We start from the raw sequence: 60257 nt of genomic DNA, 5'->3' as shown, positions 1-60257 counted from the left end.
ATTCAAACTGTTTTACAAATTGTAAGTATAGCAGTTCCTTTAGATATACATTATATTTTCATTGAATAATCATAAAGATTGGTATGGCTAGGGTAAACGAACCATGTTATGGGGATCAACCTCGGGCGGACGCATGTGGTCGTTTATGGTTAACCACAATCAAAAGCTAACGAATATAACCATAGACTGCCACTCTTGGATTCATTCAATCTCTTTTGCGAAGAAAGATCTCGATGGTGGCTTGCATTGCTCTCAAACAAATGGGGGGAGCTCCCGCAACCGGGGTATAATTTATGAGGTAAACAACTCTTACGGTGTTAATTATCTATTTTCATGTTAATTCAGAATCTTATTATCGTTTTGGCGCTATAGAATAACAAATTACGTGTTCGAGAGCTACTTCATAGCAACTTTCCTACACGTGTTATATATAGGTCACATGTCACTGGTATGCACTTATTCCATGTGTAGTGGGGGCGTTGGGAGGCTTCATAACGGCTTGTAACGCCTCTAGCACTGCCCCCTTGGGTGGTTATGGGGTTGGGCATAATGTACATGTTTTTTCCTTCATATTTATATCTTTTATTTATATTAAAAAAAATTAGAAATGATATAACAAAAAAAAATAATTGCTTCAATGTTTGATGATTGAAAAAGGCTATTTTTTTTATTTTTTATTTAGGAGAGGGGGGGGGGGGGGGGGGGTTGTTATGGACTTTATACAACTACACCAAAGCTATCATTTCTTCGAAGTCAAATCCCAATCTTTCTCAAACCGGCCAACGCCTAAATCAAGCAGGTAGTATAACCCGATTTCAACAAAAAGGGCCAGCGGCGGTGTTCTTTTTACGGGCACCATACCCGATTAAGGGTACCCGCTTGTTCCCGATTAATAAACAAAGAACAAAACTCCATTTATTGTTATTATTATTACTCCGTATTATTATTTGTTTATTGAAAGAGGTTTTAACAACATCATATGGTTTTTGTTGGGTTTGACAGATTAACTTTGATGATGACGAAGAGATAACCGGGATATCGGGAACAATTGGAACACATTATGATCATGAACTAGTCTCATCATTGTGCTTTGTGACTAACAAAAGGGAGCATGGCCCTTCGGTACGAGGGCAAATACTAGTTTCTCAGCGTCATGGGATATTGGTTTATTTGTCGGGGTTTCATGGTTGCTGCGGCTGGGAATTGGATGCGATTGGTTGTTATCTCGTTTGAAAGCTTTCTTCAATTTGTTGGTTGATTCGTTAGAAACGTTTATTTGCTATGAGTTACATTAACCGGGATTTTGCATGTTTGAAAATTGTAACATGGTCTGAAATCTTATAGTTTATTTATACTCTTTACTCGTTACATTTTATTTATCTAAGCATATGTAACATACTAAATACGAGTTGTATAGGCACACATAAGTCGTAAGAATGACAACTTTTTTTGTTACAGACCATTGACCAGCCTATATATACTAGTGTTGCCTCCATCATACGAATCGCATGAGGCAATACCATCCAGTTTTTACCTACACGACTTAACTTAATACAAACTGAGGTAATTCCATACAAGATCGGAGATCCATTTTAATTAAGATACGAGGATTTTTCATACTACTCGTATGAGTCCATACGACTTTCAAATTCAAAATGACAATGGCCACTTCCAATTCACACCATAAAACTCCATTTTTGTAACCACATTTTTTTATAAAATAAATCCTTTAATTATACTCTCTCTTCATGGTCAACCGACTAAACAATTTTTTCTCACCTCCGAAACCAGCTCCAGAAGTAATACTGGAAAATGCTATTGAAGATTTTGTAATGTTTTGGTGTTTGCCAAATCATGTTTTTTTACTCAGTACATAGTCGAATAATAAATTGACATATTCTGGTGAAGAAACCTCGAGACCAGATTGGTGGTTGTCTTAGAAGATGAAATCGACATTTATGAATATTTGACGATACATTCCGTACCTTCGGATCATCCCTATAGTATACAAAGACAAGCTCCACATATTTGAGATCTTTCTCTTTGAATAATATCTCAATTTCAGCAACAGTTTCATTAGATATCTTATAATTAGAATAGCCTAATTAATTATTTAATCTAAATCAATTTTTATCTTTCATAATTAATTATTTTATAATTCATATATATTAAATCATTAAATAATAAAAAATAATAATTACTAGAAAAAAACAACACTTTAAAGTATTGGTAATTTGGAAGGCACATCATTGACAATTATAAGGAAAAGTGTACGACTCATCCGAAATCGACGTCTAAATATGTGTTCGGGGTACACCAGATATCGGAGAAAAGTAGTCGTTCCAAAGACGCGTATCTCCCTCATCTCGACCTTTTCTATTATTTTACGCTTCCGCTTTGGACGTGGTGTTGAACTTGAGCCTGCTCCGGTACTTGGCGAACCATAAACGGCCATAAACATGTGTGATATATGTGAATGGAGGTGTGTATAAATATACACATATGAAAAAAGGTTTTTATCTTGGGAAAATTCTCAAACTAGCCTAATTTTTGTTTAAATTCCGAAAATAGCCCTCCAAATCTTGTCTGGGGCGATACATTGGGAACGACGAGATTACTTAAAATTTGGACGGAGCTGACGAGGTTCAAATCATTTTGAATTTCGTCAGATCAATTCCCAATGTGCCACAGCAGACGAGATTTGAAGGGCTATTTCCGGATTTTAATAAAAAATGAAGCTATTTTTAATTCCTCTCACTAAAAAAGGCTAGTTTGGGAATTTTTCTTTTTATATTACTAGTTTATAGTAGCTTTTAAGTTAAAAAAAAATGAAAAAAGGTTCCATTGAATTATTGCATGTATATAAATATGGTTGTTGTGGTTGTTGGCCTCGTCTTAAAAAAGATACATTGATCCGTGTTTTCAATACACATAATCTCTTATCCACCTACAATGCTTTAACTCTGCTAACTCACTAGAGATGATCTAAGTACCAAGTACAACCGTGTCCGTGTGAAAAGGAAACTTCCAAGTCACTAACTAATAAAAATTAAGAAAAAAATCTTTTGAAATAGTCCTGCCTTAGAAAAAGAAAAGGAAGCTTCCAAGTTTGACTTAGTTTTTTCTACCTATAAAAGACAAATCAATTTCCATTTCAAAAACTCATGTCTAAAATCGAAGAACTACTGTTGGAAGTTTTATGTGTGTGAATGAAAGAAGTGGTAATGTTTGTCCCATATCGGATTGGGAACAAATTAATGAATGGTTTATAAGGTGGAGCCCTTACACCCATTTGAATTCTTTGTGACATGTTTTACCACAAGTTCTACGCGGCGCGCAGGTGTAACATCCTAAAATATTAAATAAAGGAAGATTTCGTTAAGTTGTCGAGCGTTAAATAATATTAGCTAGTGTTTAATAAAGAATCATGGACTTGGATTAATTATGGTGGATTAAAGGGTAATGGGCCTTAGGTCCATGGGAGGGAAAGCGAGGTCGAGCGAACATTCGTTTTTTGGTGGATCTTGACTATTCAAGCCATATACGAGATTTATAGTTCATAAACAAGCTAGCCTAAACCAAACGAAAACGTAAAGGTATGTTTTAATCTTAAAGTTTACGTTTTTATAAACGTTTGGTCTTGAAACTTGAACCTAAAGAAGATCGAGTATAAACAAGTATTAAAGTAGCGAACTTGATGTTAGAAACGAACTTAACGAACTCGCGGCTGCCTATGACTCGTTAAAATAAACCCTAGACCAAGTATTGAACGTTTTAATCTTAAAGGTCCAACCTTTATGCGTTTTCGGGCCGAATCTTGTTCAAAAATGACCATGGGAATGTTCACGGGACAGGTTAATACCACATCGGAGGGTTTGCACGTTAAAACAGAGATGATTATAGGAGTTTTGGATGAGCCGTAGCTGCTGCTGGGCAACTTCGCCTATGGCTAACTCCGCTGGACACAAGTTCGCCTATGGTTAACTTCGCTGGACACAAGTTCGCCTATGGTTAACTTCGCTGCTATAAGTTCGCTGGTGATAAGTTCGCCACTGATAAGTTCACTTAAGTTAAGTTCGCTTAAGTTAAGCTCGCTTAAGTTAAGCTCACTTATGTTAAGTTCGCTTAAAATGTTAAGTAAAAGTAATCCAGTACTAGACCACGAATCGGGCTAACGAATGAGTAGGTGAATAAAATAATAACTTAAATCCTAATGGAAAATGCGTTAAGACAGTTAATGAAAATAAAATTTTTCCAAGATGACCTGGCAGCTTAACCCCAGCCAGGGGCTCTGCCCCTTGGACCCCGCTAGGGGCTACCGCCCCTAGAACCCCGCTGCCAGGGGCGCTGCCCCCGGAACCCCGTTCGTTGTGGGTTGTATAAAGATAGAAATACAATATGAGTAGTAATAGTTAATTGATACGTGTAATTGTTATACAGTTAGTCGTGCACAGCTCAAGAAGGGAATAACTATTAACGATGAACGTAATCGCATTCAGGTGAGTTTCTAGCCCCATTTCCTTGTTATGTTTTCGGGGTTGTGTGCATACTCGATGTGATAGTTAATACACTTAACTTAACTGGTAAGTGTATGCCTTATATGGTTTATATGTTATGTATGTATATCTTAAATGTGAATGAAAGCTTGTCGGTATGTGAACGATCTTCGGATATTGCACATGCTAACAAGGGAAGTATGTTTATGATAGATGAATGTGTATGATAGATATATGTACAATATATGAGTATGTATGAATGATTAAAGAAAGTATGTATGTTATGGGTATGTGAAGACGGCATGTACGAAGATGAAGAAAGAGGGACCAGACCCTAATAATATCTGAGATAGAAGGGACCGGACCCTAATAATATCTGGGATAGAGAAGTAAAAAGGACCAGACCCTAATAATATCTGAGATAGACAAGAAATGGATCAGACCCTAATAATATCTGAGATAGACAAAGGAAAGAGAGACCAGACCCTAATAATATCTGAGATAGAAAAGAAGGGATCGGACCCTAATAATATCCGAGATAGAAAAGGACAGTAATTCATATAGTGTGAAAGTAATAAAGTATGAACGTATGTGTGACTTATGTAATAAAAGTAGATTAGTAAAGTAATTATTATGTATCTTCGGATGCATAATCGAAGGTAAGTGTATAATGTGTATAATGTGTGATTAACTAGAACTCACTCAGCGTAGCTGACTTTTAGTATGCACGCAGGTGAGTAGATTGAGGCAGTTCGCTTGACGAGGACACATGGCATCGAATTGAAGACACTGGCGTCTCAAGAAAATGTTATGATGTTTTAAAAGACTATGTTTTGTTTTTAAATGACTATGAATGTTTGATAAGACAAGGTTTGAAAGTTATGTAATGTTTTACGGTTGAAGTTTATATTCCGCGTGAAGTTTTAATTAACTCTGATATTTAGAACTGCATTTATGAGTAAATTCAACACCAAAGTAGGGCTACCGGTAACGAGGCCTTACAGCAGGGGGGTGCAAATTTGGGTTTCTGGACTAGAAATTCATCGAACTCGTGCGTGCGGGCACGTCCCGCGGACAATTTCACTACAAATGATTAAATTGGCCACCGACCAAAATTTCCTTGCACACGGTTTTGGGAAGTGGTTAGATAAAACACAAGGACAGAGCGAGTTCTTGAAGGAGATTCTAACGCTTGCTTGTTACAAACACAAGAACATCATTTGTCTCCTTGGGTTTTGTGACGAAGATGACGAGAAAATACTTGTATACAAGTATGAGGTTAATGGAAGCCTTGATAGGCATCTAGCCGATACGAACCTAACATGGGAGGATCGTCTTCGAATATGTCTTGATGCGGCTCGTGGACTTAAGTATCTTCATGATGATGTGGGTGTGGGCCACAGGGTGATACACCGGGACATCAAGAGCTCTAACATTTTGCTGGACGAGGACTGGAAAGCAAAAATTTCAGATTTTGGATTGTGTAAAATAGGACTTAGAAATGAGTGGTTCTCTTTTCTTGTCTCGAATATTGCTGGTACTATAGGATATGTGGATCCACAATATATAGAGACTGGTGTACTTACAAAAGAATCTGACGTGTATGCATTCGGCGTAGTACTGTGTGAAGTCTTATGTGGGAGACCCGCTGTGATCGCAAAGTATTGTAACAAGCGCACATTTCTACCTCTTTTGCTACAGCATCATTATGAAGATAAAAATACGGAAGGAATCTTCTTTGCCAATTTACAAGGAAACATGAAGCCGCGTTCTTGTGACACATTCTTGAATATTGCTTATAATTGCGTGAACAAGGATCGAAGACATAGTCCAACGATGGAAATAGTCGTGAAAGAACTAGAAGCCGCTTTGGAACATCAAACTGCTATAACTTTGATTGTAAGTATAGCATTTCCTTTAAGTATATAATAGACGTTATATTTTCATCGAATAATCATAACGATTGGTATTGTTAGGGTAAACGAACCAGGTTATGGGGATCAAGCTCGGGTGGAGATGTATGGTCGTTTATGCTTAAGAAAAATCAAAAGCTAAGTAAAATAACAATAGATAGCCACACTTGGATTCATTCAATCTCTTTCACGAAGAAAGATCTCGACGATAAATTGCATTATTCGCAAATACATGGTGGGAGCCAAGACAAAAACTCGGGCAGAGTTTCAGAGGTAAATAACTCTTATCGAGCGAGTTAACTATTCATTTGTATGGTAATTCAGAATATCAAAAGGGCTTTGGCTATAGAGTAACAGTAACAGTTAACACTTAACACCACATAGTAATTCATAGCAACTTTTCTACATGTGATATAGTAATAGTAGTGTTATAATTATGACTACTAATATTATTTCCATTTATTATTATTGTTATTGTTGTTATTTCTATTATTATTATTATTATTTGAAAATGATTTTAACATGGGTGTTATTGGCTTTCATAGATTAACTTTGATGATGGTGAAGAAATAACTGGGATATCCGTAACAACCGGAAAATATTATGGTCTAGAGCTAGTCTCATCAGTGCGCTTTATGACTAACAAAAGGGAGTATGGTCCTTTTGGTTATGAGACACGTAGTTGTTTTTCAAAATCTTGGGAGGCTGGTTTGTTTGGCAGGCTTTATGGTCGTTGTGGATGGGAATTGGATGCCATCGGCTGTTGTTTTATGATACGTTCTTCTTTTCCTTGATATGCACCGTCAGCCTGGACTATTGGTCTTAATTGTGTGATCAAGTTTGACATGCGTGAAGAAAATTTAGGTTAGAATTGTAATCACTAGAAAGTTAGTGTAGAGTCAATGTATGTATTTGTGATTCAATACGTCAATATTGTAAACTAGAAAACTGATTAGATAGAGCGTAGGGCTATCGCATCGGTTAGAACACATTGGTATATAGGTCGGTCAAATGTAAATATTCGGTGATAAACCCCTAATCGAAAATCCCAGTTTCTATTGCTTTGCCGTTAAAAGTTCTTTATTCTTGTTTGATGGTTGAATCATGATCTCCTAGGATCAACAAGGAAATGCTAAAATGTGGATAACATATACTTTTAATTTCCATTTGATAGCAGTAGTAGTTGTTTAAGAAGTGCAGTATCGGGCAGTTCGTGACTAGCGTATCTAGTATTTGAGTAATGGGTATGGTGATCATTTGTCACAACCGGTTGCAAGGTGGCACAAAGTGATAAAAAAACATTTTAATTAAAAAATTGAAAATTTTGTTTTGTCCACAACCGGTTGCAACCTAGGTTGATCCAACAACACAAGTTTGCAACCAAACTTATATATCTAACTTGGTTTTTTTTTCATGAAAATTACAACTTTTAACTTTAATATAAAAAATGTAACAACACGGTTTATTTATAAAAAAATATTGAACGTTTTGATATAAATTTTATAAAAAATGAAGCATTTTTATTTAATAAAATATTGGTTTAGATTGGATTATGATACTGAATAAAATATTAAATTGAGCTGGGTTATATACGTAAAAGAGAGAGAAATTAATTTTTTAATAAATAATTGGGTTGGTTTGGATTGTGATAGTATATAGTAGTCACTGTGTTTTTGCTTTAATTTTAAATTAATGGGATGGTACAAAGATTTGAGTATGTAAAAGTCATCTTAATCAATATGAGATTACAAAGGCTATGATCATGTATTCAGTTGTAGATAAGCTTTTTAAATGGATTGTTACAACAAATTTTAAATACAATAATTTAAATAGACTGTGTTTCCTTCTTTCTTGTATAAGCACGTCGGTAATCTGGCATATATTTTTTATTGGGTTTAAACAATTAAATTTTTTAATGAGCTTATTGTGTTTGGTATGGGCTGTGCAAATTATTTTTTTTATGAAAATGGGTTTAAATGAATTGGGTAATTGGGTTTAAACATGAGAATACATTTTTTTTTTAAATTTCTGGCCTACCTAGGCGATTGGGCCGGGAGCCGCCACCGATCAGTAGTATCTGCAACAGCAAGATTTATCAAAATAAAATGTATAAACTATAATCTAATATAGTTATAAAGTATAATACCTGTCCTATAATCACCAAGAAATATTTCTCCATATATAACCGTCCCGCTGATAGATTTCCGGCTTTCCTTTCACAAATTCTGCAGAAACATCTCCGCATAGTGTTTGACCAAACGTTGACTCGAAAACGATGAACTTACAAAACAGAGTTTTCAATAATTTGAGCCTTTAAATGGAATTGAATTCCAGAAGAATATGTTACCTTTATTCTGTACATTAACAACATAAATGAAGTTTACAGTAAACCGTTTAAATACCACATAATGGTTTTAGAAAATAATTATTCGTCTGAGTCAACATTATTATTATTATTATCACTGGAGGATGTTCGTCTTCTTTCTGATAGGGTAATCGGTCCCATAACGGGCCCCGCTGATGTTATGTTTAGTGGGCCACTACCTGAAGATGATGCTAACAGATGAGCATGAGGTGAAGCTGTTGAGAAATTGTAAGCGAAGACTCCCATTGGGTGGTCAAACTTGCAACTCAGACCGAATTTACATATCCCGTAACGAGAATAGAATATACACAAAGGCTTTCCCTGTTGAAAAATAAGAATAAATTTGGATAAAAGATTTGAAGATACTGTGAAATAGAAAACCACTTGTAAACTCGTGAAAACCACCTTTTAAATTTTCATTCTTTTTAGATGTTATTAATCTTTACCAAAACAAAAAAGAAATTAAAATAAATATACGCAGATCGCGAAAGTACATATCTGTAGCTCTTAATATACATATATTTACCTCGTATGAGATACATATATGTAATTTCGCAAGATACATGTATGTATTTTCACGATCTACATATATTTTTTTAATTTCTTTTTGGTTTTGTTAAAGATTAATGACATACAAAAGGAATCAATAAATAAAGATAAAAAAAACTAGTGCTTAAAAGTGGTTTTCACGAGTTTTCAAGTTAAAAGTGGCTTTCGTTGGAACTGGAACCCTCCCCTAAATATATAATTATGACTAACCGGGCGTAAAGGAAGGCCGACTGGACTCAAAGCACAATCAGGTGCGGGAATCACTCGTTCTCTAGGGTGATGAAATCTGCAGACTGCACCGAATTTACAGTCACCGGTTTTCATGTAAAATTGACAGTCAGGCTGGCCTGGCCTTTCTGGGAATACATTTTCCCTTGGTAATGCATAATATGAAGAATATGCTCCACTTAATGTTTCATTAGCTGATTCATTCAGTTGTGAAGTTCCATATATTTGACTGTTTGTAATTGCTTGCTGTTGGTTCTCCAAAGATGAAATCGAGCCCATAGAACCCTGAAAAGAAGTGACCAAGCGAGCTTAAACGAGCCTGAGCTGAAATCGAGCCTAAATTGAAGCTCGTCTAACAATCAAGTTCGACTAGGCTCGTGAGCCTCAAACGAGCCTTTAGGTATTGTTAATATAATAACTTTATTTAATACAACAAATGTTCATTACATAATATATATTATTATATAGGTATATTGGTTTTAAATTATCTCACCTATCACCTTTTAGTGGCTGCCGGTCTCAACTAACGAAATGACTAGTGACGGTCCCACCTTTTATCATTTTATCTACCAGTGAATACTGTCAAACGAAATCCTACCGCCGTTATTTTTTATGACATGGTATGCGTGCGTGTCAAAAACTTGCTTATGTGACATATGCGTGGCGTGTTTATGTGGCAGATTGCACCACCACCGCCACCAGCATGGCATCGCACCATCACCTGCCACAACAGCGACCAAAACGGGCAGATCTATAATCGCCGGAAACCAACAAATCATTTTTTCACCGTGCAGATATTGTTTCCGGCGAGTATAGATCTGCCTCTTTTGGTCATTGTGGTGGGAGGTGGTCGTGTGATGTCGCAATGGTGGTGGCGGCGGCGGCCGCCATGGTGGTGGTGTTGGCTGCCAAGGTAGTGGTGGTGGTGCAATTTGCCACATAAGCACGCCACGCATATGCCACATAAGCAAGTTTTTGGCACGTAAGCATGCCATGCCATAAAAAACTAACGATGTTTGGATTTCGTTAATCAGGGTTCGTTGGTAGAAAAAATAATAAAAGAGCTATTTCGTTAGTTGGGACCGGTAGCGACCAAAAGGTGATAGTCGGGATTATTTAAAACCAACATACCTATTATATATATAATTAATATAAAAATAACTAAATAATATATTATGTTATTTATATAAAAATATAACTTTATATATACAGAAACAATTATTAAATAACCAAGCCTCTCCCGAGCTTGAAAATTTTCTCAAGAGCCGATCTTGAGCTTTGGATATAGAGCTCAAAACGAGCAGAGCTCGACTCTGACTCGTTTATGCCCCTAATTAAAACCCATCTTACTCTGTAGGCAGCATTCCATCCTGGAACTGAAATCACACCCTGTGGTAGAATCATCTGTGGATAATTTGACGGGGCTTGCCAGCGAGGACTAGGAACAAAGGAAGCTCTAGACATGGACCAATTTGAAACTCCACCCGGGTATGAATGCTGACCTGGACTTGTTGGTGACTGTACTGTAGGGTAAACTGAAGAACCACTATATGTGACCATCATATTAGATGGTTGAGAGTGGTGGAATTTACAAGTGTTTCCAAATTTGCATTGTCCGATTCTTAAATAATAAGGACATTCAGGCTCATTCTGCATTAGAGCATTACAAATATAATTTCAGAAAACCAAAATTTCAAAAACTGGTTTGTAATATGAGTATTAATAATAAGTGATGCAAACCGGGCGAAGTGGATAACCCAAAACATTCAGTGAAACCCGCCCAGCCATGTCTCGAGGATGATGAAATTTGCATGTTGCTCCAAATTTGCAGGTACCCGTCTTTAAGTAGTACTGGAGGTGAACCCAGAAAAATATATAACAAATAAAAAAAAGAAGAAATTTCATAGTCTACAAACTCGGAAAATATCATATGTGCCCATGCAAAACTAATAATATCATATATGCCCTTACAAGGTAGTTAAAGTCTCAAATATACCAATTCATTAAAATTAACTTAATAAATGACCATTTTACCCTTATTTTTCTAAAACTTCAAACTTTCATATCCGTATCTTTAACTTCAAATCTTTGTATATACCTATACCCATTTTTAGCTTAAATTTAATGCACCCATAAACAATAGATTTCTAAAAATATTAGATAAACCTGGTTCGATTATGTGATTCGAACATACGGATTCGATTGTTCAATTATCTATCAAGGAGAGAACAAAAGAGGAGACACCGCGGTTTAGTTCGCTTGCTTATTGTCAATGTCGATCAAAATCCAAACAAAAAATAGTGTTTATACAAATATAACGGAAAAGGGTAGAATGATCATTAAGTAAAATATCATTTAAGATGGGTATATATGATATTTTTAGTTTCGATTGAGCATATATGAAACTAATTCTTATAGTCTAATACTGAAGTGACATGTATAAATACCAAAAATGCTATACAAACCGAAGCCAGTGAATAATATAGACATACCTGGCATTCAGCTTGTCCTGGTCTCTCTGGATATTCTCCTCTCATTTTTGCAGTTGCAATAGCCTAAAACCATTGATAACATGAACTATTATTACCTTTAATTGCCATGAAAACTTATTATTACTAAAGGTTTTTATATGAACAAAACTGTGAAGCGTGCCATTTACAGATATATAAACAGTTTTACCATTTCTTTTAACTTGTTAATTTATTAAAGTTGCAGAATCGGTTTTTACCAGACTTCTGTTAGGAGGATGATTGAAACGACACATTGCCCCAAACCTACAAAGGCCTGTTCTGATGTAATATGAACAGTCTGGCTCTCCTTCACGCACAGGGTAAGATCCTGGCTCCATTGTTTCATTTGCTCTCAAGTTCAGTTGCCATAATGCATCTGAAATAAGATCACAGGTGTAAACTAGGTTTGTTGACCGATTTTGACCAACTAAACACACATCCTGAGCATGAAATTGTTATTCTATACATAATAACTTTCACTTGTGCAGCAACATTTTTGAAATCTCTACATATCCCTGTTATGGCGTAGATTGTCTCTTATATTTACCGAACGTTCGGCAGAAAGTTCGTTTATGTCCGTTCGTTTAAAAAATGAATGAACATGAACAACGAATTTCATTCGATCAACTAAATAAATGAACATGAACAAAGGTCATGTTTGTTCAATTGTGTTCGCGAACATTCGACAAGGTGTTCGTTTACGTCTGTTTATGTTCGTTAGCGTTTGTTGATGTTTGTTCCTTAAAAGGTTTCATACAAATTAATTTATGAATACAAATGCTAAAAAAAACACCAACACAAACTTGGTAGCCGGACCGGACCGAACCAAACCGTTGACACTAATCATTCTCGGCTAGCTAGATCATATAAAACATTGTTTGTGTTCATCTGTTTTCCCATTCATTTGTGTCCGTGATCCGGTCACGAACAAGTACATTTCCTTAATGAACGAACACGAACAACTTTTGTGCGTTAACTGTTCACTTGTCGAATAAAAGCTTACCGAACGAACATGAACAACGCCTTATTCCGTTCGGTTCATTTATTCACCTAAACAAAATTAGCCAGCACTAAACACCTAAACAAAATCATCTAAAACATCTTATTTGGGGAAACAAAGTCAAAATAACCCCTAACTTCACCAACAAAAGTCAAAATCAACTCCTGTAATCAAACATTCACCACATCTATATATCTAATTACTAAACTACACACAAAACAGATAGATACATAATAATAATAATAATAATAATAATAATATAATTCAACCTTCATCTAAGGGCGGAGGAGACAGAGACGATGCCACGTCAGCAGCAGTCACCAGCGATCGTGACATCTGAATTCCGCTATCAAACTCCATAATAACTCCACCACCGGAACAACGCTGATGACGTCATCCATCAGCACCACCGGAACTTAATCTCCGGCAATATGATACACATAATAATAATAATAATAGTAATAATAATAATAATAATAATTTGGAAAAGTATATAGAGTTATAGACTACAAGGTGTGTGTGTGAGAGAGAAAGTGAGAAAGAGAGAGTTGGTTGTTTGTTACTGGTAGGTTCTGTTCTCGCCACACACGAATGAGCAAGAAAGAAGAAAAAGAAGAAGAAACAGCCAACCAAAAAGTATAAATAAATAAATATTATTATTATTATTATTATTGATTATTTTATGAAAATCGTGTGTTTGTACATCGCACTCTCGAATGATGGACAAATAAATTTGTTAACTGAATTAATATGAAATTGAGCATAAACTAAACCGGTTTGAGATGATTTTGTAGAAAACGGTTTGGAACCGAATGAAACCGTAGGTTTGGAACAGATTTGTAATTTCTTCACCAAAACCAGTTCCAAACCGGTTAGCCAAACTAAAACTGGCCAAAACTGATCAAAACTGATCGTAATCTGCTCAAGAAACCGGTTTCAACCCGAACTGACACCAATCATAAACTGGTTTTGACTTTTGTTGACTAAACCGGTTTGTGCATCTATACGGCTAATTGGAGAGTTTCGTTGCCATACTCTGCTCAAACTATGTTATCTTAACTGGGTCATTGCCGGCTTCATAGTTTGGCTTAGGCGTTTTCGGGAAACCAAACCGTCAGGACGTCTTCCAGAATCGTGAAAAAAATTTGGGCCTTAAATTAGAGTATTTGGGTTTAAAGTTTAAACATTTAAGAATACATACTTTTTTAAAATAAAATATATATGTATTATTAAGAATAAATAAATTCGGGCATATCGAGGTGTCGGACTGGGACCACCCGTCCTGCCTCAAAGCTGGCGTACCATCGGATGTCACTTGACGGTTTTTGTGTCACTACATGAGCAGAACTCTCTGACGTAACATATGGTGTGACGAAAACTCATATAGACTCGAGATTCAAATTAACAATCTTACAAGAGGTAACTCAAATCCTTATTTGACGTAATCCTAAAAAAAAATGATACAAGTGGATGTTCAAATTTATCTCTTCACGGTAAAACCCAAGGCTATAATTGTTGTTATTCTTATTATAATAATTATTATTGTGTGAAAGATAGAAAGAAAGAAAGAGAAAAAGATTATTTGCTTTATCGGCACGCGCGCCACCAACTAAAACTCGCGCGAGTTACTTGCTTGTCGCTTTCCAAGGATAAAAACATACACGTTTTCTCTGCACTTTATTTTATTTTATTATTATGAGAAATTGTTATTTTTGGGATGTTCAAAAGAAATTATTTTTTTGGGATGAAACTATGAATTGATATCCGACTTATTTTAGTTGTTGAAAGAAGTTTGAAAAAAAGTCATTTAAATCGGTTTATTTATTAAGGGTAAAAGGAATAAAAATGAGAAGGATAAGACAAAATTTGTATATACACAAAAAATCTCTCAAAAAAAAACACAACGGTGAGTAAAAATAACATTGTGTATTTTTGTTTATTATTTTGTTTTATATTTATCTTCGTCATTGATTGTGTTTTTATTGACATTGTGTCTTTTTTTTTCTTAATATTGTGTTATACAGTATTACTCAACACTGTGTTATATTCTATTCACCATTGTGTTATATATTGCGATCTATTGTGTCTTTTGGATATATTTTCGTCATTGTGTCTTTGATTTCGGTATTATGTCTTTTCGCCGATTTTTTTAACGGGAATGACGGGTGAAACATTTTAGTTTTAAATGTTTTCGTTTTTTATTTATATTTTGAGTTATGATTTTTTATTTTTTTATTTTTTTTTTTTGAATTTATTTTTAAAGAATGTTTTACATGATCAAAAATTATACTCACACTTCTTATTTTTGTCTCCCTTATATTTAATTTTACCTTTATCCACATAATATCATAATCGTTGCATATTATTTAAGTACTCATACGAGTACAAAATAAATGGCTTTTATATATAGAAAAAAAAGTTTCAAAGAACGATCGTTATCTATTGTAGGTCTATTACTTACCCTAATTTGTTACATGTCTGATCAATAATAAGACCTATAAATGGTCTTTTTTGAAGAGTGGGCTTTATAGTTATAAAAAATGGCCTATACACATTTTTTGGAACAATAATTTTGATCATTGGCGGTGCAATGGCCACCCAGTCATTCATTCTCAGAGTACAGAACCGTGGATGTTAGGTTGGCACATTCCCGTAGGGAAGCTCATACGCCAGTTCGCCCCATCGGTCTTAACCCAAAACCACTCTTAAAGGAAAACCCGCTAAAGATTAGAAAACACGGGGCCCAACCCGAAACCACTATTTTGTCACAAGTGGGACTTGAACTCAAGGCATCCCCTTTATATTTAAACGAAATCTTTGGATGTCTCACATCAACCACTTATATCTCTCCTCTCATTCTCTCTCATTCACCCTCTCACACACAATCTAAAAACCGTATTGAAATTTTAATCTCTCTCTCTCATTTAGGAGTCACCTAGGATTCAAACCACACAAAAACTCTCTATTGGAGATGTCCTTAGACTAGAGGTACACTAACAGGGTCTATATACATACAAAATGGACCTATCTGTCATCCTTAAATGTAAAATATGTTTTTAAAAAAGAAGCCAAAAATTTCATACCCTCACTGATAACAGGTTCTTAGCTGTGGCTGAAGGCTAACTACCCTTTGGACCGGTACCGCACAATATAATCCATTTGCATTTACCTCCTTACTTAAAATATTAAATATCAACTTTAATTTAAACGAGCTGGCTTGAGCCATCAAAGACTCTTGAGACCAATACAAAAATCCTTTTTTAGAATAAATTGAAGTTGAATATGATACTAAAGTTCGTTGACTTTTGTTTGCCATCAAATGAAGTTATTTGACTTCAAGGTGAAGGTCCTTGCAATTTAGTAATTTCTTAGCTACCACATACTACAAAATTGATTAATTGGTAAGAAACCTAGCAATTAAGTAACTAATCGGATTCATCCTTTAATCAAAATTTTTTTGAGGTATACCTTACTTAAAAGGGGATTATGTACTTGTTTACATTCTTCAATTGCAATTAAAGTGACTCTTTTACGCACCCTTAACAACCAACTAAACTACGATTAAGACTAATTTTAGAGTAAACTGCGGTTTTCGTCCCTGTGGTTTGTTCAAATATGTGGTTTTAATCCAAACTCTTTTGGCACGCTTATATGGTTACATCTAGGCATGTACAAAACGGTTTAGAAACCAAAATCGGTTCGAGTTATAAACCCATCTGGATTGGTCAATGTGGCCCGAACCAAATTGGGTTGCAAACCGGTTTGGAGACACGAATGTTCAGCCCTATCGAACCGGTTTGGATCAGGTTGGAACTTGGAACTAGTTTGGGATTTATAATTAAAAAAATAAAAAAAAACGTTTTTTTTTTGCCATGTTTTTTCGTTTTGGGTTAGGTCCAAACCGGTTTCTAGGAATGAAACAACAAACTGGTTACGAACCGTCGGGTTCAAACCGGGTTGTGACAAAACACTTTTTTGTTGAACCGGGTCGGGTTATAAACCGGGCTAGCAGGCCCGGTTCCGGTTTTTTACACCTCTAGTTTACATCTACTAACAAAAACTCTTTATTAAATCCAAAAAAATTGTAGGGATGTGCAAAAACCGATCCAAACCGGCCCGAACTGGAACCGACAGCGCAAACTGTATAATTCGATCCATTCTTTGGTTATATAAGTAGTGATTTGGTTTCCAGTTCGGTCCAGTTTGAAACAAGCCAAAACCGAGACTGACCAATAAGTGGCCCTTTTGTTTCCTCAAGATCTCTCATCCATGTACAGTGCGGTTAACAGTGTTTTCAGCCCACTAATGAACCTAGACCCATTCGGGTAACAGTCTAGCCCGGCATGTACATCTTGTCACATCTACTTCCGATCACAGTTAACATTAAAAACAACAGTAAAAAACTAGTCAACAAAGAGTACAAAACTCTACTAGATTATCACAATAAAGAACAATAAAACACTAGTCAAAAGTTAACAGTGGTAGCATAGGAAAAAAACAGAAACAATAAATAAAGTTTCGCGTACTTAAAACCGAACCAACATAAATCGATCGGTCTCAAGCAAGACCATAAACCAACATGTACCTGACTACCTTAATTTATAGAATTCCCAACATTTTAAACAAAACATATATGTGTTACCAGCAAGTGACTCACTAACCAGTTCAACATCTCAGGTAAATCATAACGAGTTTGACCTGCTTTCACTACTAGTAACCTCCGAGTTTGACACGCTTTCGCTACCAGTATCATCCAAGTTTGACCCGCTTTCACTACCAGTATCATCGAAATAAACATCTACAGAAAAGATTATTTTGATAAAGAAATATAAAAATGCAACTCCAAAAATTCATTATTTGTCTATTTATCCAAGATTCTAAAATGACTATTATAAACATCTACACATGTGTAGATTGACTACAATACATTTGTACGAAACCTGTTAAGAAGAAGATAGACATGAGAGAAAAAAGTTAAACAAATTACATAAAAAAAAAAAGATAAGGAAATCATTTAATCTTTTACTAACACCTTTTCCAATTAATAATTAGTAATGAATGGCTTACATGAAAAAGAATAACCTCGATCTTAGATTTTTGAGCAATAATTCATATTTTTAAAACTATGTACTGATTAAATAGAAATGTGTAGGTTATTTTGGATAATACAACCTACAAATGATTAACACATGTGCAAATTTTATATATAAATTAAATTTCTTCTTTTTTTTGAGTTTTAATAGAAATGAACAAATATTGCATTCAAATTTATTTGTTCATATTTTAACGAAAGCTTTATTTTGTTCTACGTGTTCTCTCAAAAAACTATTTTTGTCTAGAACCCTCCCCTATATGCGCGCACACACAAAAACTATGTGTGTGTGTGTCTCTCTCTCTCTCTATATATATATAGGGTAGAGATACTGTGCAAAAAACAAAGGCAAAAGTACTAAAACGCTAAAAAACACTCAACCAAACCCTAAAACGCTCAAAAACGGTTTTCGTGAAAAAAGGTGAAAAATTGATCGATTAACCATCCAAAACTGTTTTTTTCGGTAAACCAATGATTAATTGGATATGTATTGACGATTCCGAGATGTTGGGATGTGATTTCATGGATCGATTTCGTGAAAAAATGGATTCGCGTACCTATTGTACGTTAAGGTATTACTGTATTGGATCTTTTCCCATATATATATATATAATTCATGATAAAAATTACCTCTCACTAATTTGTCAAGTTCAGTTGAATCATCCGGCACTTTCCTTAGCTTTTTTGACCTGCTAATCCAATCTTGAGTGCAAAATAATGCTTCAGCCACTGAAGGCGACACAGAACTTTGAACTTCACCCAACACATTGCCATCAATGTTTAAATCTGTCCACAATGGAACAGCTGAGATTGGAATGGCCAAAACATCTTTAGCCATTTTAGACAGTACCGGAAATCTTTCACCATTAACCTTCCACCAAACCAATATATCAGTTCTATCACAACACAAAATTTCCTCATTAAGATAAATATCAATTTCCGACACGTGTCCTGCATTACCACCAAAACCAACTTCACGCCTCTCACCCGCCCGTAAAGAACGTCTGGCATGCAACAAGTAGTCCTTAAAACCGCTAGTTTGAAAGTTTGCAAGTTGATGTGGGGCTCCAAGCTTCTTAACATACTCATTAAACAAATCAATATAGCAGAAACTACCAGTTCCGTCTTCTTTTTCCATGAAGGTTCACCTTCATCAGTGTATTCATGTCTAAATGTCATACTTTTCCCAAAACTACATTCAATAAGGTCCATTTTAAAACCAGGATCAAGTATATTCGCAATATATATTAGCATATTTGAATCCTTAACGTCTCCCCAGTACTCGTTATATTTCCATTTCATTTCAACCGGCTTAAAAAAAAGCTTCTTGCTACGCACACACGATAGTTTCTCATCAACCAATCCATAATCAGCTTCTAAAATTTGACCCAAAAAAATATTAGATGTCACGTCACTCAAATTCGGGTTTAATTCTTCTTTGACAGTTAACTGAAATAAACCTGTCAAACAACATACAGCTTTCCTCACCTTTTCCCATTTAATACAAACCGGATTCCCACAAGTGTTATATAATTCACGCTTATACAGTGAATCATTTTCTTCAAACCAATTGAAAACATCCTCAAATTGCTGACATGTACGTAACATAGTTAAAGTGGAGAACCATATCGTTGGGATATCAAGAGTATCACGAGTCAAACAAGAATCGGATGGCATCATATGTTGCCTAGCAAAATCTTCAAACTTCTTAATTCTGTCGGGCGATTCTAGCATATACCTAACCGCCGCACGCACACGTACAATCCATTTATCATAATCTTTAAACACCTGTTTAATCATAATTGTCGTAAAGTCTGTAAAACATTTGAGGCGAAGAAACTTACCATCCAACACAGGGTTCACTAACCTTGTCCCCAAATAACTAATCGCAGCGTTATTTAAGCTTGTATTAGTAGCAGAAATAGTCAAAACATTATTAATTCCCCAATCATGTAAACACTTTTCAATCACCTGTCCTATCTCCTCTCCATTATTACCACATATCGGACTAAATCCGATATTTCTCTTGTGTAAATTCCAATCATTATCGATAAAATGAGCAGTTATGCATAAGTAATTCACTGATTGTTTTGACATCCAAGTATCCAAGCTTAAGCAAACTCGTTGATCTGTTGAATTAATTAAACTTTTCAACTTCGCCTTCTCATCCATGAAAAGCTGAAAACAAGCCTCGGAAATTGTTTCACTAGATGGCATATGAAAACCAGGAAATGCGATTTCCATATCGTCTAAAAATTCATATTCAACAACAGAGAACGGAAGTTCATCGACTATTATCATCTCTACTAGGGCTTTTGTAACACTCTCTTGATCATACTTTCGACGTTTCGCACTCCTAGTAGACGATGTCATATTCAGCAGCTATATTTAAGAGATTACCTATGAAATACTACTTGATTAGCAAAGAGAGAATGGACATTGTAACCAAAATCAAATGTTATCGATCAGAGTTGTAGAACTCGTTAGCGCTAGTCCGTAGTGATTAATCGGGATTAATCAGATTGGAACTTTTATATGAAATATTAACATACACACACACATACACACATTTTTATATACCAATTATTATCGATAAAATGAGCAGTAGCAGTGTTATACATAAAGTTGAGGTGTAAGCGAGCCGAGCTCGAGCTCGGATCATTTAGAGTTCTTATTCTAAAGCTCGAGCTTGGCTAAATAGTTGTTTTTCAAGCTCGAGCACATCTCGGTTATTATTTATATATTTACTTATATACGTTTTTAATTATTTTTAAATATTTTGAGAAAAACCTTAGACAAGCCTAAGCTCAGCTCGTTTCGAGCTCTTATTCTATAGCTCAAGCTGGATTCATGAGTTGTTTTTCAAGCTCGGGCTCGTCTCGGTTATTATTTATAAATTAACTTATATATGTTTTTAATTATTTTTAAATATTTTGAGAAAAACCTTAAACAAGCCTAAGCTCAGCACTTTTCGAGCTCTTATTCTAAAGCTCGAGCTTGGCTCATGAGTTGTTTTTCAAACTCGGGTTCGTCTTGGTTATTAGTTATTAAATAACTTATATATGTTTTTAATTATTTTTATATGTTTTGAGAAAAACCTTACACAAGCCTACGCTCAACTCAAGCTCATGTAGTACCTTAAACGACGAAGCGAGCCAAAGCTCAGCTCAACACAAGCTCGGGTGTGCGTTTGTTAAATTAATACATAGAAGTACAAATGAGGTCATCATCATTGTACTCAGTATATCCCACCAATAGCAAAGCTATGGTAGGGTCTGAAGAGGGTAAGATGTAGACAACCTTACCTCTACCCCATAGAGGTAGAGAGGCTGCTTTCGATGAGACCCCCAGTTCGATATTAGTTTTGCATCAAGCTTTGGACATAAGGCACATAACACCCAACCATTGAAGAACCGGTGCATGTACCATTGTCTTTCGGCTATCAACGCCACCACATGATGCCTGATTAACCTTCCGTCACTTTTGACGTTATTTTCACGAGATTAGTAAAATAACGTCAAAATTAGTGCAATTTCACGTTTGCCCACCCAAGGGTTCACACATATATACATTATATCCGCGCACCGCAAGCAAGGCGATAGAAGTACAAATAAGGTAATACTTAAAAATACACAAGGCTCAAGCTCGATAACTGCTCGTTCTAAGCCTTTTATCAATCCGAACTCGAGTAACGCACCCTAACATAAGTAATTTACTGATTGATTTGATATCCAAGTGTCCAGGCTTTAGCTAAACTTTTCAATTTCAACTTCTCATCCATGCAAAACTGAATACAAGCCCTAGAAATCGAATCACTATACAGCATACGGAAACCTAATTACGCGATTTCCCTATCGTCTGCAAACTCATCTAATTCAACAACTGTAAACAGAAGTTCATCAACTATTATCAATTTATCATATCTAAAGCCGTTTTTGTACACTATCTGGTTCAAAAATTTCGGCGTATCGTAAACCTAGAGTACGGGACATAATCTACAGCTAGATTCAAGTGTTCGCCTATGGATTACTACACGATTGAACAAATATTGTTGCCGGAATCAAGTACTTATTGATATAACTCATATAAGGATATTATAATATCTTTAGTTAAACACAGTATTGATGTACAAAGGATGAAATGAAATGAAATGAAACTACCTGTTGACTGTGAGAATATACGCCGAAGAAGAACGTCTCCGGCGAAGAAATGAGCGGGAACCAACGGCGGGAAAACACACAGAGTGAGAACTTACGAGCCGCGCTTGTTTATGCTCGAGCTCGGTTCGTTTTTAACTTAAGAGAGTTCAGGCTCGTGTTTGGCTGGTTTAGAGTTGTATTTTTAAAACTCGAACTCGACTCGTTTATTATTATTTTTTTTTAATGAAAAAAAATCTCAAGTGTAAATCTACCCTTTCGGAGCTATGTCTAAAGTTGACTCGTCGACATTTGTGAGACCAGACCCCCCTCCTGATGCGTGAAAATTGGGTAGAATACGTAAAACCTCGCTCATGTCGAGTTCGAACCCGGGATAAAGCCCCGATTCATCCCTTCTTCCAGAAGGCCATGAAAATGACCCAAGTAGGAATTTAACCTCCATCTCCACTATGAAGGGTAGACCAACTAATCATTGAAATGGATGGCTCAGTAGCTCAAATTTTTCCAAAAAAAAAAAAAAAAAAAAAGTTTATAAGAGCCTAGCCCATCTAGAATAGAGATTCATCCCTCATTGATTATGTACTCACCTTAATTGTTTAGATTCTATTATTGTAATTAAAGTGCTTTTCCAGCACCCTTAACAACCAACTCAACTAAGAATAGCTTAAGAATAGTTTAAGTGAACTATACACATTTATTCAAATCACTTTTAACTATTTAAGTTCATATATTGTGTAAAATGAAAGAGGAAAAAAGAGCTACACGCTCAGTTGAAAGTTTCACATTTCACATCTAAGAACATGTGTTGTAGTGTGAAATATGATGATAGATTGAAATGAGGACAAAGGATTGATTTGTACGCCTAATATCACCTTCACCAAAGTGTCCCGCGCCCCTTCCCCACCAAGGCGGGGCGGTAAAATAGCCGAGCGACCCCATATAGCATTTACACTTTTGACCTCAAATTTGACAATTTGCAACACTTACATCCAATTTTCAAAATAACTTGATCAAAGTCGTGTCAATATATTATAAATAATTCTTTTTTTATTAATTTATAAGATAAAATATTCTTAATATAAAATACCAAAACTTTAAGATGTTACATTAACTGATTAACAAGTTACAACCACTAAGCTTCACTAGACCTGCCTAGTCATATGGTACATTAAAAGTGTTACATAACACCACTCATGTGTAGCAAATCTCCACATTATAAAACTAAACTCACCCCCGTTTAATCCAAATCGGGTATTTTCATGAACCGGGTTTGGTAAAAAAAGTCACGAACAGGATTGGATATGATCGAGTATTTGAACAAATTTTCCGGGTTTATCGGGTACAAATTTTGACCGGGTAGAGATGGAACAAATTCCAACGGGTCCGGGTATAATTTTTTTGAGAAGCCGATGCCTAGCTCGTACCTGCAGGTCGGGTAGGACCGGACCTGGTTTGGGTCGGATACACCGAGTCAGGTCCTGAACCAAGTTTTTTTCCCACCTCTACTACTAACAAAAACTCTTTTGTTGAATCCAAAAAACTGTAGAGGTGCACAATAACCAGTACAGACCGGCCCGAACTGGAACCAGCCCAAGACGTTTAATTCATTCCAGACCATCATACGGCGTTTTCAGCCCATAGACCCTACCTAGCCCCATTACCCGAACAGTCTAGCCGGCATGTACATTTTGTCACATCTACTTATAATCACAGTAAACATAAAAAAACAACAGTAAAAGAATACTCAACAAAGAGAACAAAAGTCTTAACAGAGTACCAATAATAAAACAGTACCAAAAAGCTAAAAGTGGTAGCATAGGAAAAAGCAAAGATAACAAGAAAAGTTAGCCGTACTGAAAACGAACGAACAAACAAACACGAATCGGTCGGTCTCAAACCATAAACTGACATGCACCTGACTACCTAGATTTCTAGACTTCTCAACATTTAAAACAAAACATATATTAAATACCAGCAAGTGACTTGCTAACCAGTACAGCATCTCAAGTAAATCATGTCGAGTCACTCGCTTTCACTACTAGTAACCTCCGAGTTTGACCCGCTTTCACTAGAGTTTGACACACTTTCACTACTTGTATCCTCAAATTCTTCATAAATACCTACATAAAAGATTATTGTGATAAAGAAAATATAAAAATGCAACAACTCTAAAAATTCATTTAGTAGTGTATTTAATCAAGATTCTTGCAAGAATATTATAAATAACGATAAATAAATGGTCTACGTTCTCGTGCAGTCGTGTGTATGTGTGAGTGCATACAAGGTGAGGTGCATTACAGAATAGTAAATTATTGCGAGAACAAAAAGAACAAACCTAAATCGTTTAATTTTTTTGTTCAAAACTTCATATTTTTCAAACCTTATACTTCTTAGATGCAAGCGTTTACGTTATGAACATTAAAAAAACCATCAACTTAATTTGTACTTTTTTAATTTTACCAGTTTACCTACACATGTGCAGGTTCGAAGTTTAATTACTTTAATCAACAGCAAAAAAAAAGGATTTCAATTACAATAAAGAGGCAGGTAAGCGGGCAACAAGTTGAGCCACCACCCCCTTCCCCTTTTGAATGGCGAATCCGATTCTACTGAAAACAAGTTATCGTTCTAAACACAAATGAAATTTGTCCTTAGTTGAGATGTATGAACATTGCATTTCAACCATTTTCTTATATTTCAAAAATATTTTAGATTGAAAAATTGAACGATTTATTTTGTTTTGCGTGTTCTCGCAAAAATATTGTGTTCAGCCAATAGGCCCCCAACACACACACACACATATATGTATATGCAAAACAAATTCATGATAAAAATTACCTTTCACTAAGTTGTCAAGTTCAGTTGAACCGTCCTGCACATTGAGTTGGTTTTTCGACTTGTTTATCCAATTTTGGCTGCAAACTAAAGCTTCAGCGATTGAAGGAGACACAGAACTCTGAACATCACCTAACAAATTACCATCAATGTTATGATCTTTCATCAATTCAACGGCCGACATTGGAATTGCCAAAACATCTTTAGCCATTTTAGACAAAACTGGAAATCTTTCCGCATTAACCATCCACCAAACCAATATATCAAATCTATCAAAAAACATAACCTCCTCATTAAAGTACTCATCAATTTCCGACACACGTCCTACATTACCACCATACCCCACCCTGCGCCTCTCACTCATCTGTAATGAACACGTGGCATGGCGCAAGTAGTCCTTATAACCGCTAGTTTGAAAGTTAGCAACTTGATGCAGACCCCCTAGCTTCCGAAAATACTCATTGAACAAATCATATGTAGCAGAAGCTACCAATTCCGCCTTCTTTTTCCAAGAAGGTTCACCATCATCAGTGTATTCATGTCTAAATGTCATGTTTTTCCCAAAACTACACTCGATAAAATCCATTTTATAACGAGGATCAAGTATGGCTGCAACATATATTAACATATTTGAATCGTTAACATCTCCCCAATACTCGCTATATTTCCATTTCATTTCAACCGGCTTAAAAAAGAGTTTCTTTCTATGTACACACGATAGTTCCTCATCAACCAATCCATAATCAGCTTGGACAATCTGACCAAAAAAACTATTAGATGTCACCACTCACATTCGGGTCTAATTTCTTTTCGCCGGTTAACCAAAACAAACCGGTCAAGCAACATACGGCTTTCCTTACCTTTTCCCAATCAATACAAACCGGACTCCCACAAGTCTTATGCAACATCTTCTTATACATTAAATCTTTTTCATCAAACCAGTTAAAAACATCCTCAAACTTCTGACACGTATCTAACATATCGAAGGTTGAGAGCCATATGGTTGGACTATCAAGAAACAAACAAGAATCAGATTGAATCCTATGTTGTCTACCAAAATCTTCAAACTTCTTAATCCTAGATGGCGATCGTAGCATATAACTAACAGCCGCACGCACACGTACAATCCATTTGTCATTATCTTTTAACACCTGTTACCATATTAATCGTAAAGTCAGCAAAACACTTGAGGCGGAGAAACTTACCACCCAACACAGGGTTCACTAATCTTGACCCCAAATAACTAACCGCAGCATCATTTGAGGTTTCGTTACCAGCAGAAACAGCCAAAACATTATTAATTCCCCAATCATGTAAACACTTTTCAACCACCAATCCTATCTCCACTCCATTATCACCACCGATCGGACTAAATCCGATAATTCTCTTGTGTAAATTCCAATCATTATCGATAAAATGAGCAGTTATGCATAAGTAATTCACTGATTGTTTTGACATCCAAGTGTCCAAACTTAAGCAAACACTTTGATTGGTTGATTTTATAAAACTTTTCAACTTCAACTTCTCATCCATGAAATACTGAACACAAACCCTAGAAATTGTTTCACTGGATGGCATATGAAAACCAGGAAACACAGCTTCCATGCGGTCTGCAAATTCGCCTTCTTCAACAACAGAGAAAGGAAGTTCATTGACAATTATCATATCTGAAAGCGCTCTTGTAACGCTCCCCGGTTCAAACCTTCGACGTTTCGTGCTCCTAGAACGCGGTGCCATATTCAGCAGCTATATTCAACAGATTACGTATTAAATATTACTCGATTGGCGAAGAGAAAAGGAGCAATGTAGCGATATACTACACAGACGAGCTTGAGCAAAGCTTTGGTTCGTTTAAGGTACTATACGAGCTCAAGCCAAACTTAGGCTCGTTCAAGGCCTTTCTCAAAATATATAAAAATAAGTAAAATTGAATATAAATTAATAAGTTGATAAATAATAAACAAGCTGAGCTTGTGTATTAAGTTTTATCTCTTCTGGACTTCTATATATTAATTTTATACTACACAGTCAAGCTCGAGTCAAGTTTTGGCTAGTTTAAAGTACTACACGAGCTCAACCCAAATTTAGGCTCATTTAAAGTATTTCTCAAATTATATAAAAATAATTAAAAACGCATAAGTTAAACAATCAATAATAAAAAAAAAGCAGAGCTGAAGCCAGGCCTCAAATAAAGATCGTTTAGTTATCGAGCCCGAGCCCAAGCTTTGTATGGGAAGCTCATTTAGGCTCGTCAAGCCTTAACGAGCCTTGTGTATTTTAAATTTTTACCTCTTGGACTTCTATGTATTAATTTCACACTAAACAGTTGAGCTTTGGTTCGTTAAGGTACTACACAAGCTCAAGCCGAGCTTAGGCTCATTTAATGTTTTTCTCAACATATATAAAAATAATTAAAACGTATAAAAATTAATTAAACAACAATAAATGAGCCGATCCCGAGCTAGAAAAAACAACTCACGAGCCAGGCTCGAGCTCTCGTAGGTCAAAATGAGCCGGACTTGAGCATAGTCGAGCTCGTGCTCGGCTCGTTTAACTGATTACTTGAAAATCATATGGAAAAACTGCCCTAAGACTAATCATCAATACAAGTTTGTTTGACACTTCAATAATCTTATAACTAACATAGAGGTGTGCACGGTTCGGTTCGGTTTATTCGGTTATTTTTTTGGTTTTAGGTTCAGTTAATAACCAAAATAAAATTTGGGCTAAAACTTTTACTTAGAAATACATTAAATGAATATATAAATACATGAAATGAAGATATATATACACGAAATACGTGAAATGGAGGTATAAAAGCTAGAAATATATGAAAATATGAACAATTCGATTCGGTTAACTGAGAGTACAAAAAACAGTTGATAACCGATTTTTGGTTAATTTCGATTCGGTTTATTCAGTTAATGTTTCGGTTTTGGGTTCAGTTAATAACCAAAATCAAATTTGGGCTAAAAATTTTACTTATAAATATATTAAATAAATATATATAAATACATGAAATGAAGACATATATACACAAAATACGTGAAATGGAGGTATAAAAGCTAGAAATATATGAAAATACGAATGATTCGGTACAGTTAACTGAGAGTACAATAAACAGTTGATAACCGATTTTTGGTTAATTTCGGTTCAGCTTATTCGGTTAATTTTTCGGTTTTGGGTTCGGTTAATAACCAAAATCAAATTTGGGCTAAAACTTTTACTTAGAAATACATTAAATGAATATATATATATACATTTAATGAAGATATATATACATAAAATACATGAAATGGAGGTATAAAAGCTACAAATATATGAAAATATGAATGACTCGGTTCGGTTAACTGAGGGTACAAAAAACAGTTGATAACCGATTTTTGGTTAATTTCGGATCAGTTTATTCGGTTAATTTTTAGGTTTTGGGTTCGCTTAATAACCAAAATCAAATTTGGGCTAAAACTTTTATAAAGCTAGAAATATATAAAAATATGAATGATTTGGTTCAGTTAACTGAGAGTACAAAAAACAGTTGATAACCGATTTTTGGTTAATTTCGATTCGGGTTTATTCGGTTTTGGGTTCAGTTAATAACCAAAATCAAATTTGGGCTAAAACTTTTACTTAAAAATACATTAAAAGAATATATAAATACATGAAATGAAGATATACATACATGAAATACGTGAAATGGAGGTATAAAAGATAAAAAAATATATGAAAATATGAATGATTCGGTTCGGTTAACTGAGAGTACAAAAAACAGTTGATAACCGATTTTTGGTTAATTTCGGTTCAGCTTATTCGGTTAATTTTTCGGTTTTGGGTTCGCTTAATAACCGAAATCAAATTTGGGCTAAAACTTTTACTTAGAAATACATTTAATGAATATATATAAATACATTAAATGAATATATATATATATATATATATATATACATGAAATGGAGGTATAAAAGCTAGAAATATATGAAAATATGAATGATTCGGTTCGGTTAACCAAGAGTACAAAAAAAGTTGATAAACAAGTTTTGGTTAATTTCGGTTAGGTTTCATTGGTTTTCGGTTCAGAACCCTAATAATGAAATAATCAGTTTGCAACAGAAATAGAAACAGTTCATCACTTAACTTAACAAAACAAAATATTATAAATAGCGGTATTACTAATTATTGGTTTATGCACACCAAGTGTTCGATTAAATGTAATAATAATAATAACCACAAAATAAAGTTAAAAAAATGCAGAAGAGTAAAACACTGTTAAGTGTGACAGATACCTGCAAGCAAACAATCAGCAATCGGTGGCCGGAAAACAGTTACCAGCGGTTGCCGGTGATCGGACGGATTTAGGGTTTTTGGATTTTGACGGTTTTTATTCACACGTACAGTTTTCCCCCTTTTTAAAGGCAAAAAAGCGCGCCAATTGATATATTATTATTTTGATTTTAGAATTTAGATATCGTTCAAAATGAATTGAAAATAGATAACTATAAAAAATAAAAATAAAAAAGTTATGAGTGTTATTCGTATCTTTAATATGCTGAGGGAAGTTAATGTACAAATAAAATTAGGGAAATTCATAAAATAAACCTTTTTTGTGAAAAGGTTTTAAAAATGTCCTTAAATTTGAGATTTCCAAAAATGTCCCCCTCTAACTCATCTTCGACGATATGTTAGGAAGTCTAACGCAAACACATCGTCAAAGATGCGTTAGACTTCTTAATGCATCGTCAACGACTTGTTAGCCTTTTGTTTGTTTGTTTTTTAATATTATATTAATATAACTTATTCTACTAACTTTTGTGTTTTTATAACTTTTAATATATAAAGTTTTAAATCATTTCAAATATACTGATAAAAAATGCTTATTTTTATCTATATGTTGGCGTAAATTTTATTTAAAACCGCGCGGGTCAAATTTTATTGAATATTTCGATATTAATATGACATGACTCGGGTTTAAGTAAATTTTATTGGTTTATTACAAAATAAATATGTAATTACTTTATAATAATTACTCTACTTGTATATGTAATTACTCTACTTGATTCTCAAGTTTAACGCGTTAATTTCATTTGTATTTGATCCACAAATCATATATATATATATATATATATATATATAGGGTAGGTTAAAATAAAAAAAGATAGTTTTCTAGGAAGACTTAGAATAAATCATAGCCATTTGATCATGTTAATCAATTGTTGAGATTTAAAATCACCAATAACCGACGTAGTTTTCTATAATTACTCTTTAATCATTATAACCGACATAGTTTCCTAGAATATTCTTTCATCATCATTTGTAATGCCAAATGTCAAAAATTGATTGGTTCTTACCATTCATAGGAAACTCCTTATTCTTATTTGAACATTTTTCTAACCAGAAGTCCTTGATCCATATATATCGGGGTTGTTTTCTTAGACTATATCAAAATCAAGTTCGGTCAATGTTCAAGAAGTAGTCTTGAATGTAGGGTTCTCTTAGAGTTGTAAACCATATCATGATGTTAAATCAAGTTCACTAGCAAAATCAACCCGCGCGTTGTGGCGGAAATTAAATCGGCAACGATTCGTTTTTCTAACGGTGTCATTATGAAACCGTTACTCGATATAGCAACTTATATAAAGACTTAAAGAGAACAAAAACTAAAGTTTCATATTTTTTTTCTTGTTCTTAGAATTGCAAATGATGTTGCTTTATGTAAGCATGCAAACATTGAAGGGAAAATACATGCTTAAAATTACTTCTAAAGATCTAAAAGCTTTAGAAATAATTTAATTAATTTGTGTTTGTGTTACTTTTGTTGCCACTTATATACTAAATCAAACAGATTATATACGCATTAAGTTTTTAATAATAAACACCACAGTTTGCAGCATATAATAATTCTGATATAATTGTAATGCCTTAAAATTTTTAAATGATAATTTGATATTATTTTAATGTTTTAAAAATTTTATGTCACATTTTCTATCACACTATACTGAATAATTTGAAAAACGGAGTACGGATTTAAAAATAAATGGTTCAACTAACACATATAGGCAACTTACGTAATAAATCAAAATTTCTCATATCCTCCGACGAATAGTATGAAACTATGAATTTTACATATATTCCGGAAAAGCACGAATATTCACTCATTTTCCGGGGGCGGTAATTGTTTATGGTTCGATGTCTTTTCGGTGCCGGTTCGGCGGTTCGTCAACCCAATCACTCCAACTATACATACCATACCGGACCAACATTTGTTGTTGTGATGGCGAGTGGATGCAAATATGTTGGCACGTCATCTTGATGGCCTCCTTTCACCATGGTACCGGATGATGAGAATGGTGGATATATGGGGTGTATTTATAGGTTAGGAGGGGGTGGTGGTGGTGGTGGTGGTTATAAGTTTTTACACTTAAAACGTAGTTATTGAATATAAACAAAAGACACTGACGGTTGAGCAAATTATGTTTGGTAACGAATGAAGCATTTTGATTTAATTTAATGAATTTTGGTTGGTTTAATAAAAACGATGTATCTATCAAAACCAAACGGCATGCACTTTAATTTGAAACGGATATAAAATTATAGTTTCTTTCATCCAATTTTATTCTAAATGAAAACCATCATGACGGTTTGCAGACCATGTTCTTGAATCAGAACGGACCCCTGAACCATCGCCCGCCTATTCGATTATTTGGCCACTTGAATCATCCAAGTCCGGTGGCGATTCAATTGGTCCATCCGCGTCCGCTTGTTTGCAGCGGCGGAGGTATCACATTCATGAATGCGTCTGTTCTTGGCGTCATTTTTCAAAGTTTTTCCGAAGGATAATGTTACGGTGAATTCTCCGGTGTTTAAAGGTTATGTAGGGTATGAAACGGTGGTGATGGTTGGAGGGGACGCGGAAGTTACCACGGTTCCATCACGGTGTAACTGTAAATATGTCATGAATATGGTTGTGATCACCGACGGCCACCATTGATCTATAGTAAGTTGTATTAATATTGAAAGTTGGGTGAGGAGAATGGATGCATCGAGATATATTTATAGTAAGTTGTATTAATATTGACGTGGGTTTTTTTTTTTTAAACAGCAAATGTCCAGACACCCAGGATCATCCTGTAAAATGGATCACTTTTTCCGATCTAGCCCACCCTTCATTGATCTAAATTTTAGGTGTTTGTTTTTGTATGTTATTAAATATGTTATTTACATCAAGCTACAAAACTCGAGTGTCGTTAATAGTAAATACTTATTTTATATCTTTACCCTCAAACTTTATTAAATATGCATAAACACACCCTTCATTGTATAGATTCATTTGAATGATTATGTATTGTTAGAATAGCAAGCAAAAATAACCAGATTACCAAACAGAAAAAAATACAATATTAGTTAAGAGTTATAACTGTTCATCATACCGAACCGAGCCAACATGAACCGAAAATGAAAATGAGCTAATCGAAAACCGAATCAACACTAACTGAAATTGTAAACCGAACAAGCATAAACGGTCAGTCCAAAAGCAAACCATAAACCTATACGCACCCGACTACCTTCATTGGCTTTACCCGCGTCCACTTGCAGCACCCTCCACTTGTTCATAAATACCTATGCATAAAAGATCATTATGATCAAAAGGTGATATAATATCAGACAAACAAAAAACAGAAACTCTCACCAAAAGTTAAAATAATAATAATAATAATAACCTTTCAAGATTTTATCAGCAAGTTTAGTTGAACCATCCTTCACTTTGACTTGCTTCTTTGACTTTTTTATCCAATCTTGAGTGCAGACCAAAGCTTCAGCCATTGAAAGAGACAAAGAACTTTTAAAATCATCTAACAAATTACCACAACATTAATATCCGATTCCAATGGAACTGCGGATATTGGAATCGCCAAAACATCTTTAGCCATTCGAGACAGAACCGGATATCTTTCACTATTAACCTTCCACCAAGCTAACACATCAAACCCATCATATGCTTCAAAATCCTCAGTAAGGTATACATGGATTTCCGTCACGTGTTCTAGATAAGCATCTTCAGAGTCCACCTCGCGTCTTGGACTTGAGTCATGGTACAAGTAGACCATGTAACCACTCCTTTGAAAGTTTGCAGTTTGTTGTGGGGGAGTGATCTTAACCGCATACTCGTTGAACAAATCATAGAAGGCACCAAATACCCATTCGGCTTTCTTTTTCCATAACGGCTCTCCTTCGTCAGTGTAATCATTTTTGTATTTGATGTTCTGGAAATATCGTTCCATACGGCCATGTCTATAACGAGGATCAAGTATACTTGCGATGTTTATTAACATATTTGAATCCTCAACGTCTTGACCCCGATACGTGAAAAAATAATTCATTTTCAAGTCTTGTGCCTTAAAGAAACGCTTCTTATCGCCTCTAAACGACATTGTCCAGTTATGCAAATGATAATCGATGCTGTCAAGTTCACTAAGAAATATACTAGACGTCACACGCGACCCCGATATATTTTCTTTTGACCATTTAAAAAGATGTAAGAAGTATACGACGTTCCTTACCTTTTCCCAATCTTCATGAACCGGAACCCCACAAGTGTTGGACAATTCATAAATATAGCTTGCATCTTCATTCCCGAACGAGTTGAAAACGATTTCAAAGTTTTCAGCACTCTGCAACATCTCGAAAGTTGTGGTCCATTTAGATGGGCAATCAAGAGAGAAAAAGGATTTAGACAACACCCCATATTCTCCAAGTATATCCTCTACTAACATATTCTCGGGCATATTCTTTAGTGCGTCGTTTGAACTTTCTAATCCTACCTGGTGATTGTAGCACATGTCTAACCGCTGCACGCACACGTGCAATGGGTTCCTTTTAATCTTTTAACACCGCTTTTATCAGAGTGTTGGTGAGCTCAACAAGACATTTAAGACGAAGAAACTTACCATCCAACACAGGATCCGCTAATCTTGGTCCCAGATAACTAACAGCAGCATCATACGAGCTTGCATCACCAGCAGAGACGGTCAAGACATTATTAATTTCCCAGTCGTTTAAACACTTTTCGACCGCTTTTCCTATCTCCTCTCCATTATCACTACAAATTGGACTAAAACCGATGACTTTCTTGTGTATATTCCAATTTTCATCGATAAAATGAGCAGTTATGCATAAGTAATTCACTGATTGATTTGACATCCAAGTATCCAAGCTTAAGCAAACCCTTTGCTTTGTTGTTTTTATAAAACTTTTCAACTTCAACTTCTCATCCATGAAAAGTTGGGTGCCAACACTAGAAATCGTTTCACTAGACGGAATTTGAAAACCAGGAAACGAGGTTTGGATAATTTCTTTTACCTCGTCTTGTTCAACAACAGAGAACGGTAGTTCATTGATTATTATCGTATTTACCAGAGCTTTTTGAACACTTTCTGGTTCAAACTTGTGACGTTTCGCACTCCTACCACGTGGTGCCATATTCAGCAGCTAGATTCCAGGAAAATACCTATAAAACAACACTTCATTAGCCAAAAAAAGGATCATATAAACTTATAATGTTGTGTTGCTGATAACAAGTTATACACTTCATACAACTTATCTAAATACATGCACAACAAAACGCTCATACTATAGTAAAAGGGTATTCAAAATTTCAGATATGGTGTGAAATTGATGTGGATTAACATAATAAATCTTTAATTTTAATAAAATTATCTCATTCTGAATCTAGAAATTACAAAAACACATAAAAACATCCCCTGTTTGAGATATAGTGTTCGAATATGCTTGTGTTACTTGACATAACAATAATCATATAAGCACTTGTCCGAATGTTTGGCATATCTGATTATTCAAAGATCTAACATGTAGGGGCGCAAACAAGCTTGGCCGCTCGCGAGCTACTCGAGCTCGGATCGATAAAAAGCTCGAAATGAGCCAAGCCTCAAATAAAGCTCGTGTAGTTATCGAGCCCGAACTCGAGCATTGTATTGGAAGCTCGTTTAGGCTTGTCGAGCCTTGTGTTTGTTTAAGTTCTACCTCTTTTGACTTCTATGTATTAATTTCACACTACACAACCACGCTTTGGCTCGTTTAAGGTACTACAGGAGCTCAAGCCGAGCTTAGGCTCGTTTCAAGTTTTTCTGAAAATATACAAAAATAATTAAAAACCTATATAAATTAATCAATCAATAATAAACAAGCCAAGTTCAACCCAAGCCTCAAATAAAGCCCGTCTAGTTATCGAGCTCGAGCTCAAGCCTTGTACTAGAAGCTTGATTAGGCTCGTTGAGCGTTAACGAGCCTTGTGTATTTTGTAACTTTTACCTCTTTCGGACATCTATGTATTAATTTCGCACTAAAAAGCCAAGCTCGAGACGATAGTTGGCTCATTTAAGGTACCACACGAGCTCAAGCCGAGCTTAGGCTCATTTAAGGTACCACACGCGCTCAAGCCGAGCTTAGGCTCATTTAAGGTTTTCTCTCAAAATTATATAAACATATATAAATTAAATAATTAGTAACAAAGAAGCCGAGCTCGAGTATGTGCTAAAAAACAACTCACGAGCCAAGCTCGAGCGTTAGAAAAGAGCTCAAAACGAACCGAGGTCGAGCACTTATAATAATCTGATAATTAAAATCACAATGCCTAGATCTAAACAATCAAAATTAATTATGCATAATTTCAGAAACCGAATAATGAGATAATCACTAAGCAACATAGTTACATAAATCCAAAGAGTTAATCACTTAACTGAAGAAAATATTATTAGAAGTTTCATAAACTCGTGTATTACTAGAGTACTAACTATTAGTTTACGAACTCCAAGTGTTCGATGAAATGAAAGTATATTTCATAGAAACATCCAAACGATTTACAATGAAGTGGCAGGTAAGCGGGCAACAAGCTGCGCCGCAACCCCCTTTTGGATAGCAAACCCAATCCGACTAAAAACAAAGTTTTGATTCTTATGGGCTGATACGTTACTATACACAACTTTCTGAACCCTATTCAAAAGGTCCACAGCATCCGGAGCTAAGAAACCAAAAGTGTCAAAGGCGAAGGGGATAAACACGTGTTGATTCTCCAAACAAGCTCTCTCGTGTTTAGCAACCTTGTCCGATGCCGCCTTCAATGCTGCCTGGCCTGCTACAAATCCAGTGTCCCTAATCCCAACAAGAGGGGACACTCCTGTGAGGTCGACACAAGCGTGTTTTCCCCCTACCCACCCAAAAACAAGTATATCGGCCGGTCGTAATGTAGATCTTCCTTCTTGAGGATCCGTAAGAAAGTTTACGGGGGCTTCCTTTTTAGCCGAAATTCCGGCTCGTTTAAGAACATCGCATAGAACATTCCTCACCAAATCATGCCTATACTTAAACCCAGGCAACTATTTGCAGTGAACCGCATGCTCACCAAAAGAATCCAAACAAACCTTACGGCAAACCGGGCACGGCTCATCTACCGGAAACAAAGGGATCATTAACCGATACTTCAGGATGGCCCGGTACTCCAAAGCCGACATATGTTGGCCCAATCCTTCAATAGGGAGAACACTTAAAAAATCTTGAGCCCGAGGAGCCCGAAGACACTCAAACACCGCTTTCTGACGAGGGGATAAATCAAACTTCATTTCCAAACTCTTGATGATTCCACTATAAAGGGCACTCGCCAAAGCATGTTGGGTTTTAGGGGCGGCGGTGTCTTTATTAGAGAAACCGCTAATGTCAAAATCGGGAAGTGAAATGTGCAACCGATCTATCGCACTCCCATAATCGGAGTCAACCCCATCAATACCACAACCTCGAAGAATGTGGTCTTGTAATTCCCAAGATTGCGCCATCGAGGCCACAAACGCATAAGTAGAAACGTCTGAAGCTGAACATAAACCCAAACCTCCAAAACGAGTCGGAAGTGATGCTAACCTCCATTGAAAATCTCCAAAGAAGGGACCACCACAAACCACGATGTCCTCAATCGCCCCCGAAGGCCATTGTCAAACACAGAAACTGCTTCCACTACATACACAGGTTGGCATGTTCTGAGACCAAACAACAACTTTCCAACTCCCATACATGAGCGGAGCAAAAGGAGCTCGCATTGAGGGTCCCGCAAATGAAAGTATGAAACAATAATAAGTGCAAGCAGAATAATGATCGGCTGTAAAGTAGTATCACGTGTTTACTGTGAGAGCAGATATATACCGGCAAGAGAACGATGGCCGGAAAACAAACGGTGGCCGGAGATCCAACGGACTGAGGGTTTTTAGAGGAAAACAAAAGGGCGCCAAAATAAATATATTATTATTATTATTTTGATTTTAATTTTAGAATTTGGGTCATTAGATGCCCTCGTTCAAACATTATGAATACCGGTGGGTGGCGGGCCTTTGTGATGGGTTCATAAGTGTTGAATTTTAAACCGATTTGTATAAAACACTTACTATATTTTGATATTATTTTATTAACTTTTTTTTTGTAAGTTTCATGTTCGTTGTTGGTTTGGAATTTGTAATTGACTTTTTTTTACTTAATGGATCGCTTGCTCGAGATGAATAAAATTATACTCTACACTGGTCCACCCACACCCCCAATACAAATATAGCAAGTTGGCCATATGTGACATCTATTATGTTCTTCACTCATGACTGACTCTTAATGATTTGATATTTGTGCCTTCAAATTTGAGATGGTAGGTCTGTTCAAATCCTTACAAATGCAAGGTTAAGGGATTTCAGGTGAAAAAAATTAATGTTAAAAAAATCTAATATGTTTCTTGTTCACGAATTTTGGATTGGATTAATGCAGAATATCATGTGTAATTTTTTTAGGGTAGTTGAAATGAAATAGAAACATAATGATTATTTGGAAATGTTGAGGATTAAATATGTTAATATATGTCACGAACATATTCAATCCTTGTTATATAGCCTTGACTAAATTTTATTTTACGAACAAAAGCACATATGTACACGTAAATAAGTACACCGAAACAAAAACTCATCAATAATCATCTATATATCGATTTAATTTATCAAAATATGGCCAACTTGTTATATTTGTATTAGGGGTGTGGGTGGACCCGTGTAGAGTATAATTTTATTTTCCGTTACAAATGTGACTATGTGAGATTGCGGGTTTATATTGAGAGTTCGAGGTCCGCTAGTTAATTTTCATAATACTATACGTGTGTAATTTTTTTAGAGTGAACTGCGGTTTTCGTCCATGTGGTTAGTCCAAATATGTGGTTTTAGTCCAATAGTTTCGAATTAACAATTTTCATTCGTGTGGTTTTTTTTCACTTACAATTAAACCTGAATTCAATAATACCGTTAAGTTTGGTCGTTAAACCCATCAACGTGCCCTTCACGTGAGGGGCAATTTTGTCTTTTTTCCCCTCAAATACACCCTAGCCCCTCACGTAAGGAAGCTTGCGAATTAGGACTGGGGTTTATTTGGGGAGAAAAAGAACAAAGTTGCCCCTCACGCGAGGGGCACGCTAATGGGTTTAACGACCAGACTTAACGGGGTTAATGAATTCGGGTTTAACTGCTAGTGAAAGAAACCACAAAGACGAAAATCGCAAATTTGAAACTATTGAACTACAACCGCATATTTGGACAAACTACATTGACGAAAACCACAGTTTACTCTTATTTTTTTCATCTTATCATTATATAACCGGACCCTTGCGCATCACACCTTAACTCCATTTTAAGTCAAATTCTCTATATTGGTAAGTACTGTTAAGTCTAGCTCTCGTTTTACTGGTCACAACAACAATTTTTGTCTGATTCTTTTAGGAAATGAGGTATGTGAAGACCAGACGGGACTAACCTGAAACGAATATTTTATACATCCATAAATTATCAACCCCAGTGAAAAAAAAAATCTGGATCCATCACTCATCAATCATTACTCGTATATTAATTCAAATATTATGAATATATATAAAGTATTAATATTTCAAAATAGGTATAATACTATTAATAAGATGTATACATGTAGTCTACTTACCCACGACTAACTGTCCCTTTGAATACATAGAGATAGTCACCATTTTCCACACCATGCCAACGAAGGCTACAATTTTCTCTCATGATCCTTTGTTTGTGAATGAATATGTACTCGTCTAGTGGTAACAACTTTCTAGCCAAAAGTAGTTCCCTTAACTCGGTCACAGTGCTTGAATCCTTCATCTCTATTGGGAGACAAGTCGAGTCAAGTAGAGCTGACGATGTTTGCACCACAAAGGCGAGCTTTCGTGAAGGAGGTTTAGCTACTAACCTGCTCATGGTCTTTAGAAAAACAATGATTTCCGATAATTCACCAACACCATAGTCACTCAACTTACGAAAATCTTCATCCATCTCCACTCCAGTACAGAAAAGCGTCATTTGCTTAATGGGTGTCCCATCAATGATGTGGATCTTTTCTTTCAGACTTCCGACGGTCTCTGTTTGGTCTACCTCCATGTTATGCTTTCTAGATGAGAATTTAACTGTAATTTGAATTTGCTTGCGGATTTCTAAAGATGGGATGTGATTGATTGTGAGATCAATTTTTGTACCTTCGGTGACAATAGGATAGTCTTCGAGGTCAAGCCCGTCTAGTAGTTCCCAATCACATACGCTAAGAGTTTGTGATGATACGGGAACACCAAGGCATTGCTCAATCTTCTGCTTGATTTCGAGAATGGTTTCTTGAGTGCCAACTTCGAAGGTCAGCGCGTATGCCCTTGCTAGTATATGGATTTTCATATTTTTAGCGATTTTTGTTAGGTAACAAGATTTGTTTTCTTGTGTTCTATCATTACAATTGGGTTGATAAATTTGAAGCCAAAGTTCATGTGTAATGCATGTACGTGGCCATCTCTATATGACTTCAAAGCACAATGTTCATGTCTGTTTGAATGATTGCATGCAATTTCTATTCAAGTTCTTCTCTTACTCTATCTTATTCACAACTAATCCTTATTTTATTTTAATCCATTATTTATTGTTATCTGAGCTTAAACAAGCTCGAACATAAAATTAAGTATGTTTAATAGATGAACCTGAGCTTCAGTTACAAAGCTGGCGCCCTCATGATCCTTAACAAAAAGTGTATGAGAAAAAAAGCAAGTGAGAAACATATGAAGGTTAGAACTAGAAACAAATGTCTAGGACACAACTTTGGTAAAGAGGGAATGTAAATTATAAAGGTAATTTATAAAAAATGTTCATTACTTTAATTATTGGGGATGTTTTGTTCAATTAGATATGGGGTCATTATATTCTATGGGATGTGTAAAAACATAATCATTGTAGTATTTTGCTAATATAAAGGACGAGGAAAGGCTGATTAAATAATCGTCTTATATATTTCAATCAAAGCAAAAGATACAAGTATTGTAACGATTATTACTTAAAATTTAGAGGCATGTATTAAAGAATCAATATTTACTACTCAAATTGATACATCAAACTTCTAAGTAGAACTCTCAAAATAACTCGTAAAGGTGGCTCAGTTTGTAAAAGAGACGAGTTTGTGCTAAGGTTAGCTCGCCCATTAGTCTGTTGGCGCACTCGTTTGGTTTACTTATATAACCCAACTTTTAACACTTAGAGCACATGTAAAAGACATTCAATCTTTTAAGCCTAACTCCCCATCAATATTCGGTCGAATTTGAGCCAAGCTCGACCTCCTATTGTCTTGGCTAGCCAACTACGCTATTTTTGAGCACAATAAACATTAATAAGTGACCATAATTAACAAACAAGAAAAAATTATTTAATGATGGAAAAAAAAAGCTGATTCATCCTGATTTCATGGATATATATATATATATATATATATATATATATATATATATATTTTTATTTTGATTTTAAAAATCCTCGGTTCAAAATAGAATGGAAAGTGAACGCTAATATTTTTTTTAATCTTTTATATAATAGAATTTTTTAAATTTTACGTGGGACTTGAACCCAATACTTTTCACACCCTTCCAACCCAATGTTAAAATGAAAACAAAGGGTGTAAACGAGTCAAACCCGAGCTCGACTAGGCTCAAGCTCGACTTATAAATAATTTTCAAAGCTCGCTTATTATATGTAATTTATATATGAGTGTGTAAGTATATATATACATATTATTTAGTCACGTATCATGATTTTATATATAATAACAATGATTATATTATATTTTATTATATAATGCCATGACAAATTTCCAATGTGCCATACCACCATACTATAATTTGAATAAAAAATAATATAAATACTAGGCTTGTAAGTCGCCTTGATAAATGAAGTTCGGGTTAGTTTACCAAACAAGTTTATTTAGAATCGAGTTGTATTAAGCTTGGTTCAATCCGAGTTCTTTACGAGCCGATCTTGAGTAACTTACAAACGACTTGACCCGTTTACTCTCGTATTGAAAACCGAAGAGTTTGGATCAAATACATAGCAACTTGCTTCAGATTAGATATTATTCAAATCGTTTCAAATATAAATTATATAATATCAACGGTTTCAAACCCGTATTACTGAGAGGTTAAATCGGAACACGTATACAATCACTAACACTAACACTAACCAAAAAAAATAGGAACCATATTTATTGGCGCACTTTAAGCAATTTTAAATGGATATTATATTAATTGGCGCACTTTAAACCTATAAACAACCGTACGCATAAATATTTATTTTTTTAAAATATTTATTTTTAAAAAATATTTTATTTAAAATGAAATGAAAATATTATCAAGTTGGTCTAGTGGTAACATGTCTATCCTTCCTTAGTGAAAATACATGTTCGATTCTCACTTGAGTAAGTTTCTTCAACACACGTTCGATTCTCACTTGCGTCAGTTCCTTTGAAGCAGGTTCGATTTATCACTTGGGCCAGATCGAATGACAAGGTAAATGAACGAATCAGGGCATTAATCCCGGGTTCAAACCCAAAAGAGAGCAAGGGTTTACAAATTCCATTATATTCCCGCACAACATAGGGTACAGTCTCACAATAGTCGATGAATCAATCTTGAACAAAGCTCTAGAGCCAGCTGGACCATATATATAACCCAAGCCCTAACTTTGGGCCACCCAAAAATCAAGGCCTAAAGTTTTTTACTAATAAATATATTAATATTAGGTTAAGGAAAAAAAAAATAAATAATAATCAATAATTTTGCTTTATGCATTGAAAGTTTCAACATGTTCGTTTAATAAGTTATTGGAATATATTTTCACACATAAGATAACTAAAAAAATAAAAATAAAAAATTAACTCCGTTAATTATAAATCTGTTAGTTTATTATTGTCTATGTCCCAAAGTTTGAGTAAAGGAGGATGGTTTATATCAAATTGTTTTAGTAGTTTTAGAAAGAAGGCGTTAACATTTTAGTTAAATTTAGGTCTCCAAAAACATTAAACCAACCTTACATAATCCAAAAAATATGTTTACACGTGAGATTTTTAATAGAAACATGAGTCAAGTTACTAACACAAGCCAAAAAATAGAAACCATAGCTTTGGCGCACTTTAAGCCTAAAAAGTAAAAACTTAAAAAGATCATAATATCTTTTAAAAAGTTAAATAGATACATAATATTAATTGGCGCACTTTAAGCCTATAAACGGTTACCATACGCATACATATAGAGTCATCAAAATCCTATAACCGTCTCATCAGTCATCACCACTCACTGTGTGTTTTCCGGCAAGCGATTGCCGGCCGTTTGTTCTCCGGAGACATTCGTTTATTACTTATATACGCTCCGTCCACAGGTATATTATTCATTTCTCATTTTTTGTTACGGCGATCGAGTGTTTAACGAGATATTACAGTCAGATTATTAGTTTCGCGTAATGTTACATTGTTATGAGATTGATTTTGCAATATATTTGAGTACTGATTTGATATGAGTTGTTATGTTGTATATGTAGGATGTAACCGTTAATTGTGGCTATAATGTTCATCATTTGTTTGTTTATTAATCGAGTATTATTCTATATAGGTGAATCTAGCTCATGAATATGTTATATGGCTCGTTACTCGAGATCGGCTATTTAAAAGCTCGAATCGAGCCGACCTTAAACGAGGCAGAGCTTCCTTATCAAGTCCGAGCCTATTATCTACATAGTTTATATATAGGAAAAGCACTATATAATATTTTTATTATATATAAGAGGATGATAAGAATAAGTAAATAATGTATATTATGTTATATGTAAAAGTTATGATTAAAAAATGTATATATAATGACTTGATTAGTGTAGTAATTGATTTTGCAACATATTTGAGTACAGACTGACTGTGATATGAGTTGTTTTGTTGTGTATGGAAGATGTAACTGTTGTTTGTGGCTATAATGTTAATCATTTCATTGCTAATTAAGTATTTAGTTGTTTTATTGGCTATGATGTGAATAAGGTTGTATCATGTAGGCATGTAAACAAACTGAACGTTCTGTGAACAGTTTGTTTAATTAATAACATGAACAAAAGTTTTGTCCGTTTAATTAAATGAACGAACATGAACATGTGCTTTGTTTGTTCATTTATGTTTGTGAACGTTCGTTTAAATATTAATAGACAGAATTAAATATGATTTGTATTTTATTTACTTTCATTTATTCTTTATATTTGTTCGTTTGTGTTCGTTTACGTGTGTTCATATTTGTCATTTATGTTTGTTTAATTATGTTCATTCATATTCGGGAACTATAGGTTGAGATTTTTAATGATTACAAACATGTTCATTTTTAAACGAGTGAAGTTAAACAAGAATATTTGTTTGATTTACTATCCATATACGTGTTTGTTCGGTTCGCTTACAGACGTAGTATCATGTATATAAAGTAGCTGTCATTTCAATACTGTATGTGGAACTTGATGTCTGCAAATTCACATTATGAATCTATGATAAGATATTAAGATTAACCTTTATTTTCACTGATTCACTCTTTCATGTAATATTTTATAGGTTATATATCTTGAATCTTGTTGCTGAATATGGCACCTCCTGCTAAGAGTGTCAAAAATCTGAAGTTCAAACCAGAGAGTGTTCAGAAAGCTCTGGTAAATGTGATATTAATCAATGAACTTCCATTCTCTGCCGTTGAACAAGATGAAGTTAGAGCAGCTATGGAAACTGAATTTCCTGGCTTTCGAATTCCCTCTAGTGAATCGATTTCTAGTGATTGTGCCCAACTTTTCATGGATGAGAAGTTGAAGCTGAAAAGTTTAATTGAAAGAACAAAGCAAAGGGTTTGCTTAAGCTTGGATACTTGGATATCAAGCCAATCAGTGAATTACTTATGCATAACTGCTCATTTTATCGATGACAGTTGGAATCTATACAAGAAAATCATCGGTTTTACTCCGATTTGTAAGGATAATGGAGAGGAGATAGGTAAAGTGGTTGAAAAGTGTTTATTTGATTGGGGAATTAATAATGTTTTGGCCATTTCTGCTGGCAATGCAAGCTCATATGATGCTGCCATTAGTTATCTGGGAACGAGTTTCGTGAATCCTGTGTTGGATGGTAAGTTTCTTCGCCTTAAATGTCTTGTTGAGCTCACCAACACTATGATAAAAGGGGCTTTAAAAGATTATGAGCAACCCACGTGCAGCAGTTAGACAGGTGCTAGAATCACCAGACAGGATTAAAGAGTTTAAACAACACGCTAAAGAAGATGTTGAAGAATTTGTTAGAACATATGGTAGAGAATATGGTAGAATGTATGCTAGAGAACATGGGATAACATCCAAATCTTTTTTGACTCTTGATAGTCCGTCTAGATGGACCTCAGCTTTTGAGATGTTGCAGAAGGCTCAAAAGTTTGGAATAGTTTTCAGCCGGTTAAGGAATGAAGATCCAAGCTATATTCACGTTGATTGGGAAAAGATGAGGAATGCGGTATACTTCCTACATGTTTTTCATCAATCACATGAAAAGATATTAGCATCGCGTGTGACATCTAATATATTTCTTGATGAAATTGCCACTATCGAATGTCATTTGGATAATTGGGGAAAGTCGTGTGTGGGCAGCGAGAAACGTTTCTTTAAGGCACTTGAGTTGAAATGGAAGTATACCGAGTATTGGGGAAACGTTGAAAATTCAAATATGTTAATATACATCGCGAGTATTCTTGACCCTCGTCAAAAAACTGAATGTATGGAAGGGTATTTTTTAAACAGTAAATACAAGCATGATTACACTGATGAAGGAGAACCTACATGGAAAAAGAAGGCGGAATGGGTAGTTTCTTCTGCATATGATTTGTTCAACGAGTATGCAGGTAATGTCGAGGGCCCACGCCAAACTGCAAGCTTTAAACGTGTGGGTACGTGGACTATTTGTACAATGACACAGAGTCAATAGGGTTGTTCCAGAGACGGGTGGTGGGCTTCGGAGGTAATGCAGGACGTGTGACGGAAATTGATGTATACCTTAACGAGGACGAGGTTTTTGAAGATTATGAAGGGTTTGATGTGTTACTCTGGTGGAAGGTTAATAGTGAAAGATTTCCAGTTCTGTCTAATATGGCTAAAGATGTTTTGGCAATTCCAATATCCGCAGTTCCATTGGAGTCGGATATTAATGTTGATGGTAATTTGTTGGATGAATTTAAAACTTCTTTGTCTCCTTCGATGGCTGAAGCTTTGGTCTGCACTCAAGATTGGATAAAAAAGTCAAAGAAGCAAGTCAAAGTGAAGGATGGTTCAACTAAACTTGCTGACAAAATCTTGAAAGGTAGTTTTGTGATTTAAATTTTTTACCATGCATGTTATTTTTGTGTTTCTTAGGGGAGCGAATCACTAAATGCGGTTTTGAAAAACGACCAACCAAACTGGCCAGGTTAGCTGTGTCAGTCAAAACAGTTCGGTTTTGACAGTTTCACTATTTCTCTTTAGTATTTGTTATATAATTTAGAGTGATAATAATAAATTGATAATATAATTATAAATGTATATACATTAGTGCATGTTCCAAAAAGAAAAATAAAAGTTACACAACTGGTTATGTTTACACTAATGTTTTCAAATTCCAAACCGTTAACCGAACTGTCAAACTGCCAAACCGATCAATTAGCTTCACTGTTTGGGAGGTTTGCTTGATTCTAACATCCCTAGTGTTTCTGTTATTCATCTATTTGTTATAATTTTCATATAAAATTGTAATAACAATTATTTTTGTAGGTATTTATGAACAATTGGAGGGCGCTACTAGTGGAAGCGGGTAAAACTTGTTGATGGTATATTAATCAAGGTAGTCAGATATTTATCGGTTTAAGGTGTACTTTTAGACTGACTAGTTCATGTTGGTTCGATTTTCAGTACTGTTTGTTTTCAGTTTTAGCACGTGTTGATTCGTATTCTGGTTATGTCGTTTTTCATCTTTGGTTCGTGTTGGTTGGATTAAGTATGACTAATGTCTAGTTTTCTCTTTGCATTTCCGGTTTTAATGCTATCGTATAACTTTTTATTAATATTGTGTTTTCCTATGTTTGTTAATCTTATTCTTTTTTTTGCTTGCTATTCTAACACTACACAATTACTCAGACTAATCTTATGTACCCTATTACTCATTACCTATTTGCCTGACAATATATTTGTTAATTTGTTGAGATTGACTCGTTGGGGTTGCGAGGTTCGGGTATAGCTTATTCAAAGGAGTCGTGCTTTAGCGGTACCTAAACGACTTTATTAACGGGAGGTCACCGGTATGAGTTTCGTTTGTGACATAGATGTCGTGTGTGATTAAGAAGTTTTATTTATATAGGTCTTTGGCCGATGAGTTTCTTCTTGAAATTGGTGGCGGGCGATGGGTGTATCCAGGTTTTGTTGCATTGGTGGATCTTTCTTTGGGCCAAACCGGGCCGCGACCCCACCACGTTTTTCGCCCGGTGGTGTATATTTTCTGGAAAAGTTAGACATATATATATGTATTGAGTCCGGCCCAACCAAGTTATTTGAGTCTGGCTTTCCATATTATATGAGTTCGGGCCAGTCTTGAATTTTTATAAAAATAAAGTTTCTTCAAAGCCGAAGAACGAGAAATCATTCACAAAATAAACATAAAGATAAAGAAATCAAGCCTAAGAAATAAAACTCCATAAGACCAAGCCCAAAAGATTTTTAAACAAAAAAAACTAAACATTTTGTTTGAACACAACAACAAATGAAGTTTCCATTGTGCGTTGGCCACCGTGTGACTTATTGGTTCGGCACATAAGTCAGAACAAAAGTTGAGAAACATGCAGATGAATTGGTGAAATCGATTAATCGACTGATTGGACATTGTTGTCTGCTAAGGCCTGAGGTTCGGTAGTGACTCGCGTGGGAGTGAATTTGATTAATCGTAACAGTTAACAAAAGCAAGCATATACCAGGATCGACAATTCATATTCCACCATTTAGTATTTCTTTCAATTTGACCCAGCCCGAACCGTCACAATCAGAGGTTGGTTGTTAAAAATGAATATATAAAAATTAAATTAACCACGTGGAATAATAATCAATATGCCAAACGCCACCACCATAGTGGCTAGAATCATGCTCTCTTTCCCTCATTCACATTCGTCGTACCTAGACACCACTTAATTTCCCCTTATAATAAAATGCTTCTTTCATCACTGTGCATCAAACCTTCATTTCGAATAACAACTAACCTTGACAATTACAAACCCTCACGCTGTAATCACCACCGCCACTTATCGGTTCCTAATAATAATAATATTAGGGCTTCTTCAATTTCAACTGCTGCTTCAACCGAACCACAGACCACTGCTGGTATGGCTCAAGATGGATCATCCACACATCAGCATCCATTGCAGGTTTAACCTAATTAAGTTATTGTTGTATTTGTATTTGCTCGTGTATATGTTTGATTTATTGTTTTGTGATTGAGTGATTTGTTAGGTTAGGTAAGCGAATGATTTTTTGTTTAAATTGGTGAAAAATAAATAATTAATTAATTAGGTTTATTGAAATATGAAATGGTTAATTTGAACAAAACAAGTTGAATTTGGGGGTTTTTTGGATCTAGGAATGGTTGTGTATGGTATGGTATGGTATGGTATGAAATACTAGGGGTGTGAACGAGCAGAACCTGAGCTTGACTAGGCTTGAGCTCAGCTCGTTTAACTTATAGAAAGCTCTCGGCTCGTATAACCTATAGCAAGCTCGAGCTCGGCTCGTTTAAATTATCAAAAGCTCAAGCTCTGCTCGTTTTGAGCTGCATTTTTAAGGCACGAACTAGCTTGTGAGTAGTTTTTCACGCTCGGATCTATTTGAGCTTTTTTTGTGAGCCGGTATCGAGTGGCTCGGCTTGTTTACACTCTTATATGGAGACTAGGGGTGTGCAAAGTTGGTTTGGTTATGGTCTATGGGGGCTTAACGACAACCATAACCGAGTTTTGGTTATTGAAAATTGCTTAAACATAACAAAATGGTCGTTTAACCGTTGATTATGGGTCGCTTTTGGTTAAGTTCGGTTAATCGTCCAGAGTTTTTTTTTTTTTTTTTGGTTCCGGTTGAGAATGGTTTCCTGGCTCAATTATGAAGTTTTGAAGCTAAAATGTTCCGGTTATAAGTTTGGTTATGGTGTTCGAAGCTCGGTTGTAGATATTTGCAGTGTGAATTTGAATGTTTGAATATAGAAGTTGAAGTATAGAATTTGGAAAAACACAAACATACAAGGTTCAGTTCGGTTTGTGTTAAAGTCAGTTGACAAAGAAACATTAACCATTACCCGTAACCAAATGGTCAGTTAACCAGATTTGCTTAACGGCTTAACCATAACCCATCAGTTTTGTTGATTATGGTTAATTGTTTTTGTTAACCGTTTGGTTTTCAGTTATGGTATGGTCTTTGCTCTCACAGTCTCACCCCTAATGGAAACACTGGGAAACAAAAGATTTTGGTTTACTTTGAGCCACTAAACTTAATGGTGTATACAATTATTAATTTCAGTCATATTCTCTATTTGTCACACTGTTCTTGCTGTGTGATCTTTGAATGTATTCTTGGTATATAGTCTTACGAAAGCTAATATTCTTTGAAATGCAAATCTTACTAGTTGCTGTCTCAAACTAACAAAAGTTATGTTTGTTTTTAATTTTCCAGGTTGCAAAACGGCTAGAGAAATTCAAAACAACAATATTCACACAAATGAGTTCACTCGCGATACAACACGGAGCAATAAACCTCGGTCAAGGATTCCCGAACTTTGACGGGCCCGAGTTTGTGAAAGAAGCCGCCATTCAAGCCATAAAAGACGGTAAAAACCAATACGCCCGCGGGTACGGGGTACCTGATCTCAACTCAGCTATCGCATACCGTTTCCATAAAGACACCGGGCTCACAGTTGACCCGGAAAAAGAAATAACCGTCACTTCTGGTTGCACCGAAGCCATTGCTGCTACTATTTTAGGATTAATCAACCCTGGAGATGAGGTAATCGTTTTCGCCCCGTTTTATGATTCTTATGAAGCCACTTTATCAATGGCCGATGCCAAAATTACCTGCATTACCCTCCGTCCTCCCCATTTTGCCCTTCCGATTGAAGAACTAAAATCCAAAGTTTCGAAAAATACCCGTGCTTTTCTGATGAACACTCCACATAACCCGACGGGTAAAATGTTTACCCGTGAAGAACTTGATCAAATCGCATCGTTATGCATTGAAAACGATGTTTTAGTATTTAGCGACGAAGTTTATGACAAATTATCGTTTGAAATGGATCATATTTCTATCGCTTCACTCCCTGGGATGTACGAACGAACCGTGACGTTAAACTCGCTAGGAAAAACGTTTTCATTAACGGGCTGGAAAATCGGGTGGGCCATAGCCCCGACACATTTTATCTGGGGTGTTAAACAAGCCCATTCTTACTTAACATTTGCCACGTCAACACCTATGCAATTTGCTGCTGCGACGGCTTTGCGGGCCCCAGATTCTTATTACGAGGAGTTGAGGAAAGATTACAAGGCAAAGAAGGAGATTTTGGTGGCGGGTTTGAAGAGTGTCGGGTTTAATGTTTACCCGTCTAGTGGGACCTACTTTGTGGTGGTGGATCATACCCCGTTCGGGCTTCCGGATGACGTGGCGTTTTGCGAGTATTTGATTAAGGAAGTTGGTGTTGTGGCAATTCCGACGAGTGTGTTCTATTTGGACCCGAGTGAGGGGAAGAATCTAGTGAGGTTTACTTTTTGTAAAGACGAGGAGACGCTTAGGAATGCCGTTGCAAGAATGAAAGAGCGACTGGTGCGCAAGTGATGCTTACGGGTAATCGCGAGGTAGGGGTATGTAGTGATTGATGGATGTCTTGATGTTATGTCTATTTGTTGCCGTGTTTTGTTTGTGTAATTGGTTACATTATGCTTAGTTTTAAATAAAATCTAAAGACGATAAAACATCGTTTTCAGATGCGGATACTTCGGGTCTTAGACCGCGATGAAGATTATTGATAAAGTGCCCATTTTAGCAATAATCTTCATTTCAAGCATCTTATTATTTGATGATAGTAAGTAGTAACCTAACTTTACCAACATGTGAGATTTATTAAACAACACTAGTTTCAAAAAATACTTTCTAGGTCAAACTTTGACCCCAAATTGCTAAAAATATGTCCACGTGGATTGTCAAATCTTAAATGCAATCTCAATTTATTCAAAATCTTTTTAGGATCTCTTATATTTGTTTTCAATTGGATTGTTGGAAGGTTTCTTTTTGACTTTATGTTGATTACACTAAGGTTCATGTGACTCTTTTTAAATCACACTCCACTCTCCCTCTAAAAAGTTCATTAAATGAGTTATACTTTAGATCGGATCAATAAAAACTCGAAATAAGCTGAGTTTTTTCGAACTTGAATCGGGCCCGAGCCTTAAATAAAGCTCATTTGCTGGAACTCAAGCCTAGTGTGTTTTTAAGTTTTACATATCTTGGATTTCTATGTATTAATCTCACACTACAGACTCGTTTAAGGTCTTTATAAAAAAATATATGTTTAAAAATATATATAAATTAATAAATATATAACAAACGAGCCGAATTTGAGCTTGAAAAGTCAACTCGCGAGCCAAGCTTAGGCTCGGGGTCGGCTCATTTATACCCCTTGGGCCCGAGAACACCAAAGCAAGAGCGAAACTAAAGGTGGAATTTACACTAATCCTTCCAGTCTAAAGGCAAGATTTACACGATGTTTCACCCATACAAAAAAAAAAAAAAAACAAAAAACTATGCCTTCAAAATATCTGTTATGATTGAATATTGCTTTAGTCATAGCCAGCTAAATACATCTAGAAGTTTGCATGTATTATCTTCTTCAAAGACGGATTTAATAGATCCCTGCTAGCCATATAATAGAGACTACCCATGAGATACAAAGATATGTTCGGCTGATTATGGCATGCAATAAACTCTTCACTCTTCCATCACTTAGGTTTTTTATATATTGTCATTCATATCCCAACTTCTCAATATGTTACTAATTCAAACAAACATTATAAAAGTGAATGTGACCTTTCCATCAATATATAAGTAAACTTTTAACACTTTGATATTATGAGTGTCACAGTATTGGATAATGAATACTCGAAAACCAGTAAGGCATACGAGATTACTCTATATAGGTCGATATATGATGAGATTGGAATCCCGATAAGCTTGAGCGAATAACCTTTTGGTTTGGCAAGTTTATCGGCCCTCACCAACATTATACGAATGAGACACCCCCAATTTTACAAGACTAACATCGCAACCATAAACTAATCTGAAGATACGGCATAACAATTCTTGTACAAACAAATAAACATGATAGCAAGCCAAAAATCGGTTCAAAGAGTAAAGTCACGAACGCAGTAGTGCAATGTACAACCGCTGAAAGCACAAATCGAATGAACAGTAACTCTTAGACACAAGAAATTATACTGAGTATAATTAAACAAATTGTTAAGTAACTAAAAACAATTTGTTAACTAAACAAATATGCTAAATTCATTATTTTGACCAAATTTTTTTAACCATATTTTTAAGTCCAAATGGCAAAACTGGAAAAAAAAAACAAAACAACAAACTTAAAACCTACACAAAACAGTACGATTTTCTTTATTTAAAACTAAAACCCATAATTCCGGGTTTTGCTAACTTTGTTGTCAAAATGCTTCGTTAGTTGCTGATTAATCTCTTATGAATATTATTTTTATACGACATAATTTTGCTATCCAAAAAAGGCTAGCGGCGCAACTTGTTGCTTGTTTGCCTTCTTAATTGACACAAGCACCGTTTATTAATGAATGAAAAAATGAATCTCTATTTGGTCAAAACTGCTCAAATTTTAAGAACTTATATATAAAATTTGATACATATGTATCCATAATTGAAAAGTAACATACAAAACAATCCAATTAATCCTGATTAATCACTTCTCGTTGACCAATTACCTAATTTTAAACCATTAGTTTTAGCCCAAAATGTTGTTGAGACCGGACCAAACCGTCGGGTCGAACCGGAATGTGGTCCACCAACCGGTCCGGTTCTATATAGTTTGCTCGGCTCCAAAGAACCGGTTGACTGCCCTGTTCTATGTCCGGTCCAGTTATCAAAACATTGCATTTTATAATGCATTCATGCCCAATTTAAAATGTATTAATAGTGAATGAGGTGAGTAAAATCCCAACAAGATCCAACAGGGTCAACTCTCCATTCCACGGAGGCTGCCTGTGAATTGAATTAATCAATCGTACGCGCCTACACACGTTATTTATATATATATATATATAAACCTACACAATCAGATCTTCAAATTCTCGCTACAATACTATCTGCAGCAGATCTCATGAGTCCTAATCGTTCTCTCGTTATCTTACTCTTCGTCGTTATCCTCACTGCATCTCGCGTTTACGCACAGGTACATACATGCACACAGTACACTCGATTGTGTGTTAATTGATATGCGATTTGAGTTGGATTTTGAAGCAATTGATTATTTTGTTTAGGATGTTGAAGGTGAGAAGAATGACGGTGAAGACTCAACAACCGGATCTGTTATAGATCTAGGCCGACGTGGCAAAGTCAGTTTACTAAACCCTAGCTTTTTTATTTTAATTTGATTTGATATGATTTGATTTTTATATTTAATTGTAATGAATGATTATTGAGATTGATTTAGGCTATTAGGATAGAGATGATAGTTTAGTAATCAGTTAATGTAAACTATATACAGCATAGTCATAAATTTCATTTGATTAATGCATATTTAGTTAAGTTAGGTTTATATTTTGGTTTAATTTGATTTATGTATTTAATTTTAATGTAATGAATGATTATTGAGATTGATTTAGACTACTACTAGGAGATAATAAGCTAAACTTATACAGAGATGATAGTTTTTAGTTAGTTAATGTAAACTCAAGTTTCTCAACACATTCAGCATCTAGTCATAGTTATGTTGATTGATTGCGGATAGAGTTTTGATACATTGGAACTAGGGGTGTAAACGGTGAAGACTCAACAACCGGATCTGTTTTAGATCTCGGCTGACGTGGCAAAGTCAGTTTACTAAACCCTAGCTTCGTTTTATTTGATTTGTGTATTTGATTGTAATGTAATGAATGATTATTGAGATTGATTTAGGCTGCTAAGAGATTAATAACCTAAACTAATATAGAGATGATAGTTTTGTAATTAGTTAATGTAAACTCAGTACATTCAACATCTAGTCATAATTTGATTTGAATTATGGATATTTAATTAAGTAAGCCCTAGGTTTTTTTATTAGCTTGATTTGATTTGATTTATGTATTTAATTGTAATGTAATGAATGGCTATTGAGATTGATTTTGGATACTAGGAGATAATAAGCTAAACTAATATAGGATTATAGGGATGGTGTAAAGTAGCTGATCAGTCCGTGAACTACTTGAAATTGGCTTGTTAAAAACGTGAATCGAGCCAAGCTTAGGCGAGCTTTATTAAGGATCGTATGTTAAATGAGCTAGAGGTGGTTCGTGACTCGTGAGCCTAAACGAACTCTTTATTTATATATAATAATTGTTATTGAATGTACTTATATGATAATAGTTAAATAATAAACTCAAATGTATTCAATATATGGCTATAGGTTTGCTAATTGACTGTGGATCAATAGAATTTTGATCCATGGAACCCTTTTTATTTAGGTTTGGGAAGTTATAGGTGGCATTTAGGTTGGGTTTAAGTTGTAAGAGGTGTTGTTTTGTGATGACATCTGTTTATAAGCATGTTATTTGGTCTGGATTTTTAGATTCAAAATGCAGCAATGAGACACGCATTAGATAGACTGATAGAGTATGCACGAAAAATTGCTTCATTCCAATGTTGAAATTACACAATATGGTCAGTTTTATGGTAAAAACTTTAACAAGGCTTGTGGAGCTAACCCTAGCAGGCTGGCATTATAAGTTCTGTAATTCTTGTAGTCACATAGTTAGCCTTTTGGTAAAACCGAGAGCATGAGTTGACAGACTCACTTCTTTGGTTGACCATTCACTTGCTTCTAAAGTATTTTCTTGAATGTTTGATCTTATTTTCATACTGGTCTTAAATCTGAATTCAGTGTGATGAATCTGTTAAGTTGACAGTTGTCTGATTTTTGTAGCTTGATTGAAAATTCTAACCTTTCAGATTCCTATTTGAATCGTGATTGATTTTTGTATCTGATAATATGATGGTCTATGTTGTTTATTGAAGTATTGAACAACATGCTATCATTAATTTTGTATAATTCATCTTAATGTGTATATTACGATTGTGCAGGTTGTTGTGGAGACACTTAAAAACAATGTTATAGGTGATAAGATTGATCCAAAAGCTGTACTAAATTTGGATCCTGGTCTGGGAATCTTTGATGCATTCTTTGCTAGTTTTTCAATGATCCTTGTCAGCGAGGTGTGTGCTCTTTCCTCATATAATCAACCTTTTGTATATGTTATCGTTGCACAACGAACAACGAAGACAAACGTTCTTTTGACTCATTACTTACAACTACCAAGATTTGGGTTATGTTTTATCACCAAGTGGTCAAATGGGTAAAATAAAAGTTAGCTAAATATAAACAAGTCAAATGGCTTAAAAGCAGCCCAAGGTTTGCTTAGAGGGCATATAACTTCTTACATCACTTTAATAAAAAATACAGTTATTGAAATAATATAAAATCACATTTGACAAAAAAAAAAAAACTATTAGCAAAAAAATATATGTGGTTTTTGAAATAATAATGACTTCTGGTTGAATACATTTTTCGTGAATAATTGCTCTGCTTCTATGAGCTTTTTCTTCTTTTAAAATAACTAACTGATTTTCCATTTATTGATTTCTTGTAGATTGGAGATGAAACTTTTATTATAGCAGCTCTTATGGCAATGCGTCATCCTAAGTCAATTGTTTTATCTGGTGCCCTCAGTGCACTGTTTGTGATGACGGTACACACAAAAACAGATATACCATGTTTTAATAGCATTTTCTTTGCAAAAGTTGGTCTGTTTTCAAATAATTAAAGATTTGTTTTGGTTAACTTGGTATGCAGATACTTTCTACAGGGCTTGGTAGGATTGTTCCAAATTTGATATCCAGGAAGCACACAAACAGTGCTGCTACAGGCATGTAGTTGACTTTTTTTGCTTAAATGTTGATTATTATGCATAAATACTTTTAAGGGTACATACTTTTTGCTTGTTGTTCTTGTATTTAAACTGCATATAAAATATAAAGATTGGTAGACATTTAAGTTTTTGCTTGTCAATGCAGTTCTTTATGCATTTTTTGGGCTGCGTTTGCTCTATATTGCTTGGAGATCAGATTCAAAGGCGTCTCAGAAAAAGGAGATGGAAGAAGTAAGTCTTTGTTTATTTGCACTCTGAACACTAAATCATACTTTTAGTGAATGTTAGAAAGAAAATTGTCAAAAATACCCTTAAGGATTTTGTTCATATAACACGTTAAACTCTTGTCTTTATTTCTGTCTGATATAAATTTTTAACTTTTTTAACTTAAATCTCGTTTTTCATGATTACACCCCTAAACTTTAATAAAATAACTTTTTCGTTAACTTTATAAGTCTAGGGATTCAATACATACATGTGTGTGTGTGCACACGTGCATCATGTGTGTGCACGCGTGCATCATGTGTGTGCATGTTCGAAATAAACTCACATTGTACCAATAAGTATTTTTTGTGTGAATGAATTTTAGTGGTCTTATTGTGTGTTATGAAGGCCATTATCAAGGTTTGTTTTAGCTGAATAAGGTTTTTAATAGATAAACAGAATATAACAAAGTCAAAGTTTCATGTACATATAGTCCCATAAAATGTCAAATTTCTATGTTGAGTTAATCACATAAATGTATTTTTGCTTTATATTGATTAAATAAACATTTGACAACAAACTGTATACAGGTAGAAGAAAAACTAGAATCCGGACAAGGAAAAACTGCTGTTCGTCGGTTTTTTTCTAGGTTCTGTACACCTATTTTCTTGGAGGTACGCTTAATTCAATGGTTCATAAGTTCATTATTGTTATTGTTTAGTTACTTCTTATTGTTACATGAATTAATATAAGATGCACAAAAGTTAACAAAGCCAAGATTTTTAAACTTGAAATTTAATCACTGGATTAATTTATCTTTTTATCGTATTTTGTTTGCAGTCATTTATTTTGACATTTTTAGCTGAGTGGGGGGATCGAAGCCAGATCGCAACAATTGCTGTAAGATATATTCTTCTATATTTATCTGACTATATTATTACAAGAACATATTACAACCCAAACCGACCCAATATTAACTAAACGGGTCGACATTACTACCATTAGTTTGATGAATTTACCCTTGAATATGCAGCTAGCTACACATAAAAACGCGGTCGGGGTTGCTGTGGGGGCGACAATAGGTCACACGATCTGCACATCAGTAGCGGTAGTTGGTGGAAGTATGTTGGCATCAAAAATATCACAAGGGACAGTTGCAACAGTTGGTGGACTGTTATTTCTTGGGTTCTCGTTATCTTCATATTTCTACCCTCCTCTATAACAAATTAACAACGGTTAGGTTCATTATTAATGCTTGATATATACGTATTATCCTCTTTTTAAGTTTATTATTGTATTCTTTTTGTATTAATATGTGTAAAACATTATCTTAATGGATAGTTTTGACCCATCAAAACAAAGTTTAGTGAATCCAAAGTTTTTTTTTTGTTTCGGTTTTTGATTGATTTTTACCGGGTTGGGTCATTGAATTTAACCTAAGTTTTAGTAATAATGTGCACTTTAGAATTAAGAAATCCAGGCAATGGCAATCACATGAATAGTGTTTTGATTCAACTCATACTAAAGGGCTATAAACAATAAATTTTTCACCCTCCTCTTTTTGGCTTGTTATGTCATCGTAGAGGCGCACAAACAGGTTCCAGAGTAAAACTGGTTCGGGTTGGTCAACAAAAAGTCAAAATTGGGTTTAGTACAAACTAGTTCGGTTTGAAATTGGTTTCTTGATTGGGTTATGATCGGTTTTTGGATGGGTTTAGGCATGTTTTTGATTGGTTTGGTTTGGCACCGATTTCCAAGATGAGAATGATAAACCGGTCATAAGCCTACACAGTTTCTATCGATTCCAAACCGGTTTAGTTGTGGTTCGGTTCCCCGGGTCGGGTCGGTTAACGGGTTTCTGTGTGCTCCTCTATGTCATCATTTGCTTGTTTGGAAATGTACAATATAGAATGTCATTCGAATGCTAGATACAAGTATACAACCGTCTTGAAAGTCTATTGTTGGAACAAGTTATGTGGCATCATCTGGAACCGGTCGATTCGCCTTTTACTTTAAAACGATGTTTTGGATACGAACTTCAAAACAGGAACCTGAGTTTTATGTTCATAGTTTGATACATATTGGTTATGGTTCATCTGTCTGCTCTTTTGCAAAAAAGCTCTCTTATGGCTGAGATTATATTTGATACGTTTGTTTTTGTTTAGGTTCATTTGGTTTTTGGTTTTGTATCACTTTGACTCGACTTAGTGTAACCCGATTGACTTCATGAAAGCTACTCAATACATTATAAACCTGAAAATAATATGAACATACTTATTTAACTTAACGTATATTTTTAGTGTTCATTTATAAGGAAGGCCTAAAGGCTAGTCATCCTTATTTATGACTTTTGACATTATAGCATTTACCCATGCTACCAACATCAAATTAAATCAGCTATTTAATTTAGATTTTTTTTAACTGCTAGTTTATATCTTAGTCTGATTTTATTTTCTAGCAAATTTGTTATTTCCTAATAATTTGATGGTAGGGAAAAAAAGAATAGCATACTAGCACGTATAAAGATTTTGTACTATTTTATTGTATTCCAGCTACTCGTGATAACGCAACGACAATTAATTGTTTGACATGAGGCAAGTGAAACAAGGATTAAAATAAGAAAAAAAAAAAGTAACATCAAGAAAAACTGATATGATATTGAATGAGTTTTAAAACTTAACTTTTGAGTTTCAAGTTTCAACTCAAAAATTTAAACATGGGAGTTTCAAGTTTCAACTCAAGTAATTATACAAAAATAAATTTTCTTTTGTTTAATACAATTTATTCCTTTGTTTAATCTTTGTGTTAAATTCTTGAAAGATGTTTCAAAATTGGGTTCACTATATATACTAAAGGTACCTTAATACCAAGATTCAACAAGAAAAACACCAACTTGAACTCACTCTTCTTTATCTAGCAATCTTTGATCATCTACTTTTCTTGAGGCAACAATTCAGGTTTCTTGTATTCACCCCGGCTATACAAACTGTCTCAACTGTTATACCTTGGAAAACACACGAATTCTATTCGGAAACTTAAAATTGTTTTAGTTTTAAGGGATTGTGTTAAACACGAGATCCTCAACCAATTTCTTATTCATCATTATCTTCTTCTACATATCCTGTATTTTATTTATTTCAATTTGCAAGTTTAGTTGTATTGTAATTTGTTGTCTTCCATTACATTCTTGTATTGCAATAAACGAGTTTTATTATTATTATTATTATTGTTATTTTATTATTATTTATTAACGATTCTATACTTCTCTTAGACCAAACGTAGTAGTGGAGCGGCAAGCGCCCCCTCCTTCTTCATTGGTCCATAATCTCCCGGCCCCATCTTCTAAACTTTTAGCATTTTGTCGGTTAATAAAATTATTTTACGTTAACTATTTTAATATATTAATTAGCACATTCATTCTCTTCTACCACCACTGGCGAAGCTTCATTGAGGCCACCCCCTGTTTTTATGCGTAGTAGTGTAAATTTACCCGTTTTCGGCCGAAAATTTTTATACGGAGTGTAAGTTTAGCCTTTTTCGATCGAAAATTTGAGCCCCCCCTCGTTTGTTAAATTTTGTATACATTTTGAGCTCGTCCCCCCCCCCCCCCCCCGCCTCAGTCCAAGCTTCGCCACTGCCTACCGCAACCGCTTTTATGCGTCCTCAACTTGCCAGCTGTCGTGACACGTGGCATTTTTTTTGCCATCTGTTGGTGTTGTGTAAGGCCATCACATGGTGTCTTTTGAGCCGTCAATATTCGGGTTTTTATGTACTTCATACTTTCTATTTGCTTCTCTGGTTAATTATTGACAATTTCTTGCTTACTTGCTGCAATTACTGCATTTGGTGCATATTTATAGATTATTAGGTTGGGTTAGAAAATGGCTTAACGCAGCTAAACTCTATACCCGCAACTTCATGCCCAAGTTGTGAAGCGCGGGTACACGTTCTAGTTTCTTTTTAAAGTACTTTGGTATGAAAATAGCTTTGATTACCATTACTTTCTAATATAAAAAATATGAATATTCTGTTGGGACTAAAAATAATTATATTCTAAAATTTATAAACTTTTCAGAAAAATGACATCATCTAATGGAACTAATGTGATGGTGAGTGTTGCAAATCATGCCGAGAAACCCGAGAAGTTCTCAGGGTCGCGCTTTAAAATGTGGCAACAGAAGATGTTATCCTACCTCACTACCTTGAACCTTGCAAGGTTTTTGACTGAATCCACTCCCCAACTTGCGGAAGGGGAGACCGATGCTCAAGCTTTGAGC

General features: G+C 35.0%; 8 protein-coding genes and 1 pseudogene across 9 annotated transcripts; 3 read left to right on the top strand and 6 right to left on the bottom strand.

Annotated features, from left to right (window-relative positions):
* The first annotated feature begins 5585 nt into the window (after positions 1-5585).
* Positions 5586-7450, top strand: LOC143578393 (putative serine/threonine-protein kinase PBL28). The gene is made up of 3 exons (XM_077061988.1): positions 5586-6395; positions 6473-6682; positions 6955-7450. The coding sequence occupies exons 1-3, from the start codon at positions 5586-5588 to the stop codon at positions 7201-7203; spliced, it is 1269 nt and encodes a 422-aa protein (XP_076918103.1). The 3' UTR covers positions 7204-7450.
* A 1121-nt stretch (positions 7451-8571) lies between these two features.
* LOC143578389 (zinc finger CCCH domain-containing protein ZFN-like) lies at positions 8572-13572 on the bottom strand. Its single transcript, XM_077061984.1, has 7 exons — positions 13331-13572; positions 12280-12437; positions 12044-12106; positions 11292-11402; positions 10902-11201; positions 9534-9836; positions 8572-9095 (listed from the first exon to the last, which is right to left on the bottom strand). Exons 1-7 carry the CDS (start codon positions 13419-13421, stop codon positions 8835-8837), a joined length of 1287 nt encoding a protein of 428 aa, XP_076918099.1. The 5' UTR covers positions 13422-13572; the 3' UTR covers positions 8572-8834.
* A 3975-nt stretch (positions 13573-17547) lies between these two features.
* Positions 17548-22430, bottom strand: LOC143578406 (zinc finger BED domain-containing protein RICESLEEPER 1-like). Of its 2 annotated transcripts, XM_077061998.1 has the most exons (3): positions 22314-22430; positions 18784-20553; positions 17548-17859 (listed from the first exon to the last, which is right to left on the bottom strand). In XM_077061998.1, exons 2-3 carry the CDS (start codon positions 19289-19291, stop codon positions 17744-17746), a joined length of 624 nt encoding a protein of 207 aa, XP_076918113.1. In that variant the 5' UTR covers positions 19292-20553; positions 22314-22430; the 3' UTR covers positions 17548-17743. The 2 variants fall into 2 exon arrangements, with proteins under 2 accessions (XP_076918113.1, XP_076918112.1); XM_077061997.1 differs by lacking the exon at positions 17548-17859 and having other exon boundaries at positions 18778-20553.
* Positions 22431-24256: 1826 nt separating this feature from the next.
* Positions 24257-27110, bottom strand: LOC143578405 (zinc finger BED domain-containing protein RICESLEEPER 1-like). Its single transcript, XM_077061996.1, has 2 exons — positions 25149-27110; positions 24257-24430 (listed from the first exon to the last, which is right to left on the bottom strand). Exons 1-2 carry the CDS (start codon positions 25819-25821, stop codon positions 24333-24335), a joined length of 771 nt encoding a protein of 256 aa, XP_076918111.1. The 5' UTR covers positions 25822-27110; the 3' UTR covers positions 24257-24332.
* LOC143578392 (zinc finger BED domain-containing protein DAYSLEEPER-like) lies at positions 25919-26882 on the bottom strand. Its single transcript, XM_077061987.1, has 2 exons — positions 26394-26882; positions 25919-26296 (listed from the first exon to the last, which is right to left on the bottom strand). Exons 1-2 carry the CDS (start codon positions 26880-26882, stop codon positions 25919-25921), a joined length of 867 nt encoding a protein of 288 aa, XP_076918102.1.
* Positions 27111-32408: 5298 nt separating the features above from the next.
* On the bottom strand, positions 32409-34707 carry LOC143578404 (zinc finger BED domain-containing protein RICESLEEPER 2-like; annotated as a pseudogene).
* Positions 34708-39061: 4354 nt separating this feature from the next.
* LOC143578403 (ubiquitin-like domain-containing protein) lies at positions 39062-40038 on the bottom strand. Its single transcript, XM_077061995.1, has one exon. It carries the CDS (start codon positions 39896-39898, stop codon positions 39152-39154), a length of 747 nt encoding a protein of 248 aa, XP_076918110.1. The 5' UTR covers positions 39899-40038; the 3' UTR covers positions 39062-39151.
* A 7666-nt stretch (positions 40039-47704) lies between these two features.
* LOC143578388 (uncharacterized) lies at positions 47705-50526 on the top strand. The gene is made up of 2 exons (XM_077061983.1): positions 47705-47967; positions 49259-50526. The coding sequence occupies exons 1-2, from the start codon at positions 47752-47754 to the stop codon at positions 50408-50410; spliced, it is 1368 nt and encodes a 455-aa protein (XP_076918098.1). The 5' UTR covers positions 47705-47751; the 3' UTR covers positions 50411-50526.
* Positions 50527-52971: 2445 nt separating this feature from the next.
* On the top strand, positions 52972-57357 carry LOC143578402 (GDT1-like protein 3). The gene is made up of 9 exons (XM_077061993.1): positions 52972-53045; positions 53134-53208; positions 54932-55063; positions 55498-55596; positions 55701-55773; positions 55922-56007; positions 56571-56654; positions 56821-56880; positions 57014-57357. Exons 1-9 carry the CDS (start codon positions 52974-52976, stop codon positions 57200-57202), a joined length of 870 nt encoding a protein of 289 aa, XP_076918108.1. The 5' UTR covers positions 52972-52973; the 3' UTR covers positions 57203-57357.
* The last annotated feature ends 2900 nt before the right edge of the window (positions 57358-60257 follow it).

The sequence above is a fragment of the Bidens hawaiensis genome, unplaced genomic scaffold (genome assembly GCF_021521415.1).
Source record: "Bidens hawaiensis isolate Kalapana, Puna unplaced genomic scaffold, B.hawaiensis_p1.1 tig00029268_1, whole genome shotgun sequence".
NCBI classification, from domain to species: domain Eukaryota; kingdom Viridiplantae; phylum Streptophyta; class Magnoliopsida; order Asterales; family Asteraceae; genus Bidens; species Bidens hawaiensis.
This window is presented reverse-complemented; position numbering and strand designations above follow the sequence as displayed.

What these genes read in the sequence shown, in the direction of transcription:
- LOC143578393 (XM_077061988.1), top strand. Translation starts at nt 5,586, where the DNA reads ATGATTAAATTGGCCACCGACCAAAATTTCCTTGCACACGGTTTTGGG. An exon ending in AAACTGCTATAACTTTGATT is followed by an intron (nt 6,396 to 6,472) that starts GTAAGTATAGCA and finishes TGGTATTGTTAG; the next exon opens with GGTAAACGAACCAGGTTATG. An exon ending in ACTCGGGCAGAGTTTCAGAG is followed by an intron (nt 6,683 to 6,954) that starts GTAAATAACTCT and finishes TGGCTTTCATAG; the next exon opens with ATTAACTTTGATGATGGTGA.
- LOC143578389 (XM_077061984.1), bottom strand. Translation starts at nt 13,421, where the DNA reads ATGGAGTTTGATAGCGGAATTCAGATGTCACGATCGCTGGTGACTGCT. An exon ending in ATCCTCCTAACAGAAGTCTG is followed by an intron (nt 12,107 to 12,279) that starts GTAAAAACCGAT and finishes CAATGGTTTTAG; the next exon opens with GCTATTGCAACTGCAAAAAT. An exon ending in GATGGAATGCTGCCTACAGA is followed by an intron (nt 9,837 to 10,901) that starts GTAAGATGGGTT and finishes ACTTCTTTTCAG; the next exon opens with GGTTCTATGGGCTCGATTTC.
- LOC143578406 (XM_077061997.1), bottom strand. Translation starts at nt 20,526, where the DNA reads ATGACATCGTCTACTAGGAGTGCGAAACGTCGAAAGTATGATCAAGAG.
- LOC143578405 (XM_077061996.1), bottom strand. Translation starts at nt 25,821, where the DNA reads ATGAAATGGAAATATAGCGAGTATTGGGGAGATGTTAACGATTCAAAT. An exon ending in ACTTGACAACTTAGTGAAAG is followed by an intron (nt 24,431 to 25,148) that starts GTAATTTTTATC and finishes TCTTTTATGTAG; the next exon opens with GTATTTATGAAGAATTTGAG.
- LOC143578392 (XM_077061987.1), bottom strand. Translation starts at nt 26,882, where the DNA reads ATGGCACCGCGTTCTAGGAGCACGAAACGTCGAAGGTTTGAACCGGGG. An exon ending in AAACCTCAAATGATGCTGCG is followed by an intron (nt 26,297 to 26,393) that starts GTTAGTTATTTG and finishes ATATGGTAACAG; the next exon opens with GTGTTAAAAGATAATGACAA.
- LOC143578403 (XM_077061995.1), bottom strand. Translation starts at nt 39,898, where the DNA reads ATGAAAATCCATATACTAGCAAGGGCATACGCGCTGACCTTCGAAGTT.
- LOC143578388 (XM_077061983.1), top strand. Translation starts at nt 47,752, where the DNA reads ATGCTTCTTTCATCACTGTGCATCAAACCTTCATTTCGAATAACAACT. An exon ending in CACATCAGCATCCATTGCAG is followed by an intron (nt 47,968 to 49,258) that starts GTTTAACCTAAT and finishes TTAATTTTCCAG; the next exon opens with GTTGCAAAACGGCTAGAGAA.
- LOC143578402 (XM_077061993.1), top strand. Translation starts at nt 52,974, where the DNA reads ATGAGTCCTAATCGTTCTCTCGTTATCTTACTCTTCGTCGTTATCCTC. An exon ending in CAATGATCCTTGTCAGCGAG is followed by an intron (nt 55,064 to 55,497) that starts GTGTGTGCTCTT and finishes GATTTCTTGTAG; the next exon opens with ATTGGAGATGAAACTTTTAT. An exon ending in GTACACCTATTTTCTTGGAG is followed by an intron (nt 56,655 to 56,820) that starts GTACGCTTAATT and finishes TTTTGTTTGCAG; the next exon opens with TCATTTATTTTGACATTTTT.